The 72,089-nt window shown below is 38.8% G+C and overlaps 1 long non-coding RNA gene and 1 pseudogene across 2 annotated transcripts in view; one reads left to right on the top strand and one right to left on the bottom strand.

Annotated features, from left to right (window-relative positions):
* Positions 1-23,660, top strand: part of LOC307070039 — an 80,246-nt gene extending 56,586 nt beyond the window's left edge. Inside the window, exons 3-4 of the long non-coding RNA XR_013811521.1 lie at positions 12,344-12,440; positions 23,551-23,660. This is a non-coding gene — a long non-coding RNA (uncharacterized lncRNA). The remainder of the gene's footprint in view (positions 1-12,343; positions 12,441-23,550) is intronic.
* Positions 23,661-32,055: 8,395 nt separating this feature from the next.
* Positions 32,056-62,405, bottom strand: LOC307070040 (centrosomal protein of 78 kDa-like; annotated as a pseudogene). Its single transcript has 14 exons — positions 62,286-62,405; positions 61,781-62,189; positions 58,510-58,682; positions 58,346-58,418; positions 57,180-57,283; positions 55,015-55,189; positions 48,824-48,958; positions 47,578-47,633; positions 46,039-46,160; positions 36,207-36,284; positions 34,597-34,763; positions 33,598-33,769; positions 33,228-33,275; positions 32,056-32,683 (listed from the first exon to the last, which is right to left on the bottom strand). The product of its transcript is annotated as a centrosomal protein of 78 kDa-like (transcript).
* Positions 62,406-72,089: the final 9,684 nt, after the last annotated feature.

Genomic DNA, 72,089 nt, shown 5'->3' with positions numbered 1-72,089 from the left:
GTGAAACTTCCAGATGCCGTGGCCATGCTGGTGGAAGGGATTGCCATGGAAGTTATTGGCCGCCCAGTTAAAATAGGGGGATTGATGGTAGGGACTGGAAGAGGGGTAAGTAAGTATAAAGGGGGGCTAGAATCTACACAAATGGGTGTTGGGGGTTCCTTTTCGTGGGATGGTGGCTGGAAGGAGAAAGCCTGGATGCTAGGAGGTGTGGGGAGGTCAGAAATAAGAGGTGTGTGGCCGTGACTGAATGAAAAGGGCCTTCATTCTTCTTTAGTGGAATTCCCAAAATGGGATCAGAAGCTGAAGGAGGAAGAGAATCAGCAGGACTGGCAGCTTAGGGACTGTGTATCTTGTTTCCTGATCAATGTTAGGTGTTGGGGAAGGTGGAGGGGCAGACAGGATGAGGGACGTGGAATATAGGTCGGCCAAGGCGGTGGTAGCAGCAGGGACCTGCAAAGTGTGAGTGGCCGTGGGCAGGGAGTCTGCAGTTTGTGAGGCAGGTGGGGAGAGAGAAGGGGCAGGCTGAGGGGCACTGCAGTCTTCCTTGACCGTCCTTATATGGTTCAGGATCTTGTTCCACTGACAGTCAGTGTTCTTCTCCAAGGTGCCTGGGTTTTTGGCAGCAGCTAAGCGCGGAAGCTTAGGAAGGGGCAGCTCACCTCGATCCCATGTCAGTGCCTCGATCCCTGACGGGGGCGACCTCAGCCCTGGCAGCGGCAGAAAAAGCGGCAGGGGAATCCCCCTTGCAGGGCCTACTGCTGGTAGATACCAGGGAAGAGGAGCTTTTTGATGGGATGTGTGAAGACTTTTCACGCTGCAGCTCCTCCCCAGCCATCAGTGAGCCTGGTGATTTGGGCCGGTGGTCTTCACCCAGCACTTCTTTTGTTGGCCTCTCCAGCAGCAGGGAGCAGCATGCGGTTGGGGCAGAGAACACCATGGCATGGGGTGGGACCTTCACCTCCCTCTCCTTTGGGGAAGGAAGTGGGAGGTGACTGGATGGTACCGGATTCCTAACGTTGACTACCTGCTCAGGGCAGAAGTAGTATTTGGAGTACTCTGATAGCTATCCTAATAGATAACATTTTGTTCATTTAAATAGTTTTAATGAGAGAGCTGGGAACTAGGGACACACAGCATCAAGGTTTTTATAATGCATTTTGTAAGAGTTCTTTTTAAGTGTGTACAAATATAGAAAATATATGCACTCATATACACCTCTGTTACTTAATTTAGTGCTTTACAAGAGCCCCTCAGTGAAGGGGTAGTAGCAGCTCTCAGTATCCTTCCTTTATGATGAACTTAATTTATGCAAAGTTACATCATAATTTATTTGTAACTGTGAAACTAGACTTAGTTATTGAGTAGACCCTCCCTAGAAACCTATGGCATTAATAAAACCAACAAAAATTTGTTCAATTTCCAATGATACACACACTACAGACTGAATTATGGGCCATCCATTTTAATGAAGGGAAGAAGTGCTGTAACAAATACAGAGCAAACGGAATATGAAGTTTTGTCCTCAATTAATATTAGTGATGGGTAAAGTGGGCTCCAGCACCTTCAAGGTAGCTGGAGACCATCATCTCTGTGTCATGGGCAGAGGGATGTTCAGCCAGGATGTCTTTCTCTGTCACTGAGAAAAATTTCCATAATATATAATGATACTTACTGAAACAGATATGGGGCATTTGGGTAATTAGGAATCCGTTAGCATATTTTTCTCTCTTCTCTTTTTCATATATGTCATCTTTTTCAGCAGATGTGTTTGGCTAATATTGGGAGGTAACACGAGTAAGAAAGGATATGATAAGATTCCTTAGACATTCTTGTTTCTTAAAAAAGAACTGCTTCCTTTCTGTGTTAGAAGTAATTTCATATTCAGATGGAAAGCATGGCTTCCCGAAGCTGTTAACATGTTCACTTAGTCTTGGATGTGACCAGTAGCACAGAACTCTGGTGGAACTCAGTAAGACTCCAAATGGTAGCAAGTCAGCATGTCATGGAAAGCACACCATAAGCAGGGTAAAAACTATATGTGCAGGGGCAGCAGGAATGGTGGCAGGCACACATATTGCACGTGTCTCCTCTGCTCATGCGTACATTTTATTGTCCCATAAACGTTCCTTACAAAACGTAAGTTCAAAGATAAAATTATTAAGAATTTCAAGACAGCAGTAGCAGAGCATGAAACCAAGCAAGCGTGGGGCCTTCCTGAGCATGGTTCATGAGGGACGTGATAAACTGATAAAACAACCAAGGCTCTGAGATACCCACACCACGTCAGTGACAGAAGTCCAAGCTACAGATATTGAAGGAGCCCTCAATGCCGCTCAGGTACCGAAAGCCCTGTCACTGAGAATGAACCAAAATATAAATTTGGGAGGATAATTTATGGACATTTAGGACTTTGGATTTTTAACCCACAATAACAAGAAAACTTCATTTCAAAAGAAAGTGTGAGGTCTTCAAGTTTGCTCTGGTTATTGAGGGTCCTTTGTGGTTACATATCAATTTTGGGGTCGTTTCTTCTATTTCTGCAAAAATAGGGGATTTTGATAGGCATTGTATTAAATCTGTAGATAGCTTTGTATAATATGGACATTTTAACAATAGTTCATGAACATGGGGTATCTTTCCATTTATTTATGTCTTCCTTAATTTCTTTCAATAATGCTGTAGTTTTTGTTTGTTTGGTTTTTTTTTTTGTGGTACGTGGGCCTCTCACTGTTGTGGCCTCTCCTGTTGCTGAGCACAGGCTCCGGACGCGCAGGCTCAGTGGCCATGGCTCACGGGCCCAGCCGCTCCGCGGCATGTGGGATCTTCCCAGACCGGGGCACAAACCCGCGTCCCCTGCATCGGCAGGCAGACTCTCAACCACTGCGCCACCAGGGAAGCCCAATGCTGTAGATTTCAGTGTACAAGTCTTTCATGTCTTTCGTTAAGCTTATTCCTAAGTATTTTCTTCTTTTTGATGGTATTGTAAATGGAATTGTTCTCCTAATTTCTTTTTCAGATTGTTCATTGTTAATGTACAGAAATGCAAGTGATGTGTATATGTTGATTTCTTACTCTGCAAACTTTGCTAAGTTTTATTCTAATAAATTTTTTGTGAAATATTTAGCATTTTCTATATCTTTTTCAATAGTTTCCCTTTCAGCCTAAGTGTATCCTTAAATCTAGGGGACATTATGACCTCCATCTGAGGCTTTCATCTTAATTATCAACTTATTCAGAGTCTTAGTTGGTTAATGTTCTCCTTATTGTTTGCCACTTTGGAGAATCCAACAAAATGTTCTACTCAAGGTGAGACCTCTTTTCTCTTCCACCTCTGAACCTGAATATCACTTATTACTTACTTCATTCTCTTAGAAGTTTAGCATTCGAAGTTTAAGTGGTGATCCTTCTTAAAAGAGGTCAATATGCTCACCGAATTCAAGACCTCTGGTGAGTTGTGTCAAGTGTATAGGAATCATATTGACTTCTTGGCTGTTAGCACCCCTGGAAACATTTCTAAAGTGGCATTTGAGCTTGATATTCAGGTTTATTGGACACCGCATTAAAGAGGTTAACAGAATAAGAGTAGGCTGGTCTTTCCTAAAGCAGACTTTATTCAAGAGTGACCTTGTAGCCACGTGCATCAGGCTCATCCTCATTGAGTCATTGAGTGCCCTCAAGCCCCCTAAACTGTAAACTCCTTATAGACAAGAATTATATTTTATAGCTGTTGTTCCCCTTCCCTATGCCTAAACATGCCTGGAATAGAAGGTGCCTCTACGAACAGGTGTTGCTTTATTTTAAACTACATTAAGTACATGTATATGTTCATTTCCCCCTGGGAAAGGAGGCTGCATTCCACAGGATTCAAATAACAAGCCTTTAAACTTCTTTGAACCCATAGATATATAAGTAGTTGCATAACTATCCTCCCTCTATACAACTCTAAGATGATCATATCAAAGTATGGTCATTAATTGTTTTTAATTGCAAACAGATAATAAAGCAAAAGGAACTTATTCCACCAAAGTAAAGGCCAGAGTTCGAAAAGACAAATTAATATGGGATTTGTTACTATTCTAAATAGTAAAGAACACTGACAAGAAATATCACAGTGCTGGTTGCTATTATCATCTTTTCATTTTCCATTACAGTTGTTTATATTATCTTCATGGAGTTTCACTGAAGTTATCAAGGTTTTTGAATAGTCAAATTAAAGACCAAAATCCCTTGAAATGCCAATACAAAGAAAAATGAGTCAGAACATGAAAAAATGCTTTAGACAAGTTGACAACACATATTCTTTGCTCATTTCTCTTTTTGAGAGAAGTTCCTTTTTATTCGCACCCACATGTACAAGACACTGAATAAAATACAACCCCATCACTCGATGGTGATAAAAAAAGGAAAGACAAGCTGTTTCCAGAAAATTCCTCTATTTATTCCTAGTATCTTGTTGCATCTGGCCAAAAAGAGCATTTTGAAATATTCTCTGAAGTTTTGTATTTTATAATTTGCTTATTTATCTCAATGTAAATATTAAAAACACATGAGAAATATTTTGACATTTGGCATTTGACTATTCCTATCTATTTCCTTAATGTTTCCTTTGCCTCCTATGATGATCTTTTGGGATAGACAGCACATACCGCTCTCATACTCCCCAGACTCTACAGCCCCATACACATGCAAAATAGCTTGTGGGGATGTGTTAACATACACTTGGTTGAGGCAGGAAGGCTGTAGAATACATCGTTTATACACCTCAACATTTTAAGTGTTTTTGGAAAGTAACCCTAGTTTGAGTGCAAATTCCATCGATTTATCAAATGCATTTCAGGTATACCTAGATATGTCCAGTCAAATGGAAAGGCTATATTACTGGGAGACTATTTACATGAGCAAGTGAAAAGAAATCAGTGGAAGAATATATTATAACCAAGAGTCAGATATAATAGGTCAATCAAATAGAATGTAGATCCCAGAAGCATATCCACACGTATAAGGACAATTGAATTTTCAACAGAGGTTCAAAGCCAATTTAGAGGAGAAAGGATAGTCTTTTTGACAAATGATGCTGGAAGCATGTAGTACACGGATATTGTGCATAGATAGCCATATGCAAAATTAATGACCTCTGATCCCTACTTCACACCATATAAAGAATTAAGATGAAAACATGAATCTCTGAAACATGGACAGAATCTTTTTGACCTTGAGTTAAGCGAAGATTTCCTACAGATGATACCAGAAACAAGATCCATAAAGGAAAAAAAGTGATAAATTGGGTTTCATCTTTGGAAGCCATTATTAATAAAAGAAAAGCCACAGGTTGGAAAAAAATATTTACAAATTATATACATGAAAAGACTTGTATCTCTAACACATATAGAACTCTCAAAACTCAGTAATTAGAAAAAATTTTAAAAATTAACAGTATGGGTAAAAATATTTTAAAAGAGATCCTGCCAAGGAGGTGTACGGATGCAAATAAGCACAGGAAGTTGCTCACTGTAATCAATTATTAGCTAAATGAAAGTGAAAGCCCCAGGAGATAGCACTACATTCCTATTGAATGTCTAAAATTAGAAAAGTCCAACCACACCACGTATTGGTGAGGCAGTGTAGGAACTGGAAGTCTTTTACACTGCCAGTGGGAAGGAAAGTGGCATAGTCACTTCAGTCAACAGTTTGGCTGTTTCTTTATAAGTTGAACATACACCTACCGTATGATCCAGCCTTTCTGCACCTAGATATTTATGCAAGAAAAATGAAAGTATATGTTCATACAAAGACTTGTACATGGATCATCACAGCATCTTTATTTTTAATAGACAGAATTGTAACAACCTCAAGCACGCATCAACAGGCGAATGAATAAACGTACTGTGGTATACTCATACAGTGAAACACTACTCAGCAAAACAAAGTGATAAACTATTGATAGCCACAAAAATATGAATTACTCTCAAAATGATTACATTGAGTAAAAGAAGCCAGATAAAAGAGTCCTCACTGTGTGAATCCCTTTATATAAATTTCTAGAAAAATGCAAACACATCTATAATGATAGAAAGCATATCAGTGGTCATTTGGGGATGTGGAGGGGTGGAATGTGAGGGGGGAAAAGGGGCTTTATGAATGAGGCATAAAAACACTTGCAAGTGATGGATATGTTCCTTTTCTTGATTGTGTTGGCAGTTCCATGGGTATATGCATAGTTCAGAACTTAAATTGTGTTCTTTAAGTATGTGCAGTGTACCGTGTGTCCGTTATATTTAACAGAGCCATTAAAAAAGGCTAAGAACAGACGTTTGTCTCGACAAATGTAGCAAAGAACAGAAAAGTCCAGTACAGTATGATCTCTGTCCATTGAATTTTCCTATACTTTTATTTCCCTCAAAAAATATATCCCAGTTCTTAAAAGAGATGGGACTCTTAATAAAAGGTAAAAACAAAACAAAACAAAACAAAAAACGGCAAAGCCATCAGCAGGGTGAGCTCCAGCTACTTTTCAATTGTGAGACACTAGGTGCACGGTGCAGACATGCCAGGATGTTTGTTCTTCCTGCACAATATTTTAGAGAGGATATTAAACCACCCCTGTTAAATGCCTGCAAGTGACGGCCAGAGTGGAGTTTGGAGAATGATGGCTGTGATCTTTAATATGGTTGTGCCTTTGTAAAGACTCTCACTCAGAATTTCCAGGGTAATTTTGGAGTCAACTTGTTTTTGTTTTTTGGATGATATATATGTCTAACTCACCTCAAGAATATATACACGTAGACTTGAAGTTAGGGACCAGCTGGTATAAATTTGTGTGGTTATCTCTTGACCTTACCTTGTAGCTTCCTTTTGTTCCCTGATTGTAGTTAAGCTTCATCTTCCCTCAAGGCCTTTGTATTTGCTGTTCCCATGTCTTGGAAATATTATTTACAGAAAAATTGTCCATAAATGATTCCTTTCTATTTGGCACTCATCTCTTAAAGATATTTTTTCCTTGATTGTCCTACGAGCCTAACTCAGTCCCAATTTATCAGATTACCTTACTTCTTTCACAGAATAATAATAAAAACAAATATTATCTTTGGTGTCTCTTTGTATTTAGATGAACTTCTTCCCAAAGAACTCAAGCCCCGCAGTGATAGAGGTTGTTACTTTTCTTATCCCTTATTCTGTGTCTTAGAACTGTGTCTGGCATGTAGTAATCACTCGAGGTCTGTTGACTGGGTAAAGAATATGTGAGTAGATGAACAGATTTGGAGTTATTTGAGGTCGCGCTTAATGACGGCTGGTGTTGGTGATTCAAATTGTAGGTTTTAGAGTTGGAAGTGATCTTGCTGAGTCTCACAGCTACGGCAAAACTCTCCCTACTGTAGCATCCCTGACAGATGATCAAGTCTGAGCTTGAATAACTGTATATGGAAGACTCTAACCAGGGCACCCTCCTAGCTCTCTTCAAGCACATCACAACCATCCAGGGGAGTTTGCTCCCAGTTATTCAGCTGTAATTAGGAGAAAACGGTTTGACTTACCCACAATCATCTTCTCTGAGTCTCCTTGTTCTAGTTCCTCGAGAATAGACAGGACAGAGTTTCCTCTAAATTACATCCTTTGGATTTGCATTCCTGCTTGTACCAAAATAAACACCATGCTATGGCAAAATTCCCCTTGATTGTCTGCCACTTATTGCTACATTGCTTGTTAGTGTTTAGAAATAATTTGTCTTAATGTTCTACATTATAACTGACTTAGTACCTAAATAAAAGAGATCTCGGGGTTATGTCAGAAGCAATCATACAGATATTTTAACTTACACTTTTAATGTATTTAATGCTGATGCTGTGTGGAATTGAGCAATATAGTCACCGCATTATTGCCATTGATGAAAAAACGTATTTATGGTAACTTTGAAAGCTTTACCTGATGCGGAAATTGTGAGCTACATCTTAGAGCTCTGAGCGTTTCTCAAAATGCTGTAATACGAAACACCTCTGCCTTTTCTTGTATTTCTGTTATGTTCAACTATTTCACAGAAAGCATTCTTCATATTCCTGAAATAATGATGGGCTTAGTTGAGATTCTTTTGGGACCTAAGGGACCAACATGTGTTCATAATAGTGTCGAGTTACACAGAGCCTGGATGTTTGGCTCCATACTGAAAGCCCCATGGAGTCGCTTTTTCACATCTGTTTACCAGTGTGTATGAATGGGAGAAAACCAAAGTTCTGGTTCATTTGATCAACGTGAGCCAAAGTCCTTTTACTTTTGCGGTGACAAACAGGTAAAGAGGTGTAAAATATCTGAAACCAGCCACTTAGGGTTTGGTAGAATGCTTAGAGAATATACAACAAAAAGAAAAACAAGTGAGTACTGCTGGCAAACTGTTTCAAGGACAGTTAACGAAATAATAATAATAGTAACAACAATAGTAAGGTTGATTTTAAAAGACTTAAGAGTGGCATAGATTCCTAACCACTCTACATGTATTAACTCCATGCCACAGCTTTGTAAAATGGGTGAGGTTATTAACCCCTTGTTTTTTAAAAAGGAAGTGAAACACAAAGAAGAAACACTCCTGAAGTCCCACCACTAGTAAGTGGTAGAGCTGGGAAAAAAGATCCAGGCAAATTAATTTCAGAGTTAGTGCTCTTAACCAGTAGGTTACGTCCCACAGGTAATATTTGCACGTTTTGAAATCACTTTACAAATACTATTTCTACCCCTAAAGTACACAGGGAATACACAGGGAAATTGGCATTATAATTATTGTTATTTTTTGACAATAATCTGTTAACTTTTGGCAGTTCAATATCCTTCCCCAACTTCTTAAAAATTCAGCCTACAATCCAAAAACATAAGGGCTAGTGAAAATAAATGTCTTGGAAATCCAGTTCAAGAGCAACTAAAAACTAAGGCCCCCAAGGATGCAAAAGAAAGCAAAAGAAAAGAAGAGACAAGAAGCCCAAAGCCTATGATTAAGCTCCACGTTGTTAGGTAAAGGGGCACTTAATTAATGCTTCTTTAATACCTTGTGCACAGAGGCATGGCTCTACAGAAGCCAAGGAGTCTCCCTTTCATCACTGATTCATGGTATGCTTCTGGCAGGGTCACTTCCTTCTTTGACCCTCAAAGCTTTTCATCAATACAAAGAGGGAATTGGAACAAGGTTAGCTCTCACAAGCCAGCTCTCATGTTGTCTCGTGGTACCTGTGAGTCTAGGTAAGTGCTGAATGTTGTTAACATGACAGGTTATATTTTTCTTAACCATTTCTCTTCTCCTGATTTTTATGTAATTTCTAATACATAGTAGAATACTGGAAAAGAAAAAATACCAAACTGAAAAGTAACTGATACACTAACTTTCCATTCTCATTTCACTGCCAATTCAGCCAAAAGCCTTCTGTAGAATTCTGATGCAGACCATGAAAACACACTCTAATTGTTCCAAAGTCTTTGCCATACTTGGTAGTCCTGTGATTTCCATTGGCAGAACTATCTTGGACTGTCATCTGCAAATCTATGAAAAAGAAATTAAGTAATAGGAATTCATATCAATGGTATTGGAGAAAGAAATCCTTGAACTTATCTTATTGTGTGAACCTTCATCCATGTACAAAATCGACAAGAAAGGTTAAGCTTTAAAGGCAACATATTCCCATGAATAGAAGGGAGAACATAACACAAACAATATATAATGCTGAAATTATGTACATGCACATATATACAAGTGGTCTTGAAATATACTCCAGGATATTAATTGGATTAAAGTTTGGGGCACTAAAGCATTTTTTCTCATAGAGAACATTATGCTTTAAGACACATACAGACACACATATCTGCCCTGCTGGCCTCTCACAGTTTCAGTTGATTCCAATCATTTCCCCATATATTTATTCTCAGATTAGTGATTTTTGAACAGGTGTTCACCTCTTTAGAAATACCTGTGCCATGACCGCAGAGTACTCAGATATTTTATTGGCATTTGGTGGCATATGATGGGGAAACTGATGAGTTGTATGACAGGAGAGGTACAAGGTGAACCTTAGAGTAAGTAAGACTTTATGCATAGTTCTTAATCCCAAAAGGAATAGAGAAGGATAGCAGCAGCAGTCAATGGAATAAAGGACCTCTCAGATGAATCAGCATTAGGATAATTCATTGGTTACTGACTGTCCAGTCGGTTTAGGTTTTAATGAATTCCTGAGTGGCTGCATCATTTTATGAAAGGATCTACCTAACTATAGCTATGTCTTGCTGGCATTAGTTTAGATGGCAATAATATGCATAGAGAATGGCAATTCTGAATTCATGTCTTCCCCAAATTGAAGACGCTCGTTAAGGTACAAGTTTACCCAAGACCGAAACTGATTTATCCATACTATACTAACTGAGACTGTGTCTTGCCATTCTTGTTTGTTAAAGGAGATAACAAGGCTAACTTTGAGTAGAGTAATAGCAGAATACTTAGAAAATGCTTTCAGGTTAAGTTTTGTAAACAAAGTTCAGTGTTCACCCACCAAAAGCAAATCAGCTCATTTAGTATTGCAGGCAATGACTTCATACGTTTTCACTGCCACTAAAGGAATTGAAAACACCTGTTGGATATATTCCCTCCTAGAATGCCATTTGTACACTTATTCCTAATAGGACCTGTTATTTTAAAAGCAAACTCCTATTATATGGCGCAGAATAGATACTCAGTATTTTTAGTGATCACATGGTTTCGGGTTCTAAGATTTGGGCTCAGACTTGCATTTCAAGCATTGCAATCTGGGCTTGTTAAATGATTTCCTTGCCAGGAAAAATTGTTTATCTGAATCTAAAGCCCAGTTAAGTAAATGTGATAGTGGTGATAGTGGTTGATGAAGCAGACTAGCATAGCAGCTAGGGCAATTATGGGCAAGTTCCATTCAACCTCTCTGTGCCTCAGTGTCTTCCTCTGAAACTGAGTTTCTTCATCAATGGTGATAAATACTGGTACCAATCTGACAGAGTTATTGTAAGAAGTGAAGGAGTTCACAAATTTCCTAAAGGCTTAATGTTTGGCTTGTCGTTACTAAATGCTGGTAATTGTTAGTAAAACAATATCCCTCTATTATTTAGTCTATCAAAATAATAATGATAAGGGCATGTTATTTTAGTAGTTCTATTTTTTGGTCATATAGTTTAGACTAACACATATTGTTTAAATGTGAAACCAAGAAGAAAAACAGTTTTGTTTTGTTTTTTTAACCTGGTCAAGGAACCCAAATCACCTAATTCAGAAATGTTTCTAACTTGGCATCTGCTTTGAATCTGTCACAGCCAGAGAAAGTTTATTGTCTCAGAAAGTGACAGCCTTGTATTTGTGTAGCATAGAAAAAAAGATACAAGCTAGATAAGATACATACCCCTTATCCTAGTCCTGCCACACAGAGTGCAAAACTATTCCTGCTGGGTTCAAACATTGTGATCCAGAGCCTGCCATTGCCTATTATCAGGAGCAGCAAAGGGTAAGAACCGTATGTGTTTGCCCTTAAGTTGGTCTACAACACAGGTACTGTCAATCAGCGTCTGATAGTACCCTCCCCGTGGACAACCTTCTGTGCTCTTTTGAGCATGTTCAGATGGAGTCTACCATCAGTGTGGTGGGAGTTCACTTCGCTTCAAGTGTGTCCACGTTGAAGGGTGAAATTAACACATACTAACCAAATTGTGGCTGTCCAAACTAGGAAAATATTTAAAGAATCAGGACAGGAAGAATCAGGCAAATACTCATTTGGTGTCAACCCAATAAAAAAGCTTCCTGGTGAGAAAAAAATTGTCAAAGATGAAAGCCTAGAATACTGCCACTTTAGCCTAACCACAGTGTCAAAGCAAATAACACACAAACACACAAATGCAAAAGGAAGCCCTCTTCACACTAATGCCCCAAAGTCCTTTATGGGTCTTCAAATTGAGCGATTAGGTAGGTTGATGGTTGTCCTTTACGGATTGGGTCCACCTAACAAGACTGGTTACTAACAGAATATCTCTGTTTTGTCATTTAATAGACATCCCAACCTTAATATACCTTGCAATCAAATACACACATAGTCACTCATGCTTTTCCTGTAGACTTCCCAAAGCAGAAAAGGGCAGCTGCATTCTTCCTGGTGCTCAGTTACAAAATGTGATTCATCTTTGACTTTTTTCTTTCCCTCTCCTTTCACATCCAATACAGAAGCAAAATGTGTCAGCCGTATCTTTGAGATAGAACCAGAATTTGACAATTTCTCGATTTTCCCACTATTACCACTCAGGATTAAGATTTCATTGTCTGTCATCTTAATTATTATCCCTCTGAAATCTGTCCTTAACACAGTGGCCGGAGAACCCTTCGAGAATCTAAGTCAGAAGAATTATGTGACTTCAGTGTCTTCCCCTTCATCATAGTTGAAGCTGAAGTTCTTCAAATGCTGGTAAGTTGCTACATGATTACCCTCTGCATTATGTATCTGATCTCATGTCCTCCACCTCTACTCCTTGCTCACTCTTTTGCAAACACCTTATACTCTTTAGTCCTTGATGTTCAACAAGTATAGTAGGCAGACATTTTCACTTGCTGTTCCCTTTACCTGAATTGCTGTTCTCTTTAGTATCTACAATACTTATCCACCCACTTTTTTAGGTCTTTTCTCAAATATCACCGTCTCCATTATGAGGCCTTGCTTGGATTCCCTGTAATAACCTGCAGCCCCACTAATACACCCTACCTCCTTTGAAGCCTCCCTTCTGCTGTAGAATCTGTTGAATGAATGAATGCTGAGCTATATCTAATTCCCCAAAAAATAAACATCAACAGTAAACACTTGTTGAGAGACGGGTTCAGGGTATAAAGAATAAAAGAAGTGTAAATTCAGGCCTTACCATTCACCATCCATTCCCTAAGGGTTCTGCTATGGTTTATCTTTGAATAAAAAGCACAATTTGAGAAGACTAACTAATAGCTTAAATTCGTTAGAATCCCAGACCTTTTATAGTAGAAATGTGATAAAAATTGTTTCAGAGATTCTCAACAGAATGTTAGGAAATTGAAGCCAAAAAAGTATAAAAACGATTATATACCACGACCAAATGGGATTTGTGTCAGGTATTTAAGGCTGGTTCAACAGTTGAAAATTAATTAATATCCATCCAAGACCAAAAAGGAAAAAAAAACATATAAATACATGTGGAAGAAGCATTTGACAAAATCCAGCATGCACCCATGAGAAAAACTCTCAGTAAACTAGGAATAGAGAGGGACTTTCTTAACTTGATAAATACGATCTACAAAAAAACCAATAGCTAACATCATACTTACTGGAGAGAAACTCAGTGCTTTCCAACTAAGATTAAGCACAAGGCAAGGATATCCTCCTTTATTATAACTTTTCAATATTGTGCTGCAAGTTCTTCTACTGGAATAAGGCAAGAAAAGGAAATAAAATGTGTACAGATTGAGAAGGAAGACATAAAGCTGTCTTTGTTCACAGATGACATGATCATCTATGTAGAAAATCTTAAAGAGTTGACCCAAAACTCCTGTAAGTAATAAATGATTATAGCAAGGTTGTAGGATCCAAGGTTAATATACAAAAGGCAATTGCTTCCCTATATACCAATAATGAACAAGTGGAATAGGTTAATAAAAACCCACACTATTTACATTAGCACTGCCAAAAATGTAATACTTCAGTATAAATCTAATAAAATAAGTAAAACCTCTATAGAAGGAAAACTACAAAACCGTGATGAATGAAGTCAAAGAATAAATAAGTAAATGGAGAGATATTGCATGTTCATGAATAGGAAGACTCGGTATTATCAAAATGTCAGTTCTTTCCGACTTAATCTATAGAAATTCAGTGCGATCCCAACCAAAATCCCAGCAAGTTAATTTATGGATATTGGCAAACTGATTCTAAAGACCATATGAAGAGGCAAGAGACCCAGAATAGCTGTCACCTCATTGAAGAAGGACAAAGTTGAAGGAATGACACTACCCAGCCTGAAGACTTACTACAAAGGTGCAGTAATCAAGACAGGGTGGTATTGGTGAAAGATCAGCTAGATCAATGGAAAAGAATAATGAGACACGTGGAACAACTCCTACAGAACACCTACTGAACGCTGGCAGAAGACCCCAGACCTCCCAAAAGGCAAGAAACTCCCCACATACCTGGGTAGGGCAAAGCGGAGAGATTCCCGCACAGAGGATCGGTGCCGAGCGGCACTCACCAGCCCGAGAGGCTTGTCTGCTCGCCCGCCGGGGCGGGCGGCGCTGGAAGCTGAGGCTCGGGCTTCGGTCAGAGCGCAGGGAGGGGACTGGGGCTGGCGGCGAGAACTCAGCCTGAAGGGGGCTAATGTGCCACAGCTAGCCGGGAGGGAGTCCGGGAAAACTCTGGAGCTGCCGAAGAGGCAAGAGACTTGTTCTTCCCTCTTGGTTTCCTGCTGCGCGAGGAGAGGGGATTAAGAGCGCTGCTTAAAGGGGCTCCACAGACGGGCGCGAGTCGCGACTGAAAGCGCGGAGCCCAGTGACGGGCGTGGGACGCTGGGGCTGCTGCTGCTGCCGCCAAGAAGCCCGTGTGCGAGCGCAGGTCACTGTCCACACCGCCCTTCCGGGAGCCTGAGCAGCCCGCCACTGCCGGGGTCCCGGGATCCAGGGGCGGCTTCCCTGGGAGAACGCACGGCGCGCCTCGGGCTGGTGCAACGTCACGCCGACCTCTGCCGCTGCAGGCTCGCCCCGCACTCCGTGCCCCTCCCTCCCGCCCGGCCTGAGTGAGCCAGAGTTCCCGAAGAGGCTGCTCCTTTAACCCTTTCCTGTCTGAGCGAAGAACAGACGCCCTCCGGCGACCTACACGCAGAGGCGGGGCCAAATCCAAAGCTGAGACCCGGGAGCTGTGAGAACAAAGAAGAGAAAGGGAAACCTCTCCCAGCAGCCTCAGAAGCAGCGGATTAAAGCTCCACAATCAACTTGATGTACCCTGCATCTGTGGAATACATGAATAGACAACAAATCATCCCAAATTGAGGAGCCAGGAGTCAGTACTGTGCCTCTGAGGTGGGAGAGCCAACTTCAGGACACTGGTCCACAAGAGACCTCCCAGCTCCACATAATATCAAACGGCGAAAATCTTCCAGAGATCTCCATCTCAACACCAGCACCCAGCTTCACTCAACGACCAGCAAGCTACAGTGCTGGACACCCTATGCCAAACAACTAGCAAGACAGGAACACAACGCCACCCATTAGCAGAGAGGTGGCCTAAAATCATAAAAAGTCTGCAGACACCCCAAAACACACCACCAGACGTGGACCTGCCCACCAGAAAGACAAGATCCAGCCTCATCCACCAGAACACAGGCACTAGTCCCCTCGACCAGGAAACCTACACAACCCACTAAACCAACCTTAGCCACTGGGGACAGACACCAAAAACAACAGGAACTACGAACCTGCAGCCGGCAAAAAGGAGACCCCAAACACAGTAACATAAGCAAAATGAGAAGACAGAAAAACACACAGCAGGAGAAGGAGCAAGATAAAAACCCACCAGACCTAACAAATGAAGAGGTAATAGGCAGTCTATCTGAAAAAGAATTCAGAATAATGATAGTAAAGATGATCCAAAATCTTGGAAATAGAATAGACAAAATGCAAGAAACAGTTAACAAGGACCTAGTAGAACTAAAGATGAATCAAGCATCGATTAAAAACACAATAAATGAAATGAAAAATACTCTAGATGGGATCAATAGCAGAATAACTGAGGCAGAAGAACGGATAAGTGAGGTGGAAGATAAAATAGTGGAAATAACTAATGCAGAGCAAAATAAAGAGAAAAGAATGAAAAGGACAGAGGACAATATCAGAGACCTCTGGGACAACATTAAACGCACCAACATTCGAATTATAGGGGTTCCAGAAGAAGAAGAGAAAAAGAAAGGGACTGAGAAAATATTTGAAGAGATTATAGTTGAAAACTTCCCTAATATGGGAAAGGAAATAGTTAATCAAGTCCAAGAAGCACAGAGAGTCCCATACAGAATAAATCCAAGGAGAAATACGCCAAGACACATATTAATCAAACTGTCAAAAATTAAACACAAAGAAATCATATTAAAAGCAGCAAGGCAAAAACAACAAATAACACACAAGGGAATCCCCATCAGGATAACAGCTGATCTCTCAGCAGAAACTCTACAAGCCAGAAGGGAGTGGCAGGACATAATTAAAGTGATGAAGGAGAGAAACCTGCAACCAAGATTACTCTACCCAGCAAGGATCTCATTCAGATTTGATGGAGAAATTAAAACGTTTACAGACAAGCAAAAGCTGAGAGAGTTCAGCACCACCAAACCAGCTTTACAACAAATGCTAAAGGAACTTCTCTAGGCAAGAAACACAACAGAAGGAAAAGACCTACAATAACGAACCCAAAACAATTAAGAAAATGGGAATAGGAACATACATATCGATAATTACCTTAAATGTAAATGGACTAAACGCTCCCACCAAAAGACACAGATTGGCTGAATGGATACAAAAACAAGACCCATATATATGCTGTCTACAAGAGACCCACTTCAGACCTAGAGACACATACAGACTGAAAGTAAGGGGATGGAAAAAGATATTCCATGCAAATGGAAACCAAAAGAAAGCTGGAGTAGCAATTCTCATATCAGACAAAATAGACTTTAAAATAAAGACTACTAGAAGAGACAAAGAAGGACACTACATAATGATCAAGGGATCGATCCAAGAAGAAGATATAACAATTGTAAATATTTATGCACCCAACATAGGAGCACCTCAATACATAAGGCAAACACTAACAGCCATAAAAGGAGAAATCGACAGTAACACAATCATAGTAGGGGACTTTAACACCCCACTTTCACCAATGGACAGATCATCCAAAATGAAAATAAATAAGGAAACACAAGCTTTAAATGATACATTAAACAAGATGGACTTAATTGATATTTATAGGACATTCCATCCAAAAACAACAGAATACACATTTTTCTCAAGTGCTCATGGAACATTCTCCAGGATAGATCATATCTTGGGTCACAAATCAAGCCTTGGTAAATTTAAGAAAATTGAAATTGTATCAAGTATCTTTTCCGACCACAATGCTATGAGACTAGATATCAATTACAGGAAAAGAGCTATAAAAAATACAAACACATGGAGGCTAAACAATACATTACTTAATAACGAAGTGATCACTGAAGAAATCAAAGAGGAAATAAAAAAATACCTAGAAACAAATGACAATGGAGACACGACGACCCAAAACCTATGGGATGCAGCAAAAGCAGTTCTAAGAGGGAAGTTTATAGCAATACAATCCCACCTTAAGAAACAGGAAATATCTCGACTAAACAACCTAACCTTGCACCTAAAGCAATTAGAGAAAGAAGAACAAAAACATCCCAAAGTTAGCAGAAGGAAAGAAATCATAAAAATCAGATCAGAAATAAATGAAAAAGAAATGAAGGAAACAATAGCAAAGATCAATAAAACTAAAAGCTGGTTCTTTGAGAAGATAAACAAAATTGATAAACCATTAGCCAGACTCATCAAGAAAAAAAGGGAGAAGACTCAAATCAATAGAATTAGAAATGAAAAAGGAGAAGTAACAACTGACACTGCAGAAATACAAAAGATCGTGAGAGATTACTATAAGCAACTCTATGCCAATAAAATGGACAACCTGGAAGAAATGGACAAATTCTTAGAAATGCACAACCTGCCAAGACTGAATCAGGAAGAAATAGAACATATGAACAGACCAATCACAAGCACTGAAATTGAAACTGTGATAAAAAATCTTCCAACAAACAAAAGCCCAGGACCAGATGGCTTCACAGGCGAATTCTATCAAGCATTTAGAGAAGAGCTAACGCCTATCCTTCTCAAACTCTTCCAAAATATAGCAGAGGGAGGAACACTCCCAAACTCATTCTACGAGGCCACCATCACCTTGATACCAAAACCAGACAAGGATGTCACAAAGAAAGAAAACTACAGGCCAATATCACTGATGAACATAGATGCAAAAATCCTCAACAAAATACTAGCAAACAGAATCCAACAGCACATTAAAAGGATCATACACCATGATCAAGTGGGGTTTATCCCAGGAATGCAAGGATTCTTCAATATACGCAAATCAATCAACGTGATACACCATATTAACAAATTGAAGGAGAAAAACCATATGATCATCTCAATAGATGCAGAGAAAGCTTTCGACAAAATTCAACACCCATTCATGATAAAAACCCTGCAGAAAGTAGGCATAGAGGGAACTTTCCTCAACATAATAAAGGCCATATATGACAAACCCACAGCCAGCATCGTCCTCAATGGTGAAAAACTGAAACCATTTCCACTAAGATCAGGAACAAGACAAGGTTGCCCACTCTCACCACTCTTATTCAACATAGTTTTGGAAGTTTTAGCCACAGCAATCAGAGAAGAAAAGCAAATAAAAGGAATCCAAATTGGAAAAGAAGAAGTAAAGCTGTCACTGTTTGCAGATGACATGATACTATACATAGAGAATCCTAAAGATGCTACCAGAAAACTACTAGAGCTAATCAATGAATTTGGTAAAGTTGCAGGATACAAAATTAATGCACAGAAATCTCTGGCATTCCTATATACTAATGATGAAAAATCTGAAAGTGAAATCAAGGAAACACTCCCATTTACCATTGCAACAAAAAGAATAAAATATCTAGGAATAAACCTACCTAAGGAGACAAAAGACCTGTATGCAGAAAATTATAAGACACTGATGAAAGAAATTAAAGATGATACAAATAGATGGAGAGATGTACCATGTTCTTGGATTGGAAGAATCAACATTGTGAAAATGACTCTACTACCCAAAGCAATCTACAGATTCAATGCAATCCCTATCAAAATACCACTGGCATTTTTCACAGAACTAGAACAAAAAATTTCACAATTTGTATGGAAACACAAAAGACCCCGAATAGCCAAAGCAATCTTGAGAACGAAAAATGGAGCTGGAGGAATCAGGCTCCCTGACTTCAGACTATACTACAAAGCTGCAGTAATCAAGACAGTATGGTACTGGCACAGAAACAGAAAGATAGATCAATGGAACAGGATAGAAAGCCCAGAGATAAACCCACGGACATATGGTCACCTTATCTTTGATAAAGGAGGCAGGAATGTACAGTGGAGAAAGGACAGTCTCTTCAATAAGTGGTGTTGGGAAAACTGGACAGGGACATGTAAAAGTATGAGATTCGATCACTCCCTAACACCATACACAAAAATAAGCTCAAAATGGATTAAAGACCTAAATGTAAGGCCAGACACTATCAAACTCTTAGAGGACAACATAGGCAGAACACTCTATGACATAAATCACAGCAAGATCCTTTTTGACCCACCTCCTAGAGAAATGGAAATAAAGACAAAAATAAACACATGGGACCTAATGAAACTTAAAAGCTTTTGCACAGCAAAGGAAACCATAAACAAGACCAAAAGACAACCCTCAGAATGGGAGAAAATATTTGCAAATGAAGCAACTGACAAAGGATTAATCTCCAAAATTTATAAGCAGCTCATGCAGCTCAATAACAAAAAAACAAACAACCCAATCCAAAAATGGGCAGAAGACCTAAATAGACATTTCTCCACAGAAGATATACAGACTGCCAACAAACACATGAAAGGATGCTCAACATCTTTACTAATTAGAGAAATGCAAATCAAAACTACAATGAGATATCATCTCACACCAGTCAGAATGGCCATCATCAAAAAATCTAGAAACAATAAATGCTGGAGAGGGTGTGGAAAAAAGGGAACACTCTTGCACTGTTGGTGGGAATGTGAATTGGTACAGCCACTATGGAGAACGGTATGGAGGTTCCTTAAAAAACTACAAATAGAACTACCATATGACCCTGCAATCCCACTACTGGGCATATACCCTGAGAAAACCATAATTCAAAAAGAGACATGTACCAAAATGTTCATAGCAGCCCTATTTACAATAGCCCGGAGATGGAAACAACCTAAGTGTCCATCATCGGATGAATGGGTAAAGAAGATGTGGCACATACATACAATGGAATATTACTCAGCCATAAAAAGAAATGAAATTGAACTATTTGTAATGAGGTGGATGGACCTAGAGTCTGTCATACAGAGTGAAGTAAGTCAGAAAGAGAAAGACAAATACTGTATGCTGACACATATATATGGAATTTAAGAAAAAAAAAAGGTCATGAAGAACATAGGGGTAAGACAGGAATAAAGACACAGACCTACTAGAGAATGGACTTGAGGATATGGGGAGGGGGAAGGGTAAGCTGTGACAAAGTGAAAGAGCGGCATGGACATATATACACTACCAAACGTAAGGTAGATAGCTAGTGGGAAGCAGCCGCATAGCACAGGGAGATCAGCTCGGTGCTTTGTGACCGCCTGGAGGGGTGGGATAGGGAGGGTGGGAGGGAGACGCAAAAGGGAGGGGATATGGGAACATATGTATACATATAACTGATTAAATTTGTGATAAAGCAAAAAATAAAAATAAAAAAATAAAAAAAAATAAAAAAAAAGAAAAAAAAAAAAAAAGAAAACTGTCTTAACCAGGAGACATAATGCTTTCAATGAAATGGAAGTTAAGTCTGCCACTTGATTATTTTGGGCTTCTTATTCCACTGAAACTACAGCCAAATACTGGGCTACTATGATTTATGGAGTGCTTACCAAGGAGAAGTTGGGTTACTCCTCCATAGAGGAGACAGTCAGATTATGTCTGGAACCAAGGAGGTTTCCCAGAGTGGATCTTAGTACTTTAATGTTCAGTTGAAAAATTAATGGAAGTCTATACAACCCAAAGAGACAGCTCCACCTAAAACTCACACCCTCAGGAATGAAAATTTGGCTTACCTTCATCTGTTTAAGGACCATATTAGCTGAGATCCTGGCAGCAGGCAAAGCCTCTCACTGTTGTGGCCTCTCCCGTTGTGGAGCACAGGCTCCAGACGCGCAGGCTCAGCGGCCATGGCTCACGGGCCCAGCCGCTCCACGGCGTGTGGGGTCTTCCCGGACCGGGGCACGAACCCCTGTGTCCCCTGTATTGGCAGGTGGACTCTCGACCACTGCGCCACCAGGGAAGCCCTATTTTCTCTTTTTTAATGTATGGAATAATGACAGTGTCTAAATTACTTCATTTTCTCTCCTTCACTCAATCTTTCCAACACCTGTGTAAATCAATTCCCTGTATTAAATCCTTTTTTGTTTGAAAAAAAAAAAAAAAAAAAAAAAAAAAAAAAAAAAGAATAATGAGCCCCAAAATAGACCCACATAAATACAGTCAACTGATCTTTGGCCAAAGAACAAAGGCGATACAATGGAGCAAAGATAGTCTTTTCATCAAATAGTGCTGAAACAACTGGATGTCCACAGTAAAAAAAACCCAAAAAACAAACAAAAAGAAAACTAGACACAGACTTTATATCCTTCATAAAAATTAACTCAAAATGAGCCACAGACCTAAATGTAAAACACAAAACTGTAAAACTTCCAGAAGATAACATAGGGGAAAACCTAGATGACCTTGGGTATGGCAATGACTTCTAAAATATAACACCAAAGGCACAATCCATGAAAGAAAGAATTGATAAGCTAGACTTCATTAAAACAGAAAATTTCTGCTCTGTAAAAATCACTATCAAGATAATGAAAAGACAAGCCACAGAGTGGGAGAAAACATCTGTAAAAGACTCATCTTGTTAGGATAAAGTGTCAACTTGCAAGCTTCTTACATGTGCAACTGGTTTAACTTATTTTGGTATGTAATGTGAGGTACAGACTTTAGTTTTAAATGGGTGTGTAGTTTTCTAGGCATCAGTTTTAAAGATTATACCTTGACTGTGTCACAATCAAACTTCCCAGACATACTTAGAACTATTTGTGGATATTCTTTTCTGTTTAATTTGTATATGTGCTCATTCAGGTAGTAATGCTACAATGTTTGAATTGTAGTGGCTTTATAGTTAAGTTATATAGCTGCCTGCTAATTAACAGATACTCAACTTCTAATAAAGTTGATTACTTGTACCTGAATGCTTCCAGATTATGTTCTTCATTCAGACTCTTTACTTTTCACTCAATATAACTTCAAAGCTGATCTACATTAAAAACTGAACTAAGGTGGCTAACATGTTTTAGTTTTCATCTATATTCCTAGATTTAAAATATGAGAAAGTAATAGAATGCAACATTTTTAAAAACCTCTAATGACACACATTTTCTATCTCTAATTAAAACAGAATACCCTGTGGAATATCTTTGCATCATTTACCCAGTTTCATTAATTCTGGCTGCTGCAGTTAATTTAAATTCACTCTGGTAAAATGAGAGCTCAGTATAAGCTTTTAGCATACTCAGTGAGACTTACAAATAGTCATCTGCTGGGTGGTAAACAGTAAACAGTCTTGTTTATTGCAAATAACCTTAGCCACTAATGTTACTTATGCTCCATTTAAGAATAAAGATGTTCATCTGAGATCACAAAACGATCTTTTTGTTAAAGCTAAAAGCAATTCTGCTTTGATTAGTTGCAAATATTACCTAACTTCTTTCTCCTTCTTTGATAGTTGTATAGAAATAAAACTAAATATAAGACTGTAAGCCAAACCCACTACAAATGAAACTGCGCTACACGCCCAGTATCTTCAGTGATTTCTAGATGATTTCTATGCTCAAACCTTCATTCTATCCTCTCTTCCTAAACAGAATTGTTTTTTATTTTTGGTTTTGAGTAAGTTTTATTATACAAGGGATTCATATTCTTTATAGAGAAATCATGTAATCAAATAATCCAAAAATAGATTAAAAAGCAGCCATAATTTCACCTCTCAGATATATTATCACTTTATCTATTTTATAGTATAGCTTTCATATATATATTTTTAACATCTTTATTGGAGTATAATTGCTTTACAATGTTGTGTTAGTTTCTGCTGTATAATAGTGCATCAGCTATATATATATATATGTCTCCCCATATCCCCTCCTTTTTTTGTCTCCCTCCCACCCTCCCTCTCCCACCCCTGTAGGTGGTCACGAAACCCCGAGCTGATCTCCCTGTGCTATTTGGCTGCTTCCCACTAGCTATCTATTTTACATTTGGTAGTGTATATATGTCCATGCCACTCTCTCACTTTGTCCCAGCTTACCCTTCCCCATCCCCATGTCACTAAACAGAATTTAAAGAAGTTAGCCAAGATAAAATAAGAAACTAATTTAGACTTAAGTCCCAAATTGACAGCTTCAATGATTTAGGAAAATTCCTTGACAGCTATACTGAGCCTCAGTTTTCACATTTGTAAAAGGGTGAGGATGAAAAACACTGATACTTCTGGAAATGCCTGTCATTCTGATTGGATATTTTTTAGATGTTAACTGAAATTTAAATGTATAAATTATAAAAAGAAGATGACAAAAAGGCCTATTATCATTTTATTACCCAGATAAACCCTGGTGGTGCACTGATAGGGGAAGTGTCTTCTCTAAGCAGTTTTCTTCATCCTGATTTCTGGACACTCTGTCCTTCAATGTGCATCTGGAGGCAGCGGATGACATTCTGGCAAGTTTTATTCAAATTCTTTATGCCTTGATTTTAGGAAAGAAGAATAGTAGCTGTGCTGAGCTCTGCCAGGTCAGATAGAATTTTGGAGTATTCTCTTTCTCTCTCTTGTAGACAGCCACTGTCATTTGGTAAGCCATAAGCCTTCCTTTGCTTTGAGTGTGGTTAGTGTGTTTGCTGGATTTCTAAAATATATTTTTAGTGTTTACTTGTTTAGATTGAAAAGATGGGGCTATATATATACATATATATATATATATATATATATATTTTTTTTTTTTTTTTTTTTTTGCAGTACGCGGGCCTCTCACTGTTGTGGCCTCTCCCATTGCAGAGCACAGGCTCCGGATGCGCAGGCTCAGCGGCCATGGCTCACGGGCCCAGCCACTCTGAGGCATGTGGGATCTTCCCGGACCGGGGCACGAACCCATGTCCCATGCATCGGCAGGCGGACTGTCAACCACTGTGCCACCAGGGAAGCCCTGGGCTATATTTTTAAAAGTTTATCCCTTTATTTTGGAAGGCCTTTGAAGTTGTGACATTGCATGCAAGAGAGCTAATGGAATTCTGGACTCCATATATTCATTTTTACCTCTTTTTTTTTTTCTCAGACTTTGAACCAACAATGGCTAAGAATGAAAGGAACTCAGACCCCAATTTTTTTTCCCTTGTAAAGCACAGAGAATATGGGAAAAAATGAAACTGGGAAATTGTTTTGCTCCTCTTCTTCCTCCTTTTTGGTCAGTTACCTGAGTCGTCCAACTTACTCTGTATTTCTAGCCTGGCTTCAGAAAGACCTGAATTTGATGAACTACACACTGTTGGAGTATTAGATTGCTAGAAGGAGCCAAGATCCAGACAACCTTAAATGGCGGCTTCATGGAATTATTTTCAAGAAGGATGGTCTAGCCAATTTCCCAACTTCCATTGTGAAAGGAGTTCCCTATTCCTAAGAAAATGGACCTATGTCCTTCTGTGTCTATGACACAGAAGTTGGAGATTTATCCCAGTGCATTTATATATGTATATATATTAAAATTATGTATATATATGTATATGTTTATATATATATATATATATATATATATATATAATGCCTAATGGAAATATCTCTGATGGTCTATTTAGTGTTTTTTCTTTAATTTTACTTATAAAATTGTGACCATTTTTTAACTCAAAAGAGGAGAACCTTAAAAATTAATTAAAAAGACATTCTCAGTAGTCTAAGGTTCAGAGTGACTTGGCAGAGAAAATTGCTGAATGGTTAGATAACAGTGCTGGTATGCTTGGCTATTGTAACACTTTCCATTTGAGTTTCTCTTCCTTGAAATTACAAGAACTATATGACTCAAGAGAAAGATCGATAATTAGGAATATTCTGCTTGCTTTTTATATAGCCTATTGAAGAACATTTTGATTAATTATTTGGAGGTCATAGGAAGGAACCTTCATGATCTCACTTTTGAACAAGTAGTGTGGCAACACAAAGCTATGACATAAAAAGGAAATTTGAAATGACCTATTTCTTTTGACATCTCAATCCAGATATCTGTCAGTAAAATGAGTCACTTTTCAGTCAAATGGGTGGTCAGCAATATAATTTTTTATTGGGAAGCTGAAAGACGCCATTGCCAAGCAGAGCATCTGCAGTGTTCACATCTATATTTGAGCATCTTTTGTTTTCCCAAGGGGTACAGATGAGAAGAAGGAAGGCAGAGAAATGCACTTGCGTAAAGCTTTTCAAGGTGGATAGAACAGAGAGCATTCCCAGGGGCAGGTCAAGTTCAACCCAAGAACAACTCTCTCAGTGCTTTCACAACTAGTTAAAATACAAGACCAGTAGTATCTCAGCTCTCAAATCAGTGCTGAAATCCAGCAGAAGGTTGTTAATATTGATACGGTTAACATACATCAAATAGGATTACTGAATTTTCTGAATCCAAAAGTTCTCCACAGTGTTGACATTTCCTTACTGAACTCCCAGGATTGTTTGGTTTCAAAGGCTGTTGGGCTCAAGTCGCATTTTGTTTTAAATAACCCTCCATAAAAAGTTCAGCTTTCAGTCTAATACGATTGAAACCCAGCTTGAGTGTGTTTTATAATGCACTGAAGTGGAAAGACTGGGCATTGAATTATTCAAAACATGGTAGGCGACGGAGTGCTATGTGGGGAGGAGGTGATCAGAGAAATCAGTGAGACTTGCTATGTCTTGTTGTCTCATTTTATTTACCTGTTAGAACTCTTCCAAATATTAGAGGAAAGAAATCAATATCAATTTTCACCTGTCACGTTCCACACTTCAATGATTAATGAATGTCAAATTTGACCACAGTTTTCTGTACCACCTGCTCTGCAATAATATTTCTGAGCCTTTATTAAAAATGTAAAATTGTCATTGGATTTCCAAATATGATTCTGCAGTGGCTAATTCAGCTTGTTTTATTAATAAGCAAGTTCTGATGAGTAATACTAATTTAATACGCCTGCATGTAAGGTTAAAGTGTAAGTTATTCCCGCCGAAGGTGATGAAATACGACTGCGATGTGGCGGTAGGGCACTCAGCTTCCTGAACGAATCCTGTGAGCACACAGTTCTTGGGAGAAACCAGTACTTCATATAGTAGCAAATCTGATACTATTTTGCACGTCTCCTGTAGCAGTGGAATGCACACACACACACACACACACACACACGATCATGGGTGAAAAAACACACGTGCGCACCTTAGATGCTTACATTAATTTCTGAATATACTTCTCTGGAAAGAAAAAGCTTTACTGACGATTTGTATTTTTATACTTTATTATTTCATCCATACTAAAAACACTTCATGAAATCACTTCCTGTTTTGTTGTCCATGGAATACTTTCAATTTTGAGATGCTAAATATAAATCGAAATAATGATTATAGTCCTTGGCCATGAAAGACTAAGTTACAGAGAACCCGGTGACTGGCGGTCAGAGCTGCCACGGAATTATTCTCTGCTCCAGAGACCATTAGAATATCACTGTGTACCCACTTAAGGATAGAATGATGCTACTGAGAAACTAGCTCTCTTTTATTTCTACTAAAAGGAGAGAAGAGTAGGGGACCTTGGCTGCGTGAGTGTATGAGACTTTCTCTGTTCTGTACAATAAGCCAAAAACAACACATGAAATAGCCTCGCGCCTTTTGTCTTTTGTACCCAGCTCTTTCCTGTATTGCTCCTGATCAATTATACTTAAATCAACAAGAGTTGCTTGAACATTTTGACAGTTATGTTCCCCATACCCTGAAGCATTTTTAAAGGGTTACTGAGATAAAGCTATTTCAAAAAATACTCCCTCCGAATTTTTTCAGGGTGGCATCAATGAAAGTAACTTAGAGGAAAAAAACTCCACCTTGAGTTCCTGGCCTACCACTCTAAGGCCAGGCAAGCATAAACCTTCATAGCAAAACCTAAGTTTGCTCCCAGTTGAGAATTTGGTTTCCATGGTCTTATATAAAAAAGTATATGGAGACTTTAATTCCCTATAAGCCCTTTCCAAAGAGTAAATACAGTTCATCGTTTGTAAGAGATGATGAAAATTACAATTTTGTTGAATAGGTGGAATATATATTATATATAATATATATATATTTATTTTAATATATATATATAAAATATATAAAGTTACTATTCAGAGTCCTAAAACATGGATTTTTCTTACTTACCAAGAATGAACAGTAACTTGATCTCTAAACACAATAAAGCACCTGGTCATAGCAGAATCTTAACAAATATTTGATATCAGAATGAATTCACTGTTCAGGTGTAAAGAGGGAATACCTTCAGTTTTCCTCTTTCTGGCACCCCATTATCGCATCCTGGACAGAGGGGATTTTCTTGACTTTAATCTAAAGGAGAAATGTTCACTTTTGTTAAGATGGAAATTGACAAACTCAGTAGGCAGAGGCACTGTTTTTGTTTGGCTGAATTCATGTTTCTAGTGATAATTCAAGGTGTAATAGGGTTTTCTCTGCCACTGCAAAATCTGAAAATGATAAGCATCTCACCAGAGTTTCAGGATGGCCCATTACCTATTCTGTGGAAAGGATATTCAAAATACCATGCTCCATCAATGTCTTCTTTGACTTATTAATCAATGGACAACTACTGAGTTATCTTATCCTTGCTTCAAAAAAAAAAAAAGAAAAGAAAACCACAAACACAAAAAAAACTGTTAACGATGAAAACGTATTATGCCAGGCCTTACTATGGCCTGACTTGGAAATTTAGTTTCAGAGGCTTTTGTGAATAAACCAAGGAAAGAGGACCTAGGTGTATCTTATTCCCACAGGTCGCCAATAAATATTTGCTTAACGGAGAAAAAATTAATATATAGTGTAGGAGAGAACCTGACAGATGCTTAGCATTATTGAGTGATAGCAATGCCCAAACTCATCTGTGATCAAACACTATGAAGTATCCTCCTAAGGATAAACTTATTACAAATAAGAAGTGAACATTCAATTATGAAGATACTTTCAGTTTCAGCTCTGATAGGTAAAAAGCTTGGAAGTTGTCACTGTATCTTGTCCTTACAAGATAATGCTGTAGAGAATGAAAATCAATGACTTTTCTCAGACATGATTAATAAAACATGTAACTACGAAAGAATTTTAAAACTGTAATTATGTATGTGTATATATGTTTCTCTGAAACATCTGGGTCAAAGAAAACTGGGGCTATCAGTATAAACTCATTTACCTCTATCTCTTCTTACCTTTATTTCCTCCCAAACTTACCAGTATCCATCCAACTTGAAGGATACAAGTGATTTTTATATACTGTGCAAGGTTTTTTTCTTATTCATATGTCCGTGTTTCCCCAATTCTCTAAATTACTGTCTACATCTTTAGTATCTCCTTTATCGGTTCCTCCATTTCAACATATAAAATAGAAGTCCTTCTCATTCTAAAAACTTCTTTTTTTCTAATTATTTTCTCTTTTCATCCAAACTCCTTCAGAGCAGCCTATTCCCACTGTCTTCACTAGCCCCGCCTGGCCCCCACAGGCAGCGCTATGCCCTCAATTTATTGCAGTCTGGCTTTCTTGTCCACCACCTCACTGAACTGCTCTAAGGTCACTGGGGACCTAACTGCCCAAATCCAATGGACACTTACATTCTCTGAAGTATGACGCTGTCATCTACTTCCTCCTTCTTGAAACTCTATCACCTCTCTCCTTCCCAGAATTCTTTCTCTGCTTATTACTTAAACGTTGTCAGTACTCACAGTTCTCTGAAATTTCATCCATTTTCATGATTGTAATGACTGCGAAGTGCTGGTGACATTCAAATTTTTATCTTTCCATGTCTTCACGTGCATGTCGAGTTACCTATTTGTCTCCTGAATTCTACAGGTGCTTTCAAATTCTACATGTCCAGAACTAAAGTCTTTTCCCCAATTCAGTTATTTATCCCCTATTTCCAAACTCAATGATACCACCACCCAACCTTAGTCACACGGATGGGGGTTCAGCCTCCGCCTCCTACTTCTTCCTTACTTCCCAAGATCAAGTCTTGCTTCTAATTTCCTAAATAAAATTAGAACTTATTTCCTCCCTTCATATATACCTTATTTCAGACCCCTTTCTATTACCTGGTCTAGAAGTTACCAAATTGCTGTTTGGTGGAACCAGTTGGTAGACACTTCTATGAAAAGAGGACTCTACAGACAAATAGATTTGCGGGTGGCTGTGTACCATATGCCTGCTGTGACGATCCAGAATGCACATTAGCCTACAGCAGCCCCGAGAAGCTGTACAGTAAAGAAACCTCCTCAACTTCACTTAAGCCAGGTTCTCCCTTCTGCCGACCTATAAACCTTTCAGTAGGGACAGGAGAGGAGGTGGCAGCATGAAAGTCCCCCTCGAAAATAAAAAACACTGCTCCTCAGAAGAGTGGGGCATAATTATCTCCAGGCTTCTTCAGATTCCTCATCCATACTGATGTCAGTGGTCTAAAATGCCACCTGAACTTTTCCTTTCCATTCTTAGCTATTTTCTGAGGAAACCAGCTCCACGCACATGGATGGTTAAGACCCGCTCTCCTCCTCCTCGCTGCCTCCTTTAGGGGCACTTGCCGCTGCCTAGGGACACTGCGCTGATCCTCCAGAGCCTGTGCCTGTGGCTCCGTAACACACCCCTCGCACACTCACGGCTCTGGACTTCTGCTGTCCACTCTGCCTTGAGTATCCTTGCCTTTCACCGGCTGACTCACCAGTTTCTCACGAGTCCTTTAAGACTTAGCTTAGGGACTGCCTCTTTCGATGACTTTTCTTTGCCTCACAGCTCCCCCTCTTCTTCCACAAACGATGACTAAACGCCCTGAATATGCCCGTCATAGCATGTCACGTGCAGGATGAGACATCTGCTGTGCGTCTTCCCCTCTCACTCCACTGCTAAAGGGCCAACACTACATCTTGCTCATTGTTTCACTCCTCTAACACACAATCCATGACTAATGAACTAACTAGTACTCTAGTAGTCCTCTTAGTAACAATCAGGCAGGACCTTTGAGAAGAAATCTGACACTCCAGCTTTTCTCTGATCTCACCTTTCAGTCTGACTGAACTAAAGACTTATCTGTGCATATTTTACCAGGGAGACATAATTTAATCCAGAGATGTGTCATCACATACTCTTACATACTCTGCTGTTTAAAAATTCTGCTCAGATGGGGGAAGGAGACAGGTGTGCTCTCTGACAGCCCCACTGTTTTGCACTGCCAGTGCTCACTGGCTTCTCTCTCAGTGCCTTCCTTAAACCCTTCTTAACAACAAGGAAACAGAATAACAAAGTGATTAAGAGCCTGGGTTCTGCCTATCTGTGAAACTGAAGCACAATCAAGGAAATAGAGAATAGACTGGTGGTTGCCAAGGGGGAGGGGGTGGGAGAGGGTAGGATTGGGAGTTTAGGATTAGCAGATGCAAAGTGGTATATATACAGGATGGATAAACAAAAAGGTCCCACGCGGGACTTCCCTGGTGGTGCAGTGAATAAGAATATGCGTGCCAACGCAAGGGACATGGGTTCGAGCCCTGGTCCAGGAAGATCCCACATGCCGCGGAACAGCTAAGCCTGTGTGCCACAACTACTGAGCCTGCGCTCTACAGCCTGCGAGTCACAACTACTGAAGCCTGTGAGCCACAACTACTGAAGTCCATGCACCTAGAGCCCGTGCTCTGCAACAAGAGAAGCCACCAATGAGAAGCCTGCACACCACAAATAAGAGTAGCCCCTGCTCACCGCAACTACAGAAAGCCCGCGTGTAGCAACGAAGACCCAACGCAGCCAAAAATAATATAAATAAATACATTTATTTTTAAAAAGTGGATGTATTAAAAAAAACACCAAAAGGTCCTACTGTATAGAACAGGGAACTATATTCAATATCCTGTGATAAACCTTAATGGAAAAGAATATGAAAAAGAATGTATATAAATGTATAACTGAGTCACTTTCCTGTGCAGCAGTAATTAACACAATACTGTAATTCTACTATATGTCAATAAAAAATACAATTTAAAAAAACTGCCATAAAAATCATCACATAAGGGGGACTTCCCTGGTGGTCCAGTGGTTATGACTTCGCCTTCCAATGGAGGGGGTGAGGGTTCAATTCCTGGTCGGGGAGCTAAGATCCCACATGCCTTGCGGCCAAAAATCCAAAACATAAGACAAAAGCAATACTGTAACAAATTGCATAAAGACTTTAAAAGTAGTCGACAGCAAAAAAAATCTTTTAAAAAATCACATAAATCAGAAACAAATGAAACATAATAAACTCCATACATTAAAAAAAAAAAAGAGCATGGGTTCTGGTCACATCCCAGCTTCCCACTTGGTTACAGCTGTGTAATTCTGGGCAACTCACATAATGTCTCCTCAGACTCCTCATCTATAAAATTGGGATGGTAATATTTCCCTACCTCATAGTGTTGCTGTAATCCATAAACACGGTTAAGTGCTTTGGTAAATGTTTGATGCTCTCTGGTTATTGTGAATTAAAATATGTCCATGGCTTCTGGCCATATGATTTATAATAGTTTGACAGTTAACCAAATGGTAAAACGATTCCATTTATTATTCCCATCTCTTTTTACCCCTTACCCTGTTTTGTTGTTTACGTATTCTCCCACCACAGAGTGTTAGTTCCAGGAGAGTAAAGGCTTTATTTTGTTCACTGCTGAAAGCAATAGCACCCAGAAAAGTACTGTACATATGAAGCCCTCAGTAAACACCAGCTGAATGAATGGTGCAAACTGTCACAAGGAAAAATACACCAAAACTTTCATTATAATAAAAAAGTATAGATAAATCTTTCTCTAATGGCTTCCAGTCAAGTATTTCAAAACACCATATGCTATAGTAAAAACATAAGTAATTTATTAAAATTTGAAGGCAAAAACATAATTTTAAAAGATTTAGACCTATGTTAGGCGTGATGGAATATGGATGCTTTCTGGAAATTCACAATCAGATCCAAGAGTCTCACTTTCAGAATGTTCTAGTAGACTGAGTTTACTTTTAGTTGTCTTTGATGAAACAGTCACTATTGTACAGAAATTTCTTAACAGAAATGTGTTTTTTCGAAGACTCACTTCTAATTGGTTCAGTAAGCAAAGAATTATTTTGCCCAATTCCTTTGCTTTTCTGCTTTACAGGTGAGTCAGAGCAGGAATGCAGGTCCTTCCCAGGTGGTTTCTTAGCAGAGTCGTTTTTGGTATATTATGCTTTGGTCATTTTCTCTGAAGAAGACCTGCTATTTCTAGGTAATTCCTCTTCTTTTCTTTGACTTCCAGTTGCAGAAATGACGTCTGCTGAAGAAGAACACGTTCTAGCATTGAAATCTTCAAAAGACTCCTGCCGCTGCTCTGGGACTATGACCCCCAGGTTGTCTTTGGAAGTTTCTAAGGCCTCCTGAGTAGAGACTGGGACATGGAAGGAGTCAACAGGCAAAGGAATCCCAGCATCACCTGTAATTTTCTGAAACTGGAGGGAAAGACAAAAGACAAGACAAAAATTCAGTGATGAACAAAGCCAACCATTAAAAAGTAGAGTTCAAAACTTCAATGTTACTCTGTGATCTTATTATTAACATAGTCAATTGATTATTCAGAAGATTTCAGAGCCAGTTTTTTTCTAATTATATCTTGCCAAGTGATTCTCAGCTTAACCTAGCTATATCCAAGGCTATGTCTGCTACATTTTCAGACTTTGGTGATTGGGGTAGTTATTACCCATTTCCTTTCCCTCACTAAAATGAAACCCTACTCTGTAAGAAAATTAATTTCTTTGCTATCCTCCAGGCACAAGTAAACAGTATATAGTTTGTGGCCAGACTGTGTTCTCAAGCTGTCAGTTCACAAGACCAGTCTGAGATTGGCTGAGCTGGGCAAAGGGGACACCAAGTGAGGCTGGAGGAAAAGCTCACAGGTTTCCCCTCCCATTCCCATGACCAGGTGAGTCAGTATAAGATCTTACGTATCAGCTATGTCAAGATTACTTATTATAAAAATTATATCAGTACGTGTACCTTCATTAGTGTTCCTTCATTGTAAGCTAACTGCATACAAATAGAAACCTAGATAAAATATGAATAGAACAGACATTTATACAATTTAAAATTTGGAATATTTTCTGTAATGTTTTCTTTCTTCATTAAGGAGAGTTTGCTGTAACTCCTACATTTTCTAAAGAACTTCCAGTTTTCTTATGTACAACAATACAGTATCATGAAATGGGCCCGCATTTACTAATCTCAGATTTGGAGAGGACTCCAGAGTCTTCTAGCTCGCGAGCATGTGAACTATTAGAGACTGACCATTATTATTTTCTCTGTGATTTGGTCATTTCCTTTTTGCTAATCACTCTTAGAATCATTAAGTGCTGTCCTCTCCACTTACTTGGAGATTTTGCATTGGTCCTGGGGCACTCTGCTTTGATTCTGATTTTTCTTCTTCAAGTGCCTTCTTTTCTTCTTTAGGTGGACTACTAACAGTAGAATTCATCTGGGGACGACCTAGTAAATGAAAATCTGACTGATCTATACCAGCCATTGTGGCCAGCTGCCCAAGCCTGGACCAGAGGAGGAAAGGAGAAAAGACAAAGGTTATTATAATCACAGAAGAGCAATTAAGATTTCCTTAGAGCTACAATCATAATACTTCTAAAATCTTAAAAGCCAACATTCTACTCCAGACTACAAGCCTCTCTCTCCCCCAACTTCTCAGCCCCTTCCAGATTCATCCTCTAGGAGACATCGCACTGTCTCAGTAGCAGCTTCAACATGTACCATGCACCCCATCCACTGCCTGTCACACCTCCATTCCCACACTTCTTTACCACCTTTCCTCCAGTTTCCAAGAATGTGTTTGTTCCTTCCTTCCCAACACCAACGCCAATTCATTCACTAACAAAACACCACTCCATCAACTATCAATCTCCACTTCCCTCTTTCAGCAAAATTGCTCGCAGTTGAGAACCACTGACCTATATCTTCCCTGCAGATTAATAATAATTTTTATGTCTAAGACAAAAATAACTTTAATTCAAACTTATCAAACAAGCAAAATAAATGAAAGAGAGGAAAATTCTTATCCATTCCCGAATATTTTCAATGAAAACTGCCTTCAATTTAGTCTTTAGAAAAAACTGTACCTACTAATTACTCTGTCTACAGGTTACTCTTTTATAATGGGCTCCCCACTCTACCAAAGCAGGCTCCCCTATTTGCATTTCTTAAAAAATTTAATTCCTCATGTTAAAACGTCAACTATATTACCTATAATTACACTAAATTTGGCTAAATATGGCCACGTAAGTGATGAAAATTGCTCCAGTTCCTCAGCAAACTACCATTAGAGTTGCAAAGAGAAGAATGCCATGAAGAGAAATGAACTAACCCAGCATCTTTAAGGAAAACCAGGAAAGCATGGAACTTCTGAAAAGAATTCTCAGTGCTGCCCCAAACACCTTCATCATCCAGGATCATGCTTGTCAATGAGTGGGCATGAAGGGCTTCAGACAAAGAGAAAGTTGTATTTCTTAACTGGGCATTTTCATGTTCCAGCTATAAAAGAAGACTGAAAATGTCTGACATGACCTTTTCTCATTGTCGTCAAAAGTAGTGTTGTCTAGCTTCAAGGAACAAAGCTAAAACACTCAAAATGTAATTAATCTGTAATTAACCTAACTCTCCACCAGTAAAGACAGAGACCATATCACATAATAACCAAAACCCATAGGCACCCAACAAAGTTTCCTATATAACGCTTAGGTGGTATATAAATAAACCAAAGTTATCGTTTTATTAATGATCTTTCACAAAAGATCACATTTCTAACTGGTTCAATTCATAATGGAGCCTCATTCCACATTAGAAAATTACCTGCTTTAAGTTTCCCTTAAATTAGAAAGTGAATTATAGAATCTGATTGGAACAAAACATATTACAACTCTGCTGAATGTTAACAATTAACTTTAGTGAGCAAAATATCTAATGCTTACGTTAAAAAGTCTAAATCGGACTTCCTCGGTAGCGCAGTGCTTGAGAGTCCGCCTGCCGATGCAGGGGACACGGGTCCGTGCCCCAGTCCTGGAGGATCCCACATGCCGTGGAGCGGATGGGCCCGTGAGCCATGGCCACGGGGTCTGCGCGTCTGGAGCCTGTGCTCTGCAACGGGAGAGGCCACAAAAGTGAGAGGCCCGCGTACCGCAAAAAAAGAAAAAAAAAAGGCCTAAATCATACCCAACCCAATTTATTAAATGTACGATCACCAATATTTTCTTTGGCTCCTTCAAAATATTCACTCGTGTGCATTCTTCCCCTTCCGCTCATCACCTATGCACTTAAACCCCCCTATAAGCTCAACTCCAGTATTTCTCAGAAAGGCTGTTACGTTCATGATGCCCCTTTTGCCTTATATAAGCAGGTGCTCACCATTTATTGAATGAGTGTCCGCCAATCCAGTGGATGAACTTTGAAAAATTCCTCCCTATGCTCAACCTCTGATAAAGTATATTTAGATAGAACTTTTTAGATTATGCCCTGCTTTCATGCACATTACCTAATGTAATTCTTAGAGTATATATTTTTATCTTTCATTGCATTCTTAGAAGTTTTCCAATATCTTAAATTTATTTAAATCATTCACTTTCCTAATTCATTGCAGGGAGAGTCTCATCGTGTCTTTTATGCTACTGTATATACAGTATATGCACAAAAAGTGCTTTCTTGAATCAAAGAATCATGAACAGAAAATAAGCTAATGTCGTAAGAAAGCACACACACACACACACACACACACACAAAATGAGATTTTCACATTTTTAAAAACATGCTTTCTGGAATATAGATCATATGATCACTAAATACCAGCAAATGCAAAAGTCCATATGATACAACCAATTTGCAACATATTACAGTTTTAAAGTTTACAAACTATGTGTATATGGCTTAAAATCAAATTGAAATAAAACCAAAACACTCCGAAAAGTATAAGAAATTGTTTACTTCATTGACTCATTTATCAGCCTTAAGTCTTATTACTCTTTCCTGCTTTAACTGCTTTAGGCACTCCTCCAGTTTTTCCTAAACAAACAGAGTAAATGTTATAACTAATTCATAGTATAATATCCAAAAGCCTTTCCAGCTATAGGCCTCGTCAGGTTTTAGGGGCAGAGCCAGAAGTGAACTCAGATTTTAGTCTGCTGCTGGTGATATCATACCATGCTAGTGAAATGAATGATCAAAATCTATCAAATTAACATAGTAAAGATTTATTTAAATTCCACTTTTTCCAGCATAAATTTGTGGCAGCCCACCATAAAAGGCATATGCGTATAACATAGCAAATCAGAAATAAATAGTTAAGACCAAGAAAGAAAAGTTCTATTTTTATTTGTGGGTCTCTTTATAGTAGGAAGTCCTATTAATGAACATGCTTAACATACCAAAATTGCATAATTGCAGACTCAAAAGCAGTGTTTTAAGAAGTAATCACTTTTTTTTTTTTTTTTTTTTTTTTTTGCGGTACGCAGGCCTCTCACTGTTGTGGCCTCTCCCGTTGCGAAGCACAGGCTCCGGATGCGCAGGCTCAGCGGCCATGGCTCACGGGCCCAGCCACTCCGCAGCATGTGGGATCTTCCCCGGACCGGGGCACAAACCCATGTCCCCTGCATCGGCAGCCAGGCAGACTCTCAACCACTGCGCCACCAGGAAAGCCCCAAAAGTAATCACTTTTAAAGCAATTTACAGTCAAGCACTGTTCCTGGAGTTCTCTGGGCATTAAATAAATCTAATCATCAAAACCCTAAGAGGGGGCTTCCCTGTTGGTGCAGTGGTTAAGAATCCGCCTGCCAGTGCAGGGGACACGGGTTCGAGCCTTGGTCCGGAGAGATCCCACGTGCCTCGGAGCAACTAAGCCCATGTGCCACGACTACTGAGCCTACGCTCTAGAGCCCCCGAGTCACAACTACTGAGCCCGCGTACCAGAACTACTGAAGCCTGCGCGCCTAGAACCCGTGCTCCGCAACAAGAGAAACCACCGCAATGAGAAGCCCACACACCACTACGAAGAGTATCCCCCGCTCGATGCAAGTAGAGAAAGCCCTGAGCAGTATCAAACACCCAGGGCAGCCAAAAATAGATAAATAAAATAAATTTATAAAAAAAAAGTAAGAGGAAAGAACAGTCACTAACTCCACGTTATTTTACAGATGAGGGAAACAGAGGCAGAGAAGTAGAGTACGTAGAGCAGCACAGCCAAGGTCACACCACTAAGTAGCAGAGCCACGAAGCTGGCTGCCATTCCTGCTCACGGAGGTGGTAGTCTTCCCATCCACCAAGGCCAATAAAATAAAATGAACACTGATAAACTCTCTTAGGAGTTTTAGGAACTAAAACACTTTGGTCCTTGAAGTGGGGACACTGCTTGCAATAGGCAGAATTCTAACAGAGCCCCTAACACTCCTACTTACTGAAGTACACAAACCTTCCACTTATCCAAACTCTAAATCTAGGTGCTGCAGTGAAGGGATTTTGCAGACGGAATTAAGGTTCAAAATCAGTTGATTTTTTTTAAGATAGGGAGATTATTCTAGGTGGATGGGACCTACTCAGGCACCCCATGAAAAGGACCTGAACTCTTCCTGAATTGAAGTACAAAAGGGACAAGAGGGAGACTCTCCATTGCCGGCTCTGAAGAAGTCCAATGCTGTGCCAGGGAAGGCAAGTGAGAGGCCTTTAGGAGGTGAGACTGTCCCCCGACTGACAGCCAGCAAGGAAATGGGGACCTCTGTCCTGCAACTGCAGAATCTGAATTATGCCAACAAGCCGAAAAAGCCTGGAGGCATTCTTTCCCAGACCCTCTGGATGCTAACACAGCCAGACTGACATCTTGATTTCAGCTCTGTGACCCACACAAACTATGGTGAACATCCAACTTTTGGGGCTCAATGTCTTACACTTAAATTTCATGTGCTTTAACACTCTCAGGAGGGAACTCACATGTTCCCGTGTGTATCTGAGCAGGAACCCAGTCATGCTGTGCCTGGACTTCTGACCTGCAGAACTGTGAGCTAGTCAAATAGGTATTGTTCTCAGTCAGTAAGAGTGTAGTAAAAGAATCAATATCCTACTCAACCTCCAGGTTCATGAACAAAATAAACGACTGTGATTGTTTTAGGCCACTGTTTCGGGGTGGTTTCTTATGCAGCGATAAACAATCAGAATTCCTATACTTATGAAAGCAGTACGGTATATTTATACCTTTCAACTGCTTTGAACAATCACTTAAAGAATGAGGAACTCTATTATATGCCATCATTGGGAGAGCAACTGGTATCACTTTCTGGAGAGTAGCTCTTGGTACCTAACAACAATCCTACATCAGGAGTTTACCCTAAGAAAATCAAAGATGTGGGCAAAGATGTATCTACCAACATGATGTCATAAGATTGTTTATAACCAAACCCTAGAAGAAAGCTAAGAGCCTCCAAATTGGGACTGGTTTAAATAAAAACAGCTCACCGTCTGAAGGAATGTGCTATGAAGCCACTAAGAAAAGAATGACAAGAGGTCTCAACCAGAGTTAATGAATGGGCTTCAGGAGTTCTACATTCAAAATATATCTGTGCGTTTTTCCTGGGAGATGATGCATAAGCTTAATCAAATTCTCTGATGTAGAAGAGTATTTAGTGACATGGCAAAATATTTCTGATACATTTTTAAGACAAAAGAGCAGATTAGGTGTGTGTACATGCAGAGGTGGCTTTTACTTCATTCAAGAACTTGTTCATTGTTTTCAAACATTTGCTCAATGAACATATATTTTTATATTCAGAACATGTTTGAAAAATTGAGAGTCTAAGAACTTCAAATTCTTTCATGTTTCATTACTAAAGCCAGTCAAGTTTTCAATGGGGAAAAAGGGGAAAAAATGGCAAAATTCCTCTACTTTTACTATAATGGTTTAATCAATCTTCTAAAACTGATTTCAAAGAAATTCTAAACAAATAAGCAAACAAACAAAAAACCCTCACCACGGTCAGAGGAAAGTAGACTAAAATTCCTGACTGGTTCTAAATAGCACATCAAAGTGCAATTACATGGAATAGTTTCTCCCTCTAATGGAGGGAATTAGAACACAGTGTTAAATTTTCGTGAAAAAGTGTACCCTCCTCCTACAAAGTATTCAGAATTCATGTCCCTTACATGGAAATATGGAACCAAAAAAGTTAGAAAGTAAAATTGCTTGATATTCTATTACTTAAACAAGACTAATGATAAGGCTTTGGAATAATTTTCCTTCCTGTCATCTGCTCTCCTTCCTCCCTTCTGTACACCGGCTAGGGTGATTTTTCTGGGACAAAGCTCCCATCATATTGGATATCAAATTTTATGTTCAACTTTTCTCCATTTAACATTGAAATCAATCATTTCTCATAGAATCAGGGGATTCATAACCTTGATTTTTTTGTGTGGACTACAAAATATTCCACTGAGTGGGTTTACTGGTTAAGCATTTTACACGTTTAAATTCTTTCCAACTTTTCAATATTATCAGACAAAATAACCGTTTTTATGCATGAAGGCTTTTTTCCATATTGAGAATAACGTTCTTACAATAAATCCATAAAAATGAGTTTGAGATCAAAGCAAATGAACATTTTTAAGGCTCTGAGGTACCAATCTCCAAACTTCTTTCCAAAAGATTTCTGAGATTTTACACTGCCATCAGCGATGTATCACTTGGTATATAACCTCTACTATAACTGTTGGCTCCCTTCCTCACTTAGAGTGCAAGTTATTTGAAGATAGGGGGTGTATTTTATTAAGTGTTTATCCCCAGCACCTGTACCTAGCACAACGCAGACGGTCAATAAATAATTGCTTAATAAGGAAAATCCCTGCCAATACAAGATGTACGTGAGTGAAAGACAGACTGTGTGTTTTTCTCTAGCTGGACAGATGAAAACTTGTCATCTTCTTTAATGTGCATTTTTTTTGCTTATAATTAGTCATTAAATTTCTCTTTTAGATTATATTGTAAAAATTCAGATTCTCTGAGGCCAATGGGCCTGGCACTACCCATTAGCTATATAACCTTGGACAAGTTCTATAACTCTAGACCTCAACTTCCTCATCTATAAAATGGAGATAAGCTCCCATATGACAGAGCTCTTGTGAGGATTACATGAGTTAAAACACATATAAAATTAGAAGAGTGCTTGGTACATAGAATATGTGCAATTAATGCTGAATGAATGAACATGCAAATGCAAACAGTAGTGAAGGGCTTAAAATGAAATGGTCTCAACCCACTCCCACATCCAGCACTCAAGAAGCGACCGATTCTTTACGCAGGTTTTTAATTGTAAAATACGGTATGTGTACTGAGAAGTGCACAGAACAAAACTGTCAATGTGACAAATAAAAAGAGTATACTTACATAAACAGTACTCGAATCTGAAACTATTGATACTTTTCAGCATCGCAAAACCCCCCCCATATCCTTTTCTTATCACAAGCTCCTTCCCTCTTCCCAGTTAAACACCATCCTCACTTCTTGACAATCATTTCCTTTAACCTGTATGCATCCCTAACAAAAGAGTTTAGTTGTGTCAACATCTAACTTTATGTAGAGGATCATAGTATATGAAGTCTTTTCTATCTTATTTCTTCCTCTCAACATTGGTTTAAAAAATTCATCCACATTGCTGCCTGTAGCTCTAGTTCATTCAATTTTATTGCTGGATAGTTTTCCCACTGTACGAATACACATCATTTATTTAATTTTTGACTCTTAATGGACATTTGGTTTGTTTTCAGTTTGTGCTAATGCAAATCATAGACAGGGATCCTGCTGTACCCGTTATTCTGGTGCATTTACACAGGGCGGGGGTGAGGGCTGCTGGCTCACAGGCTATTTATATACCTTCAGTTGATGGAGAGTGCTAAATTCTTTCCAAAGTAGTTGTGTCGATTTATACTCCAGTATAAACAGGGTAGAAGATTCCCATAGTACTTCAGGTCTACAATACCTGATACTACCAGACTTTATTTATGTATTTGTCAATCTGATTGGCATGTAGTTTCCTTGGTTTTGACTCACTTTTCTCTTATTACTTAATGAAGTCGTACACTTTTCTGTGTTTACTGGCTGTATGGATTTCCTTTTTTATGAGGTTTACGTCAACTATTGTTATTTTATTATTATTATTTATTATTATTTATTTATTTTTGGCTGTGTTGGGTCTTCGTTGCTGCATGCAGGCTTTCTCTGGTTGCGGCGAGCGGGGGCTACTCTTCATTGTGGTGGCTTGTCTTGTTACGGAGCACAGGATCTAGGCACGTGGGCTTCAGTAGTTGTGGCACGTGGGATCAGTAGTTGTGGTTCGCAGGCTCTAGAGCGCAGGCTCCGTAGTTGTGGCGCACGGGCTTCGCTGCTCCGCGGCATGTGGGATCTTCCCGGACCAGGACTCGAACCCGTGTCCACTGCCTTGACAGGCAGTTTCTTAACCACTGCGCCACCAGGGAGGTCCAACTATTGTCATTTTGAATTCTTCTCCATTTCCAAGTAATACTCTCACATGACTATTTTCTCACTAAATCGGAGGCATTATCTGTTCACTTTCTGAGTTACTAACAAGTAAGGGTTTAGTTCCTCTACACTCTTTCCTACATCCACACTGCTCAGTAAAGTTATGTCATCATGAGTTATTCCACTGCTCATGATCTCTTTCACTTGTAGTGATACACTTAAAAACCTACATTGTTGATCAACTAGAAACTCTCTCAATGTCACGCTTTGTAAAATGAGGACATTCATACCATCTTCCCTTTTTTCTACCTCCTGTCTACCTTCCAAACCTAGCTTTTACGTTGTCAAAGTTGAAATTTATATTCTATGTGCAGTTAAGTCTTCTGTTATTTGAGAGTCAGTACGGAGTAAGGTTTAAGAGAACAGGCAGAGAGCCTAAACTCAAAGCCTCGATCCAACCTTAAATTAGGCACAGCCTAAGGCAAGCTCCTTCCCTGTCTTAGCTTCCTGTTCTCAAAAGTAGGAATGATATTAGCACCAACCTCATAAGGCTATTCAGAGGATTCAATGAGTTAATATATGCAGAAACACTTAGAGCCTAATATATACTAAATACGTACTAGTACACAATACATTTCAGTACATACCAAGTTAATACTAATACACACTAAGTAGAGCTTACTTTAGTTATTTGTGGTTACATGCAAGTTGACAATAAAAGCTGCAAACCAAGACAGTATTGCCATTATTACAATTAAATTAATATTGCCCACTGCAGATGTACTGTGTCTCTGTGTATAGACTATACCTCGTTCCATACTGGGCAGGTGTCACTGCCCTTGTGCAGGGTGACCACATACCCCAAGCCGCCTTGGGCTGTTCCAGTTTATACCTGTTGTCCTGATGTCACAGCATTAGAGCGCCTCCTTACACTACTGAAGTTTAAGGAGTTTGGACAAGTTCTGGTTTGGACAACAAATTAGATAGGTGGTCATTACCCCCTGTGTGTCACTGAAAAGGGGGACATCTATAGTGTCAAGTTTAAGTGGATTCTTCCCTTCCTCACCAATAGTAGGTTAAAAATCAACCATAGTTTAGTTTGCTTCAGGTTTATGTCCATATAGCCTTTTCTCCTCTGGAGTTCAAGTTCCTTCTCCTCTTCCTCCCCCTCCTCCCTTCCAACAGTGCCTAATACCTAGTAAGTACAATATGCCTCAAGGTGTTTCTAAGCTCTCAATCAGACAATCAATAGAAGCCTCTCCACCCTAGACTAGCTGCAATCTGCACTGAATCCCCTATTACCTTCCTTCTTGGTTTATTGCCTCATTTTGCTGGATTATTTTTATAAATAACTTAAGGTGTAGCACAGGAGGTAAAATTTTCAAATTTCTTTGTGTACAGAATATCTTCTTCAGCCTCCACTTATGACTGATAGTTTGGCTGGATACAAACCCCTAGGGTGAAAATTATGTGCCTGAAAAACTTTGGAGGTATCTTTCTAATGCCTTCCAGGATCCATGGTGCTGTTGACAAGTATGATAAAGTCAGATATTAACTTTTTTTTTTTATTTGCGGTATGCGGGCCTCTCACTGTTGTGGCCTCTCCCGTTGCAGAGCACAGGCTCCGGATGCGCAGGCTCAGTGGCCATGGCTCACGGGCCCAGCTGCAGCGCGGCATGTGGTATCTTCCCGGACCAGGGCACGAACCCGTGTCCCCTGCGTCGGCAGGCGGACTCTGAACCACTGCGCCACCAGGGAAGCCCTTAAGTTTTTTTTTTTAGGTGACCAGTAGGTTTCTCTCTGGAATGGATGTATCATCTCAGTATTTTATTCTATTTTATTTTTTCAGTATTTTAAAGTTTCATGATGAAGGGTGCCTAGGTATGAGTCTATTCTTGCTCATCTTGCATAACTATTTTCAATCTGAAACCTGATGTCTACTTTCAGCTGTGGGGAATTTTGTTGCCCTTTGACAGCTTCCCTCCATTTTTTTTCTGGGTCTGGAGTTTCTAATAGTAACATGTGGGATCTCCCAGATGCAGCCTCTCTAACATATTTCTATCACATTTTCCATTGTGTGTTTCTTTGTTATATACTGCGAAATTTTTTAAATTCCTACTGAATTTATTTCAGCAACCATATTTCCATTTCCAGGAGACCTCTCTTGCTTTTGGACCATTCTCTTTTTCATTAACACCCTAGTCTTATTTTATAGTTGCTAGCTCTTTTTAAACCTCTCTCAGGATACTAATTAGGGTTTTTTCTTTTTTTTTTTTTTTTTTTGCGGTACGCGGGCCTCTCAGTGTTGTGGCCTCTCCCGTTGCGGAGCACAGGCTCCAGACGCGCAGGCTCAGCAGCCATGGCTCACGGGCCCAGCCACTCCGCGGCATGTGGGATCTTCCCGGACCGGGGCACGAACCCGTGTCCCCTGCATCAGCAGGCGGACTCTGAACCACTGCGCCACCAGGGAAGCCCGGGTTTTTTCTTAAATTATTTTGTTCCCTAAGTTGTCCCTGGTCCTACTAGGATATGTTTTCACTCTTTTTCCCCCTCTCTAATGTTGTAAGCTTTACTCAACTATCAGGCAACTGACAGTTATTTTCTATTTAAGAATGAGTGCAGAAAGCTCCCTGAAGTCAACGATTGATTGGCTTCTTATGCAGGAAAAAGCGGGGAGTAACTGTAACAGGATCCCCCCCAAACACAATTTTCTAGGGTGTAAAAACTCACACTAGCTGCCCTAGATCTCGCCAGTTTCACTGTTTTCAAAATGAAATCATCTCATTTCAGGAGTGTGAGGGCGGGGCTGGGAGTCCACTCCTCCAAACACAACCCTTCAATGAGCTCCCCTATTTCAGTCACACTTTTAACTAACTCCACCCTCTCTCCTACATGCGCACCTGAGCATGGGGCTACTTCTGCAGGTGGGGTCAGAATCCTCCTCAGTTGCAGGTGGTCCCTGTGCCTATTCTAGGTGATGCTTTTCCTCTGTTCTACTGCTTCAGTTTCACACTCTCCCACCTGTCTTCCGTCTTTCAAAACTATGTTGAAATCTCTTGATTGTTGTGGCCTTATATACTTAAAACACTTTGATACCATCATTGTAGTGTCCTGTCAAAACGCAGAAGAGCTAAAAGGGTTCTCAGTGCATTCTGAATCTGCTATTCTGTGATCCCAGTGTTTAAACTTCTTGGTCTTCCCCTGTGTCTATCATTGCTTTTAGAAATACAATCTCCTGGTCTACTCGTGAAGGAAATGAATACACCACATCTAAAATGACAAGGAATGCAGGTTAGATGCTCTAGGGTCTTGTCAGACTCTGCCATTTACTAATAAACCACTTACGTGCTACAAATTGTAGGTGCTCATTTATAAAACAAAAGGGGGTAAGACTACATGAACTATAGATTTGTCCTACTCTAACATTTCATAATTTTCTAAGTTCTTTTCTTAAAATTTCTCTATATTATCATTAATTTTCATTAAAAAACAAAAATCTAACTTTCTCTTTTGAAAATCAAAGAGTAATTCCCGTAGTCCTACAATAATGGGATAATTAGTTCTGAAACCTGTCAAGTTTCATGTTTCATATGAAAAGAAAATCATATTAAATAATTTTTAAAAATTAAACATGGACTTTGTAGCACAAAGACAAGGTCCCCCCCAAATGGTGTTCCTTTATTTACTAGAAATGTTCAGCTCTGCAGTAAAGTTGAAATAAAATAAATATATTATTTTTGAGGTGCAAAAATTTCTTATGAAAATCAATTTTTCTTTTCTGTCCATACAAACAAAAGTATGGAATGACATTAGAGGTCAGGTTTATTTGGTAATATAATGTAGCTTCTTGATATTTTTTATTTTAGGAAAGGAGAATATCAACATCAAAACATTTTTCAACTTTACTTTTATTTAAAATAAGGCCATATTTTCCTCTTATAAAAAGAGAGTTCAACTAGAACTGTCAATTTTCTCATCTGTAAAACAAGAGCACTGAATCAGCTGACTATATTCATTCAGAACTCAATTTCCTTATCTTATGATCACTAAGGTTCTCCCTAAATCTAATACACTAAGGTTCTAGGGAAAGGAAAATATATTACTAACGACATGTTTTGATTTTTATTTCTTAGAGTTCAAATGTCCACCATTCACCTTGGTCTAAGCTTAAGGAACCATTCAAGGGGATACAATGCAGATGGGAGGGGAAAACAGAAACCTCACACAAGCTGTGCAGTGTTGCAATCAGGCTTCCATTTGAAAAGTAATCTTCTCTATAGCTTTAAAGTGATAACTTTGTACCTGCAATGCTCTTGTTTCAAACGGATTTTCTCTGGCTCTTCCTGAACACTTTCTGAGGAATCATCGACCTCTTTGATTTCTGAGGAGGAAGGACTCTCTACTGTCACAAGTCACAGGAAATTCTGATGGACATGAGTGTCACAAGAAGAAGATAGGAGACGACAGAGTTGTTAAAGCGCAAAGAAAGAAAACAAGATTGTATAAAAGATAACACAAGCCAGATACAGAATATCCAAATATTAGAGGACATTTAACAAAAGTGATCTGAGATATCATTATTTATAAATGTCTCTCACTGCTCCTTAGTCTAAAACAGGCAATGACTAAGTAAAAGTACAGGAACTTATTTTTGCTATGTTACTCTACAGACCTCTGTTGTACATGGTTAGGATTAGTAATGGGAATTGCCCATATTATTTTATTAAGTTTCTTTCACAGAAGCCAAGTGACGATCCAAGGTAAACATTTTTTCTCAGATCAACTTTATACTGCAAATGAAAAATTTATTCTTCACCATCAGACAAAAACAGTCTGGAAGAAAATGTAGTTTTTCATAGGAAAATACATCAGTTAAGGGACTGATGAATAATCAGAAAGTCAACATATCTAAGCTGTGAATAATAGACATTAGAATTTAAAAAACTAAACCACATACACATACATAACTAAAACTGACCCATCAAAAATTTCATCTTCTCACCACCCTTAAGCCAAAACTAGGGTAACAGTAATACAATTCTCCCATCAAGCTTCACTGCCACTGCAATGTTGTTCAATAGGACATTTCCAAACATTTTTAAATGGATCTGGCCACAACCCCATAAAAGTCTACAGATCATAAAGAAGCGTGCTGGGATTATATAACCACGCAGAAAACAAGTCACTAGGACATCATTTTGACAACAAGCAGCAAACCCTGCAGCATAGGAATACCCTAACGGGACAATGAGGTGCATACCCCTCTCTCTGGGCATACGAGGGCAGGACTGACACCCAAGATGCTCTTCTCTCAACCTCAGCAGTGGTGCCTTTCACAGAGCAACTATGCAGTCTCCCAGTACCACTGGGAAGGAGAATCTGATACTGACAGTATTAGCTTGCCATGAGGCCATAAGCGAGGGAATGTGTGTGGCCTTGGTGAGGGAGCAGAGGTTTGGGAGATGTTGCTTTATATTGGCTTTCAGATCAGGAATTTGTACATATAGCCTGCAAACAACGTTTCCTGAAAACGTGAACATTCTTGAGTATGACAGCTCCATGTGAGGGGTCAGAAATGGCAGTCAAGTTCGTTTCACTGGGTAACAGCTGATTTGCAGACTGGAAAACAGGCTTCCTTGTTTACAGACATAACCACAAGGCTGCCAGTTGTGTGCCAAATCCACACAACTACACAGTTGCATTGGGAGATCGACCAAACGTGTTTTACATGGATTTATTTCTGAGAGGAAAATGCTTCTTGTAAGGCTCAGTCAGTTTAAAAAGCAAGAAGAATGACCGTCCACCTTTCCCAATTCAAGCCCTATATATCATAAATATGACAGCTAAACACCAGCAACTGATTACATACATCACGAGCTTTGATGAATGGAAAGCCCCTAAAAAGATATCAACAAAACGAAGTTAGATCTTCATGTAAATACATCACCAGTTAAACCCAGTTAATACAACTATTTAGTATTATGTACGGTATCCATACAGAATTGTGTATAAAAATAAATAGGCTCAAAACAAGGACCTGGAGGGCTCTGCTACGGAGAAAACAGAACAGTATTCAGCCGACTGGCTCAGTACTAACTCTCTGAACTGCTGAGAGACCCCTTCAGTTCCTATGTTCAGGATGGTTGAGATTTCAGTCTCACTTCTTTAAATGGTGATATTCATCGTTCTCTAATTTACCACCCTGTGTGACGAGGATGGACCTGTGATTAAGTGTCTCAGGAAGAAGATAGGAAACCACAGAGCTGTTAAACTCAAGTGCAGAGACTGGAGATTCAACACTGTAGTTTATGCAACAGCAATTCACATTATCATTTGCAAAAAATTAGTCAGTTGTCCAATGGGGATTATAAACATCCATTTAACATGAGCAACTGAACAGATATTTTACACAGTAACTACTTCAAGTACTATTTAAAATCAATTCTCTTTGTTTTCTTAAGCAATTGTTAATCCCCAATTTCGTGAATACTACCAAGTAAGTCACCTGAACATCATCTAGAGCAATCTATTTCACTTAGCAAGCCTAAAGCTATAGTTCAACCATTTTATTTACTGTTCTGTGACAAAAATTACTACGAACAGCTATCCCCTGGATAAGAAATCAGGTACAGCTAGTTTGACTCACTAAATCTGATTTACTGAGTTAATAAGCCAGTTGATTTAGAATTGGTCTAATGCATATTTTTCATCCATTCTGCATTGAACTATTTCCCATGCCTACAATGTCTTTTTTCCCATTCGTACATATCGAAATGCCTACTTCTGTGCTGTAGGGCTTCGCTCAACTACACCTGCCTTTAATGAAACTTTTCTCACATGCACAATTGGTGATAATTTTAGTCTCCTCAAGACTCCCACGGGGTTACCTCTGTTGTGACACTTGAGAAACAACTTGAAACTCCCAATTACTTTTTGTTTTTCTTCCTTAGAGGGCTCATTAGGCAGAAACCATGTGTGAGTTACCGTTTTTCCTCTATAGAAAGCACCAGAGAGCACCCACATAATAGAAGTTCCAAAATAAAGAACTCTGAATGACTGAAAAAGACAGGGAATGCAAGCAGGTTACCTGTTGCTTTTTGCACGTTCTGCAGTAGCCATGGCCGGAAACCAGACACACCAGGTGGTAGAGGTTCAGGACCCTAACATTCTTTACCAGCAGAGTGTTTCCTTCCATTACTTGCAGGTTGCCTTGTGGCCAAGCCTGTGTTTGACAAAGCATGAAAAGAAGGAATCAAGATGCACCAAAGGTCTCCAGAGCAACTGTCACACGTGTACACTTTGAAAGGAATCAAACAGGCACTTGGCAATGATGCCAAGCCCACTAAAAAGAGGATCGTTTTGTACAAAGGTTTTACATAAGCCAGCATTTTTAAAAAATACAAGTTCTCTACAGTAACAAGTTATTTTAACTAAAACAAAAGTATTGAGATGTGCAGAAATGAAAAATATTTTTTTTAAAAAATCCCAAAGTATGATACCTTTTATGTGTCATGCAGAAACACTCAAGTTTACTGAATCTTAGAACACCTTTGGCATTTCTGAATCTCAAGGACACAGAAACACAGATACACCCATGACTTCTGCCAAACAGAATCTTCAAAAGTAGGCCAAAATTTAAATTTAAGATGAATTTTTCTATGTAAAAACAATACAAGTTATAAGGCTGCAAGTTGCTGGGGGGTAGGTGAGTCAATGTTACCCTCCTATAAGCCTGTCAACCTTCACTGCTCCTTTGATTTCATATAGAAAACACACAAAAAAACAAATGAAACCCACTGGATAAAAGAGTGAAATGTGGAGACTTATCCTATATTTCAGTGGTACAGAGGCAAGTATCTTTATATGAAACATTTGGTTGCAAAAACTAGACCTACGTGTTCATATTTTACTTAGAACAAGCCATATATTAAAATTCACATTTAAATATTTAATTTGAATTTACTGAAAACAAACATCATAGGTTAAAATGGTTATATTTATCCTTCAAAGCTACTATATTTTATGTTATTTTATTTATTTATTTTAATAGATCTTGATTGGAGTATAATTGCTTCACAATTCTGTGTTACTTTCTGTTACACAACAAAGCGAATCAGCCATATGCATACACATGTCCCCATATCCCCTCCCTCTTGAGCCTCCCTCCCACCCCTCTAGGTTACCGCAAAGCACCAAACTGATCTCCCTGTGCTATGCTGCTGCTTTCTACTATATTTTAGCAGCATTAGGATGCAGGGTAAAATGGAGTGTATGCAGTAATATAGGACAAATATTTCATAGAGAGTAGCTTATTGACAATCACCACATGATCCTGTGTGATTTACATGCCTCTTAAAAAAATACAGGAGCTCAGTTCATTTTGTGCTATTTCATTGTGTTTTTTAACTTAATTACCATCAAAAAATGTTTGTATGCATGTGGTTTGTATGTGTATACCCTTCCTTTACTTTCAGAAACTAATGCAAATACATTTGTATTAAAAATTTTTTTAATTACACTTTTCTTGTTAGGAGATAAAAAAATTTCTAATAAAAGTTCCCATCTCTTTTTAGGCATACATAATTACAATATAAATGTGACACAATTCACACCATTATTTCACCCCTATACTCACCTGGATCTAGGTATATACCCAGATACTGATTAGGCTTACCTCTATGTCTCCAAATAACTGAGGCAAACACACAAAAAAAAGCCCAAGAAATAAAATTACTCTTAAAATAGCTCAATGAGCTTGTATACTTCAGTTACATTTCCACTTTGTTTAATCATGCTAAAGATAAAAAAATGTTTGACTGTTTTCTTCTCATTCCATGATGCCCTATTATTCTGTACTAATTTTACAGAATTCCTAATATGTTTTACATATACATGTTTTATTTATATATATTTCCATTTCGAATATCATAGCAAAAGTCAACTTAGCTATTTTAAGAACGCTTTACATATGATATAAATTTTTAATAATAATATCTAATTAGTGTGATATCACAAATCTTAACTTCTTTGTATGTACTATTTGATTCTTAAAATATCACTCTCTTGAAATAACAATTGGCAGACAATCATAAGCTTTTTTTTGACTTCATAAACACTCTTAACAACTTATTTAATACACTATTTCCAATTTTTCACCAATTTAAAAAATTGACCAACTCAATGAAACCTTGTGAATACAATGTTAAAAAGTATAACTAGGAATCATAGAATTTAAATTTAGTGTGAAAAGATAAGAATGGCAAATTATATTGAAGCTATGTGGAATTATGTTTATAGACAGCAGGAAGAGAAAATAAAATGTAAATATTGCTTGATAGGATAATGGGATTAGAGGTGGTCTTTTACATTTTTCATTTTTATGCTAATACAATACCTTTATAAAACCCACAAATCTTCAAACAACACATTTTTTTTAAATTGTGGTAAACTACACAAAACAGAAAATTTATCATTTTAACCATTTTAAAGTGGACCGTTTAGTGATATGAAGTCAACAAATTTTTAAAACTTTCAGAGGGCACCTGAATAAAAGATCTGTTGTCCGTTGGTGATTTTAATGTATCTGGTATATAACTCAACTCACCACAAAACTCTTCCTGGGAAATTGGCAGATCATAAACATAAAAAATTTATTTTGCTTTATATTAAACCTTATTGTTTTGCTGTTTCAAAATTCAAATTTACTCACAAGAAACAGTTTCATATTAGATTTGGTTGCACAAATGGTGCTCCTGCTATTCATTCTTATCACCAAAAATAAAAAAAGACTATTTGTGACTAACGATTATATGTTCCAGAAAATAAAAAGTTAAAAGGTTTTCAATCTGCCTATCTGGGAACCTAAATTAAATCATCACACAACATTTTCAAAAACAGAAAAGCCATTTGATTTGACTAAAAACTTAGTTTTAAGATGGCAGAAAGTACCTTGATAATTTTCTTTTAAGAAAGAAAGAAAAACAAACCATTAAAGAGAAATTCTTCCAAGAGAACTGAAACATGTTATATACCTCTGACTTGGCACTCCTTCCATCTGGAGAACTTTTCTGGTAACTGTTTTCATCACAGAATGATCTAAAGTAAAATGAATTGAAATTAGAGTAATTATTTCCCAATGAGTGGCTATTTCCATTTAAAACCAAAAGCCAAATAATTATTGCTTTTCCCATAAATTTAAATATGAAATCTACATTATGTAATTATACACTTATTTCCCCCTTTGTGTATTCTAATTTCTTCCTCAGAAACCTAAGATACCATCTTGCAGACTGCCCACAGTGGCTACTATTTTGGCAGCAGCAAGGTCAACTTTAAACATTTTGCATCTAAAGTGGCTTTGGATACCTTTGGATAGAAAGTACAGTCTGAGCACCGTCCAGACACTTAGATACCTAAAGGCATCTAAGATATCAAACCAGGGCATCTAAGATAACAAACCAAAGTCCTGATATTCTCTCAAAAGCTGCTCCTCCCATCAGCCCCCTTTTTCTAAGTGATACCACCCAGTTGCACACATAATCATCAACGACTTGTCTCCTTGTTACTATTTCCTTCATACCTCACATCACATCTAATGTGTAATAGCTACATCCTCAAAACACAACCTGAATTCAACCACTTTTCACTTGCTGCAAACTTCAACCTAACCTAGGCCATAAACATCTCTTATTTGGAGCACTGTGATAGTCTCCTAACTGGTCTCCCTGTTCCTCTTCTTTATACTCCCAAGTCCCTTCTCTATACCAGGTCACCTTATTCAGATATGACTTAGATCATGCCTTTTCCAGTTCAAACCCTCTACTCATTTAGAATAATCCACATCTTTACTCTGGCCTTCAAGACTTTACAAGAGCAGACCCCTGGCTAGCTCCTTGACCTCATGTCATACCACACTCTTCTTCACTCAGTACTCTGCCCAGATTGGCCTCCTTGCTTTTCCTTAAATACTCCACCCATCTACATGCCCACATACTCATTGCCCCCTTGTCCTGGAATGTGCTTACACCAGCTCTTCCATGGCTTGCCGCTCTCTTCATTCAGGTCTCCGTTCAAATGCCACTTCTCCAGTGAAGCTGTCCCTTAACATACCTGTCCAATGGAGTCCTACCTGCCCCCACTCACTCTCCTTACATTAAGATATTTTTGCACTTCCTACTCTCTAAAATTATATTACTTATCTGTTTACTCATTTCTAGCTGAACTCCTTCACTAGAATGTAAGCTCCATGAGGGCAAGACTTTTGTCTGTCTGGTTCACTGCTTTATCCGTAGTGCCTAAATCTGCATCTGGCACACAGAGGTATTAAAAAAATTACTTGTGAAACTGACAAATGAATAAAGTGCTCCTTTCAAGAATTCAGAGGTTGCACAAGAAGGAAATAATGCTCTTGGTGGAAGCAGGCTTAGTATCTAGGTTCACCTCTATTCACAGTAGAGATAAGAAAAATTTACAGGTATAAATCACTTTAATTAGAAAATTATCTGCTAAAACCATAAGGGAAGTACAACTTTAGAAAAGTACCGTTTTCTAGGATACAAATAATAACAAATTCAAACAATGTGTGAATAGAGAATACATACTAAAAACCTATCATGAAATTATGATGGTCAAGAACTCTCACAGTAAAAGGTCAGACAAAAACCAGAACAAATGATCATGAATTCTAGTAGTTCTGGGGCTGAACAACCTACTCATTTAAACAAAAGGGGTCATCGCAAAAGCACAGGTATTAAAAAATATTACATGAAAGGAAACTATCATGAGTCATTTACTGAAGTGTTGAGTGGACCATCCCATTAAAATAACTGGGGTCTTTCAACACCCCATGACATACAGAAATAGCAAGTCAGACGTATGGATCTGACAGGATATGATACAACCCTTACAAACTCTCACTACAGAAGAATGGACACACGGTGTAATTAACCAACTAGCCAAATTAATACAAACAGCCAGTAAACCTCACCAGTAAATCAAACGAATACAAAACAAAACAAAATGTGGTTATTCTCCTATCAGATTAAGCCAAGATTGTGTACGAAAAGTCTTTAAAATGTCTATACTCTTTTGATCCAACAACTCTCTTTCTACGAATTTAACCAAAAGAAATAGTCAGAGATATAGGTAAGGATATATATCAGAGTACTATTTGTAACTGAAAAACTGGACATACCTTTTATACAAGATTGGGTAAGCTATGTGTACTGTGGCATATTCATATAATGGAACACTGAAGGGTCACCAAAAAAATGATGCAGTAAGGCTTCCCTGGTGGCGCAGTGGTTGAGAGTCCGCCTGCTGATGCAGGGGACACACGTTCGTGCCCCAGTCCGGGAAGATCCCACGTGCCACAGAGCGGCTGGGCCCGTGAGCCATGGCCGCTGAGCCTGCGCGTCCGAAGCCTGTGCTCCGCAACGGGAGAGGCCACAACAGTGAGACACCTGCGTACCGCAAAAAAAAAGAAAATAAAATGATGCAGTAGATGCAAATTTACTGACTTGCTAAGATGGTCATACTGAATTAACTGAAAAAAGTTATAAAATTTGGATTAATCCCACTTGCATAAAAAAGGGAGAGGTACTCATTTTTGTAGTCTTACAGTTTTTTAAAAGTGCTACCAGCCAGTGTTTGTGAGAGGCAGGCTTCACATCCACTCTTGGGGTGGACTACAAATTGGCATAGACTTTTTGGGTGGTAATTTGGCCATGTGTATCAAAAGTCTTAAAAATATGTCACACTTAGTCATTCCACTTGTAGTACCTTATTCTACAGAAGCAATCCCGATGGACACAGAGACGTATATACAATGTATTCACATTGTTTGTGACAGGGAAAAGCAAACTGTCTAAATCTAATTGCAAATAATTGATTAAACTATGGGACATCAATAGGATGGAATACTACATGATGCCTCATTAAGTGAAAAAAGCAGGAATATGAAATAGCAAGTATACTACAATTCTATTTTTGTAATCCCTAAGTGTACAAATATATTTATAGAAAACAATAAAAAGACTGAGAATATATACACCAAAATGAACAGTGATTTATGTCTGGGTATTAAATGTATAGGTAATTGTTCTCTTGTTACTCTGTATTTTCTGTAAAGTATATATGTAACTCTTAGAGAAAGTTTAAAAGCAACATAAAAACGATCAGAAAAATGAGGCCTTAAAAAAATCCTATCACAACAGTATCATGCCAAAAGCTAAGCATATATTATATTAAAAATTCAATATTTTCCATTTTAGAATTTACCTCCAAGCCATAAATCCTCACTAAGAGATTCTGCAAAAGCACGAGCACCCAGGTCACCAATGAGCTTGTTGCAGTTCAGAGTGATGCGCCTCAAACCAGGCATACAGTCAAGATCAGGTCTCCTGGAACGAAGACTCTCAGCCCAGGTTGCTTCATGCCTTCTGATAGTCTGATACTGCAAAGATTTAACGGGACGAAATTGGGATGTTTCAATAAGGAAACAGGGTGTGCCTACTGAGTATGGCTTATTATGTCAGAGATTTACACACACACATATCAAGCATATATGCCAGGAGAGCCAAGCTGAGAAATTAAATAGTCAGTTCTGCTTTACGAGTCCAGTGACCCACATTCTAGTCGGTCAGTGATTAGATTCCAGCCACTGGATGACCTGTTTATGAACACTTATGTAAAGTTGGACAACTCAATTACAGTCTAAGAATTATTTCCTTATCTTCTAAGTCAGGGAATTGGTTCTAAATTCTATCATTGCTGAGGCTCTAAATTTCATCTTTCTGTCCTCCAATGGCCTCCAAACACCTGACTGGGCAACCGCTAAGAAAACTTTTTAATACGCATCTTATTTTTTCACAAATTATATACACAAAGTTCTATACATATAACTTATGTACATTATAAGATACATAGATATTTTTAAATGATACAAAGCTAAATAGGTTCTAATATTTTCTTTTCCTAACTTCTAAGGCATTCTTTTATTTTATTTATTTTTTAAAAATATTTATTTATTTATTTGTTTGTTTGTTTGGCTGTGCCGGGTCTTTAGTTTTGGCCTGCCTGATCTTTTAGTTATTGCATGTGGGATCTAGTTCCTTGAGCAGGGATCGAACCCAGGCCCCCTGCATTGGGGGCGCAGAGTGTTAACTGCTGGACTGCCAGGGAAGTCCCAGGCATTATTTTTAAAACTATATTTACAAAATGGATCTCACATGCTACCTAGGGTATGCACACAAACTTTAGAGGCCTGGACTATGCACAGCCAGTTTGATGTGCCTTGGGAAGATAATGGTTTGACATTTAACCACAAGTCTTGTCTTAAAGACATTCAATTCTTTATATTCATAAAATCAATTTTGGTAAGAGGGAACACTGACTTTAAATGAAAAATGTCTTGTTACATTTTTGAAAACATAAAAGACTCAAAGTGCCTTTGACACTCTAAAAGGAAAATCATTAGTGTCATTTTCCCATTAACAATAGCTTATAAAAGCTCCAAGCAGAAATAACAGCAACCACTTACACAGTGCTTAGTATGTGCCAAACACTATTTATACAAATGAGTTCATTTAAACCTCACAATGAGGCATAGACGTTAAGTGATTTGTCCATGGTCACTAGCTATGAAAAGGGAGAAAGGGAATTTGAACCTAAGCCATTTGGCTTCGGCACCCAAGTTCTTGACTGTTCTCTACCCCAGGGGTCAATGGACTTGCCCTGTATAGGCTCAAAGAATTTTTCAATTTCCAAAATCTAAATTTAAACATTTCCAGCTCTGTGAGCTATACAGTTTCTGTTGCAACTACTCAACCCCACTGGCGTAGGCTGAAAGTAGCCATAGCTACCATGTAAACAATGGTGCCACTATGTTCCAAAAAAACTTTCTTTACAAAATCAGACGACGGGCTTGATCTGGCCCACCAGCCATAGTTTACCTATCCCTGGTCTGCACCATCGAACTATTAAAAAGGCTTCATGTCAAATTATTAAATAATTTAGGCCTAAATACAGTAATTATAACCACTGTAAAGTTGTGAAGGCACTGGTTTAAAAACTCTATTTACAAGTTGCCGAGGTAGTGATTTTTATTAGTTTACAAACTACAGTAGCTAATAGACACTTGATTCATTTAAAGATTGAAGACTATAATGGCAGAGTTTCTTCACAGCATCAAAATCAATGTTTTCAGTAACTAAAAATACATAGAAGTATTATTATGTATTATATATTAAATCTCTTATTTCTAAAATTAAGTGGACTATCTTTACTAAATGGTAGAATCCCAAACTGAAAACTGGTCTTATTCTTTCAACAAAACGAAAGATGCACTCACAGATATCAAAAGAAAAAATTGACTGCCATCTGTGTCAATGTATGAATGTGTTTCAATCACATATGTTTTTATGAAAGTTTAAACATAAAATCACCTTTAAGATCTTGGGCATGTAATCTGCTCCCTGCCATGTCAGATTATACCCCGTGAAGTTTACTGTCTTAAGAGTGATAGAGTTCTTTACACCTTGACAAGTAACTAAAAGGAAACAAAAAACACACACACACAGTAAGATGAAGAGCCTATACATTTGTCAATCTTGACTTATCTGCTTTTCTTGAGTCAATTGGGGGTTTACAGCCACATTCTTAAAATCATTAACTACAATCTTCCCAAACAGGTGATTGATGAACTGATGCATTCTAAAATTTGTCAGTAACAAAGTGTTATACCAGTTTACAGCAACAGTTTAATTCTATTTAGGTACTAAAACTGAATACACTGAATACTGCAAACTTTCTTCCCAACCACTCAGTAAAGTACTACATACTTTTGAGACAAAGGGAAAAAAAAAAAAAGAAAAACCTAAAAAGCATAAGACTCTTCCGATTTTCATTTCCAATGATACATGCCAATCTTGATGATCAATCACGATTTAAATGTCAACTGTAAACCCAGTATTTTATTAGCTGCTATGCAGTGTACCAGAGCAATAGAAGAGAGAGGACCTCAAACCCTCTGTTCCCTCAAATTGAAAGGCAGGCTTCCTTACCCCTTCAGACCACTACTGGACACAGGGAACACACACTAATGTTTCAGGACCCCAACCAACAGTCACCTGCTTTGTGATTACTTCCATGACACACCCTCACCAACACCACTGAGTTTGCTGCTCCTACGGGACGTTACATGTATTTACTATTTTAACACATAACACAGTGCATCATAATTATGATTGCAGATAGATGTTCTAACAATTTAAAGAGAATGATGACTTTTTTGCTCTTTACATCTTGCTATTTCCCTTCCCATAATATTTCTTGAAGAGAAACCATAAAAATATAGACAAACACAAAACACAGAAAATATACAAAATGTGTGGTTTGTGGCTTAACACAAAGTTAAGTAAAATTAGTTCTGACAGTATCCAGCATGACAAAATTTCATGGTACAAATGAGAATGGACCAAGGTTTGAGCAGGTACAGGAGACAATCCAGGCATGAACAACACCAAGAAAAGGTAGACAGGAAGTAACATGGTGTGTAGGAAATCACGAGACCAGTCTGATGGGAAGAGACATAAACAAGACTGAAACTCACTTTCTAAACCTCCATCTCCAACTGGACAATTCGCAAGACACAGGTGCACCAAAGTGGCCAATTTATTCAATCCCTTTAATATGGAGGAAGAGTTTAAAATTTTACTGGTTTAATTTGCCCCAAAAGCAACTATCAAATGTTGGCAGGACACAATGAAGGCTTACCTTTGTTAACATAGTTAAGCCTCTCTCTCTCACAACTAGCCCACTTAGCTCCACGTTCCTTAGCGCACCCGATGCACTTACACAGCGTTTAAGAGCTTTACACAATTGGAAGGTCACATCTTTATTTCTTTTCGCAGGAACACGACTTCTGTAAACTTTATTTCTGCCAGAAGCTAAAGCAAAATTATTGTAAAATAAGTGATTTAAAACACACATTTTATCATCATTAAAAAGCATTAAAAAAAGCATCTGCTCTGTGCTAAGGATTAGAAACGACTCCTGCCCTTAAAGCCTTCATTAAGGAGGGACATGTGTAAACTCAAAATTTCAATCACATGAGATAAAGAAACATAACCTTTATGCACAGAGGTTCCTTTGGAGGCAGAATGTTATATCCAAGTGATGGCTTCATGATAACCCTGAAGCAGAATCTAGAAAGATGAGGCTATGCAGAGTTGGAGTAGGAGGTGCATTAACTGCAGAGGGAACATCTGTGAAAAGACACTCAAGCCTGACTCCTGCTGGGCACTGTAAATACTGCAGGTGGGGATGACTAAAGGCCAGGGGTCCAAGTGTGAGAAGAGACAGAAATGAAAGAGATGTTGGCCCAAGCAAGCCTGGGAGAAAGCATGGCTCGTATCCCACAGGTGGTGAGACCTGGGGCTACCACTGGCTGAGTAAGGGTGCCTCCGCTGATTAGAAAAAGGCTCCCCGCTGCTGAAGGACCGACAAGATAAAGGGAGTGATCACAAAAAGCTCCCCTTCCTCAGGGCAAAGAGCCCTATGAGGCTTGGCCGAACACAGTTCAGACTACACGCCTCCGTGCAGAGCACACGCTGGGCGGCTAGTATGCAGTAACTCTGTGTGGGCAAGCCATTAGCAGCATTATTTTAAGCACATCTTTTTATGTTAGAAGATCACTTAACCCGAGCAGGCGGATGAACTTAGAGGAACTGAATCCAGGGGCCGTGAACCACCCAGGAGTTTCTGCCATAGTCTGGGCCAAATGTAATATGGATGAAGAAGCAAATTTAGGAGGAGGCCAAAATTTACAAGATAGACCCACTGGATGCAAGACATAAAGAAAGTTCAGTGAAGGAACTCTGAAGAGACTGGGCTCTACAATAAATTTTTCTTACATTCAATGTAAAATATTAGGCAAAATTAAGTACAGTGGCCTTTAAGGTCCCTTCCAGCTCTAATTTCTTTTGATTTCTAACTTATTACTCTGGTTAAGTAAAGTCCCTTCAGAGGTACAGAACAGTTCTTATACCTGAATGGGATGCAAAGAATAATCTGACTTCTCTTCACCAGGGGATGAGTTGAACTATCCTTGCAGAAGAGATAACAGATGGTGTGAACCCCAGATCCTGGAAAAGGGCCAGGCACACGATGAGTATTCAGCTTTTTGAAAACAAATGAACAATCATTTCCTCTCCTACATCTTCACACCCTTACTCTGCTGGTTACTTTCTCACAGCTTATAAACATCCTCAAATATACCCACTTAAAAATCTCTCAGACCTATGGTTCTTTGGATCTTCTTGTGGGTAACCTAAGTCTCTACCATGCCTTCAAACACCTGTCCTCCCAAAAAGCCCAGATCTGTACCTTGGGTCCAGACCCGTCTACCAGGCCCCTCTAAAGCACTGAAGATGAAGTAAGATCCTCTCGCCACCCCCAATACCTTCCTACCGTGCTCTGTATCTCTCAAAAAGATGCAGCTGTAAACTGTCACCCACGCTTGCTGCCCTCCCTTTTCTAACTGGTCACCAGGCCTCACCCATTCTCTCTCAGATCTGCAAAATCCAGTCCCACCTTTTATAACTTAAGTGGGACCCTCAGATTACAACTCAGCCTGCACCAAATCAACTGCCTTCCACATGGAGGTCCGAGTGAGTCTCTAAACCACAAGTCCATCTCTTCTTTGGTGTTTCCCACAGCCTTCAGGATAAACACCCAAACTTCTGACAGGACAAACAAGGCCCCCTTCTCTTGGGCCCCACTAAGTTTCCAGTATCAACTCTCATTTCTTTCCCAAACCCTGAGTTCCAGTCCTATACCTTAGTTTTGCCATATTTTCTTATAGTTCTCAAACTTTGACACACACTGCTCCCTCCTGCCACCCCAGGACCTTCTACATATCCTTAGAAAGGATGGCACCTCCTCCAAGAAGCCTACCCTGAACTTTCCCTTCCAAGATTCTGTGCTCTGCAAAGGGGAAAGATCGGGGGGAGGGATCCATTAGGAGTTTGGCATTAACATATACACACGACTCTGTATCAAATAGATAATCAACAAGGACCTACTGCATAGCACAGGGAACTCTACTCCATAGCCTGTAACAAACTGTACGGGAAAAGAATCTGAAAAAGAATGGATACATGAATAACTAAACCACTTTGCTGTACACCTGAAACTAACACAATATTGTACATCAACTAACCTCCAATATAAAATAATAATTAAATTTTAAAAAAAGATTCTGTGCTCTGCAGCACCAGAACTCACTTCTTCCACAGCACTGACTACTGTGCTTGTGTTTACCTGCCGCCCAGTAGAAGGGGAGATTACCTAGGGCAGAAGCATCGTCTCCAGCAGCCCTTGGTTCTGACAACTCATTCAAGTGCCAGGCTACTTTACACACATAACCTGCTTAATTACTTCTAAGAACCCACAGAAAGAGTGGTTATTAATGTCATTTTACAAGTGTGGGGATTGTAGTCCAAAAGAAACCTGCCCAGGCCACAGACAGCATAAGCCCTGGAATTCAAACCCTAAGCTGCCTTCACACCGGTGATCTTTGCACTATATGATACGAGTATTGAAAAAAAATTTTTTTTCCTGAACCGTTTGAATGGAAAGGAAATGAAGCTGGGATATATCCATTTCCTAATCGCTTTGGTGTGTACCAGGCAAAGTCATTCAACAGACCAGGTAACATCTGTGCAACAATGAACGATGCTCCAAACTGTGCTAAGTGTTCTACTTTGTAGAGTCTAGAAGCATTAACACAGTGCATCCTTGTAACCACCACAGAGACTGGGACCTGTTAAGCCCACGCTACAGATGAGAACACTGAGACCTAGAAGCCTTAAGGCACTCGGCCGGGGTCACCGAGCCGGCAGGAGTCCTAGGCCGCACGCCCCGTCTAGTGCACGCACACCCGGGCACTGGGCACTGGTTCTAGTGCCCACCCTCCACCTGGCACCATCGAAAACCCCGCTTCTCAGCGCCAACACGAGGGGCCCTGGAAGCGGGAAGTACAAACCTGTCTCGACAAGCCGTGGCTGAAAGAAGCTCTGGATACAGATCAGGGGCAGCGGGTGCTCAGGGGCAGCGGGTGCTCAGGAGCGGCGCCCAGGGCACCCCGCGGAGGCGGTCGGCCTTAAGTCCAGCGGGGCGTCCCGCAGGGAAGCGCGCACGGAGGGCAGAGGCACCAAGTCCTGCAGCGCGCACAGGTCCTCAGAGCGCGGAAAGAAGTCGGCCACGCTGTCCCGGCGCAGCTTCACCGAGTGATCATGGCCCGAGCACGGCCTCGGGGACGCTGGCTGCGGACACGATGGCCACACCCGCCTGGGGGCCCCGGCCCCTCGGGCGCCCACCGCCCGGCGGCTGCGGCCCCGCAGCGTGCGCAGGACCGACGTCGCAGCCAGAAGACATAGGGCCACGGGCCCCAGCTACGCCAACCCACCCATGCCGCGCTCCGGAGACCCCGCGTGGCCTGGTGTTGGCGCAGGCATCTAGGCCCTCCACGCCGCGGGGCTGGGGTTTACGTCAGCGGGCGGGACCGTTGGGGCGGGGCTCGAGGACGTCTGCACGCTCGCCGTGCGTCCGCACGCAGCCCTGTCTCCCACGGTGACGCGGCCTGAAGAGTAGGGGCTTGAGCTCTGAGACTAAGGCAACGCGAAACGTACGAGGTGTGGAGACTTTGGGCTTTCCAAAAAGCGTTTGCTGACTCATCCAAACAAAACTGAGACCTGGTTGTATCAACGCATTTTAAAAGTAAACTCCCGTAAGTGTCTGTGCTCCCCCCACCCAGGAGAGAGCGTGCACTCCGTGAGGGACACACGAAAGGCTGAGTGAACGTCTGCCTGTGGTCCTTTACCTGGTGCACAGGTGTGTGAATTTATGTGGAGAGCTCTTAATTTCTGTAGTTTCTGCTAACTTGACACGGTAGTTGGCAAATGGTGATGTGTTCCATGCATTCAGGACATGATCGTGGTTACTAATAATCACTTTGTTTGGTACTGACAACTCCACAGAGAATTTACTACTGAATATCCAGTTTCCAGAAGAGAAACTGAGGCGTAGGAAGTGAAGTGACTGAGTAAGAGTAAGGACTCAGACAACTGGTGTTAGTAAATTAACCCTGCAAGGAGGCCGTTAGCCTGCGGTGGCTCTAGTGATGCGGCCGCCTATGTAAACCAACAAAAATCTAAGCCTGTCAACGCCTCAGGGTGGCGAACACTGCTGAGGACAACCAGTCACAAACCACCAACTAGGCTTTAAAGTTATAGCAAGTCAGTCATTTCCTTGCTTTGCTTCTGCCCTTTTAAAATAAACATCTCTGCAGCTCCTGTGGCTGGAGTGCTCCTCACCGCTTCCGCTTTGGTGGTGCCTGAATTGAATCTATTTTTGCTCACGTAAAGTCTTATTTTCAATATGCCTCAGTTTGTCTTTTAACATTGGTCGTAGAAGTTGGATTTGTGTCCAGTTTCTAGAACAGTGGTCGTCCTCTGGTCAGGCCTTAGGCGTTATGCATACAACGTTCCTCTTCTACCACCACCTTCTGGATGCCTCCACCCACTACCAGCTCCCGCGTATCAGATCCCCTAGATGTGGTCAGCAATGGCTTTCACATGCAGCATGCTCACATTATAATATCGCAGACACTCCTCCGTCCTCCAGCCAGCGTGTGAACTGAAACATTACCATTCCTGTTGAAGAGCCTGCTGTGACCACTTTCCCAAACACAGCCACTCCCCAGCTGACCCTGGGTAACCACTCCTCTGAACTTGGTCTCCATCACTGCATGGATGTCTTTCTATTTAGGCTACATTTTTAAGTATTCTTCAACCTCATATAGTATTCTACTATGTTTTCTCTTCTTACTTGCTTTTTTTAGTGTTATCTTTGCTAGGTTCATCCATGCTGACACGTAAAGATCTGTCTAGTTCATGTACTTTCCTCACTATGTAGGATTCCCATGTAGGGAAGTACAATAATTTATATGTGCATTTTCCTGTTGATGGACATTTAAATTGTTTCCAATTTTCAGTATGATTTCTGTTTTAAAACATTTTTATATACTTTCTAAAGGTCACTTTACATTTACTGTTATTACAAAATATTGGCTATATCCCCTGTGTTGTACAATACATCTTTGAGCCTATCGTACACCCAGTAGTTTACATCTCTCACTTCCCCACCCTGTATTGCCCCCTCCTCCCCCTCCGCACTGGCAACCGTTAGTTTCTTCTCTATATCTGTGTCTCCCCTTCTTTTTGTTATATTCGGTAGATTGCTGTATTTTTTTAGATTCCATATATAGGTGATATCCTACAGTGTTTGTTTTTGTTTGACTTATTTCACTTACCACAATGTCCTCCAAGTCCATCTATGTTGCCGCAAATGGCAAAATTTCTTTCTTTTTTAAGGCTGAGTAGTATGCCATTGGTTATATGTACCGCATCTTCTTTATCCATTCATCAGTTGATGACACTTAGGTTGCTTCCATATCTTGGTAATTGTAAATACTGATGCTCCGAACATTGGGGTGCATGTATCTTTTCAAATACATGTCTTTGAAAACACGTGTTTTGGTTCTTTTTGGATTTATACCCAGGAGTGGAGTTGCAAGGTCATATGGTAGTTCTATTTTTAGTTTTTGAGAACCCTCCATACTGTTGTCCACAGTGGCTGCACCAGTTGCATCCCTACCAACAGTGTACCAGGGTTCCGTTTTCTCTAAAAATTGTAAATTTTCTTCCTAGGGGTAATTGAGATGATAGTTGAATAATAACATAAGATCAGGCGAAGTCTAAAGAAATTTTAGAAAAGCTGGATAGAGTAGGAAAACTTCTGTTCGCTGGCGTCTGAATGTTAGAGAGACACCAAGACATGTGGGCCAAGTTGTGGAGAGAAGGGAAACACAGACGCAAGCTTGACACTTGGTGCAGCTTTTCTCCTTGGGGCATTTGCTGATTCAAATGTTACAGCCTAGGAGCTGAAAAGCCAAAGAGTTCAAAAGACTCTAACGACAGAAGCCAAACGGCAAGAACCGTTTTACATTGATAAACAGCATTTTAACTATGTAGAAGCAGAAAATGAAAAGAAAGAACTTTGCATTACGTTTAATAAAAGTTTAGAGAGATCTTTGTGGTATATTAGTGAACTTATTTGTGGAAATTTAGCCATGTACATTGTGTTGGAGAGGCACCAAGAGTTCAAGAATTCTCACAATTTGAGTACACAGTTGCCTTAAATGTTGGCATGGTGGCATCCATTTACATAACAATGATTTGGAGGATGTTGTGTTAGTCAGCTCTTGCTGTGATAATGCTTTGGAACAAGTCACACCAAAGTCAGTTACATAAACAAGAATTTATTTCTCTTGGACCTATGGGCTAGCTGCAGTGGCTCTCTTTTAGACCTCTAGATGGCTAGTTTTGCTCCGTGTTTTGGGTCAGTTTGAGGTCTGTCACACAAGCCCAACTGTGAGGCCGCAGCTCCCAGGTCCTGTCTTCTCTAGAAGTTCACTGAAACATAAGAGGTGAGCCCAACTGCACAAGCCCATTTAAGGCCTCTTCTGCTCATTTAAGGCCATCATGTCTGCTCATACTTCAGTGGCCAAAACATGTCACAGATCTAAGCTGTATTTAGAATATGTGTATTTGTTTAAAGTTGGGTGCTCTCACAGAAGAATATTGCATTTTGGACAGTGTTAGCTTCGCATTTCCATTGGCATTTGCAAACGTGATAAACGTCGTGTGCACTTTTTCACCTTTGAGAACTTTTTGAAATTGTGGGACAATTTCTATGGGAAAAGAGGAAGGTACATTTTAGAACTCAACTCTAGTTATAGCAGCGTTGGGAGAAGAATTAATGAGATAAGGTCAATACAAATGAAAGATTTGGGATTCACATATTCATAATTAACATTAGCATTCTTCAGAACATTCCTGGAGAATTGTGATGCTTGCTTTACGTGATTTTATCATAAATCATTATAATCTGACCAAGCCACTTCAGTAAAACATACATCATACAGTACATCACATTTTAGTTTTTCCTACCACTGCACAACTTCTCATCAGGCACGAAAGCCTACATATGGTATGGTTCCATTTATGCGAGATGTCCAGCAGTGGCAGATCCATACACATGGCAAATATTATACATTAGTGGTTGCCAGGGGTTTGGAACAGAGGGAAATAGGGAATGACTCCTTAAAATGGGTGTAGGTTTCCTCTTGGGGTGATGAAAATGTTTTTCAGCTGGACAGCAGTGATAGTTGCACAACATTGTGACAGTACTAAATTCCACTGAATGGTACAGTGAATTGTAAAATGATCAAAATGGTGAATTTTGTGTTCTGTTCATTTTACTACAATAAAAAGGAGAAAGAATTAGGGAAAGACTTAGAGTTTGGGAAAGTAAGGTGAACTGGTCAAGAAAAAGACAGCTCTACTGTTCAGTTTTCTCTCAGCCTTTCCAGTGCATTAATCCTCAGCAAAAAGTAGCCTGAACTTGTAGATGATAGTCATTCAACACAGTGCGGGGAAAAGTAAATAAAATAAAAGGCACCTCTTCTTCTTTAGCACATCTGTGAAAGGTTAACTTCCTGCTCAGCCACATGGACATTCATGAAGACGTTTCACTTTAGGTGTCCTCTACTTCAGTACTTTACTCACAGCTCATTCACACATGTAGGCAACAGCATTCCTTAATTCGATGGAATCTGCAGTGCTGGTTGTGATCAGTCTCATGAAAAGAAAAGGGAAAGAGGAAAAAGCCTCCACATTGACTTGGTGGTCTTGACAAAATGGATGCAGAAGACAGCTTGAGTGTCAAACTGGAAACTTATTTTCCTTTTCCTTTTCTTTTTATCTTTCCTATCAGGTCTTCTGCCCACTTCCCACCCCCTTCTTTCAAACAGGAGAGACACTAATTAGCTGCTTTTTTTTTGTTTGTGCTAAAACAACTATTGTTTGGGGTTTCTTGTTGTTCGGTGAACATTTTTGTTTTTACTGCCAAATGAGCTTCGGTGGTTGGTGTAGGGGGTCTCTTGGGAACTTAACTTTTTCCAGTTTAAGTGGGAAAGCTTTTTTGTTTGAATGGGCTTTTTACTGGGTGCTTCAAGGTTTGCTCCTGGCTCTTTGATGGGGGACTGGATAGCACTGTGTTTCCTTTGAGGTTCCGATAAATAAAGGATCCTATGTCCTCCTGGGTACTCTTTGTTGATTTTGCTGTGTGTCCTCTCTAATAGCCAGATGCAGATTCCAGGAAAATGACATATAAATGAATATAAGTAATCTAATATTTTTAGAATTTGCTTTGGCCATACTCCTGGTCTTTTTCTACTTGTAGCAGATGGCTTTAAAGAGCATTAGCTATGTATATATTAAATATAATATAAATATACCAATATTAAATATTATATTGATATATAAATTTAATATACTAATATTTATATTAATGTATAACAATTATGTATTATATTAATATATATTTTTGCCTAGCGTATATTATATACAAAATATATGGGTAATGAAATGTATTTATATGGTTAATATGTTCATAATATTAATATGATATATCCTGTAATATTGATTATAAAACAATTATATCATAATATATAAATTATAAATATATATTTATATATATTATAAATATATAATTATTATTATCTGATATAATACACTATAGTTAATATATTCTATATAACACAATATGTAATGTATTAGTATAAGACAATTATATTATGTAATATAAATATAATACATCTATAAAACTATATATATTTTAATTATACATTACAAATACAAGTATGTATAGCTATTTATAATTTTATTTACATAGGAATCTGTTCATCCTAACAATTGATGTAAAAATATGCAATATTTTCAATCAAATGGGCCTTTACCTCACTACCTACACATAACTACTTTTATAATCATGAACCCTGTCTAACTCATGCTTCCATATCTCGCAACCTGCTTTTCTACACATGCACATAGACGACACACATTTATACACGATATATATGTATCCTGCCAGTTTTCAGTTCAATGTATATAACTATATAATATATATAATTATATTCCTGTGTATGTATACAAATATAAATCAAAGGTATGTGTATAGGTATGTATTTCATATGTTTATATAACTATATCATACAAATAATGTATGTGTATATAAATACATGACTATATACATACATACCCAGAAATATACTTCTTTAAACAAAAGGGACCTAAATAAAGAGTTCTCTAAGAATAAAACTAGTTATGTCTCACTGTTTCAATAAGAGTTTATAGTTTTCTACTGTATGTGCTTCTATAATTGTTAGAAACAATTCCCATTTGTTGAATGTTAAGTTGTTTTAATTTTTTGCCATTATTAATGAAGCTCTAAAGAATACGGTGGGCAAGATTACTTGAAAAACTCTCCTGAAGGAAAACGGTTAGGTATGCTAGGTTAAATGTACACAACTTATTTTTAAGTGCGTGGTTGATTTTTGAAGTATGCAGTAGAAATTTCCAGGACCCATGAAAGAAGGGTGGTACATGTGTGAGAGTTATAGCTATATTAGGAGTGGATTGAAGATCTTGATGGCTTAGAACAGAAGCTGGAAATCCTGTTTTCATGGAGCCAAGTGGCAAATATTTTAGGCTTTGTAGACCAAAGAGCAAAATTGAGGATATTATTTAGGTACTTAGGTAACCATTTAAAATGTTACCAGTTAAAATGTGAAAATTATTCATAGCTCACAGGCCATAGAAATAGGCATCTGTCTGGATTTGTAATACAGGCCATAGTTTAATGACACAACTGACATAGAGACTTGTTTATAAATGGCCATAACCACGTGAGAGGCAGGAGGTAAGACTCCATCCCTACTAGATGGGAAGATAGAACTAAACCTATCTATCCCTTGCTTCACCTTCAATGAAAGGGTGTGCCAGGAGAAAAAATATCTGCTGGCAAAGGGAGACTAAGACCAAATTCTCTTGGCCTCTGCTCTGGGTAGGAAACAGGTAGGAAATCTTGAGAATTCTGAACCCCAGATCTGTGTTCCCAGTGTTTGGGTTGCAAATTTATGTGCGGTCTTGCAAACAGAAGCTAAGAAATTAACTTAAAATGCTCCCAAATCGGTGGTATTCCAAACACAAAACTAAACCCTTTCTGGAGAGGTAGACCTTCAACACAGGCCTATAGCATTCCCACAGATAAAGTTTAGCTAAACATGAGCTCATGATCTAAATTTACACAATAATGAAGAAATCAGCTAGAAGTGGAGAGAATCAGCCAAAAACAATCAATACCAGAATTATATTCCCAAGGCCTTCCATCAGATGTTGGAATAATCAGGTGCAAGGCAGAAAATATACATAAAACTAGAACTGAAACAAGGAACAAGGATGTTTTAAAAGACTGGGTAGGATCTTTAAAACATTTTTCAAGTACATGTCATTGATAAAGCTAAAAACTCGAAGGTTGTGTAATATAGCAGATTAATCATGGAGAAGTGTGAATTTATGCTGTTTTTAAAAATATGGCAGGTCAGATTTTCTGCCTAATTATATAAGTAGATTTATCTTTTAAAAATACACATTATTTTAAAGATCTTTTGGCTGTAAAATAAGTTAAGGTTATTTCAAAGGGCTTCTCTCCAAAGAAAAGTGAGAAGTAGCAAAACACAGAAAGTCGAGGGGAAAAAATGTCAATATATACATTGCAGTAGGGTGAACTAAGCCTTAGGCTAGCAACAGTGTGGATGAGCTGACCCTTAGATACTTACAACTAAGCTGGAATCTTCAAAAAGTTCCACTATCTATAACTAAAAAGATTTCTAAAATTAATAACCAAGTGTTTCAATTGACATCAGAAGAGTAAAACAATAAACCCTGAGAACATAGAAAAATAGATAATAAATATGTGAGCAGAACTTAATAAAACAGAAAAAAAGTATAAAATTGAGGTGATTTAGTAAGTCAAAAGAATATTCTTTGAAAAGATTTAAAAAACACACTTTGATTAAGCAAAACAAAAACATAAGTAAATAATATACAGAAAGAATCCGGACAATGTTAGAGCAGAGAATATATGAAATGCCAGTAAATTTGAACATTTCTGTAAAGTGGACAATTTCCTAGCTCCTAAAGTTTACCAAAACTGACACAAGAGGAAATTTATAGCTGGAGTTCTTTCACCAGTAAAGGAATTATGTCAATAGTTTACAATCTTTCACCAAGAAAATACCAGACCCAGCCAGATCATTTGGGAGGTGAATTCTATGGAACTTCTATTAAACAGATAACATCAATATGAACAAAGAAAAACTTCTAGAGATAGCGAAGGAAGAATTCTCCTTTATTCATCTTATGAAGTCTATATAATCCTAATACTGAAAATAGATTAGGACTGTAAGGAAAAAGAAACTTACAGGTCAAATTTACTTGTAAATATAAAAGCAAAAATGTTAAACTATGATATTAGCTACCCAAGTTCACTAGAGTAAGAAAAAGCATGAGCAAGTTAGGTAATCCAATGAATGAAAAGGTAGTTTAATGTCAAGGATATATATCAATAGATTGAAAACACCACATTTTATTTCTTTCATCTGTCTCTTTAAAAAATGATAATTGATCTCTCTTGTACTAGGCACTGTGCTAAGTCACTTACATATTTACTCCTTTAAACCTTCTATCATCCCTGTGGGAAAGTTCTATTTTGCTTCCATTTCTTAGCTAAGACTCTAACCCCCAGGAAAGTGAAGCAACATTTGTAAGATTTTGTGGATGGTCAGTGATGGGACCAGTACAGGAACATCCAAAGTCTGTGCTTGGAAACAGTGCCCCATGTTGACACTCACATTACAGATGAAAGGAAAGGAACCATGCACTTACCATATAGATTAAGTCTCACATTACAGGTTAAAGGAAAGGAACCATGCACTTACATTATAGATTAATACCCCCATAACAGGTTAAAGGAAAAAGAAACATGTGCTTCCTCCAAAGTTGTAAAGAAAGCATATCCATTTCTTAATATATTTCCCAATTTCTTTTGCTTGTTTTCTGACCTTTGTAGTGCATTTTGCCATGAGGCAAATTTTATTTCTTATATAATTAAATGTATCCTTTTTTCTTTGTATCTGAGAAAGGTATTCCTCATGAATACTTTATTTCATGTCTCCCAGGTTTCTGATACTTTTACAGTTTCATTATTTTTTAACTTTTAACTACTTGCTGTATCTAGAATTTAGTAATGATAGCCATATTTCCCCCCTTTTCTTGAATAATTTTTGCTACTGATCCAAAATGTGAATTTTATTTTAAACTCAATTCCCTTATGCTCTTGCATCTAATTTTAAGATGCTTCCTATTCCACTGGTTGTTTTGCCTATCTAAAACAAAATGCTACCTTAGTTATAATGTAATTATAATATAATAAATGTAATTAGTAAACATAATACGACATATAATAAATAGCATATATAAAATAACAAAATATAATTTACCATATAACAGGGTCCAAGGAGAGCAATACTATACAATCACTTGAAATATCCCGCAAAAGATAGTTTATAAAATTCAATATTCATTTGTAATTTAAAAGAAAGAGTAAAATAGGGATTGATGAATGCTTCCAAAATAAGGAGAAATTATATGTCTAAAAGAGAAAGAGGTAAATGATAAACTTTAATAACACTGGCAATAAATGCAGGACAAGATGAGGATGCCTGATATAATGTTAAAGAAAAAGTATTATGTAACATGTTTTTGCAGCACTGATGAGTTCAGTGAAAGAGAATCTCATAGAAAAGAGTATCTCATTCTTCTTAATGTCTGTACACTTGTCCATTGCATGAACATAACAGATTATTTAGCCAATATGTTACTGATCTGCATCTGGATTTCTAGGTTTTCATGGAATTTTATTATGCACAATTGTTTCAAACACTAGGACTTCCTCTTATGTTTATATCTTTTGAAAGAAACAATATCTCCACAGATGATTTATCTGTTCTGGCTGCTAGCTGACTTTGGGTACTTCTCAGTTCTTCCCTTTACCTTCCTTGTCAATATGAAAATGGAAGGCAAGAAGTTCTCCTGTTTAGAGGCTGTCAAGATAGATCTTGGTGATAAAGTCTTGGTGGTAAAGGCTAAAAGTATCAACCCAGAACAAACGTTTTTCCAGCTGTAACTATGTGTGATTCCCTTGGCTTGATTCCGTAGAGGATGTAAGACAAGACTGTAGAATCTGCCGTCAAAGTGCTTCCAGTAGGATGAGCTAAGTCAAGTATGGTGGCATATGTAATTCAAGACAAAATATAATGTCTCCTTTTC

Source organism: Hyperoodon ampullatus (assembly GCF_949752795.1).
Source record: "Hyperoodon ampullatus genome assembly, contig: scaffold_519, whole genome shotgun sequence".
In the NCBI taxonomy this organism is placed as follows: domain Eukaryota; kingdom Metazoa; phylum Chordata; class Mammalia; order Artiodactyla; family Ziphiidae; genus Hyperoodon; species Hyperoodon ampullatus.
Note: the sequence above shows the minus strand (reverse complement) of the source record. Positions and strands in the feature narration are given on the sequence as shown.